At 43.8% G+C, this 72,089-nt stretch overlaps 1 long non-coding RNA gene, 1 pseudogene and 3 gene segments (V, D, J or C); 2 read left to right on the top strand and 3 right to left on the bottom strand.

The window, feature by feature from the left end:
• Positions 1 to 8,746: 8,746 nt before the first annotated feature.
• LOC123994400 lies at positions 8,747 to 9,517 on the bottom strand. The segment is given in 2 exon segments: positions 8,747 to 9,298; positions 9,412 to 9,517. Coding segments are annotated over 2 exon segments (408 nt in total).
• Positions 9,518 to 28,183: 18,666 nt separating this feature from the next.
• LOC123994401 lies at positions 28,184 to 30,043 on the top strand. Its single transcript, XR_006831652.1, has 2 exons — positions 28,184 to 28,585; positions 29,545 to 30,043. It is a non-coding gene; the product is annotated as an uncharacterized LOC123994401 (long non-coding RNA).
• A 1,699-nt stretch (positions 30,044 to 31,742) lies between these two features.
• LOC123994399 lies at positions 31,743 to 32,534 on the bottom strand (annotated as a pseudogene). The gene is made up of 2 exons (XR_006831651.1): positions 32,311 to 32,534; positions 31,743 to 32,190 (listed from the first exon to the last, which is right to left on the bottom strand). The product of XR_006831651.1 is annotated as an Ig kappa chain V region BS-5-like (transcript).
• A 12,952-nt stretch (positions 32,535 to 45,486) lies between these two features.
• LOC123995618 lies at positions 45,487 to 55,648 on the bottom strand. The segment is given in 2 exon segments: positions 45,487 to 45,937; positions 55,463 to 55,648. Coding segments are annotated over 2 exon segments (390 nt in total).
• A 6,224-nt stretch (positions 55,649 to 61,872) lies between these two features.
• On the top strand, positions 61,873 to 64,119 carry LOC123994398. The segment is given in 2 exon segments: positions 61,873 to 62,261; positions 63,541 to 64,119. Coding segments are annotated over 2 exon segments (387 nt in total).
• Positions 64,120 to 72,089: the final 7,970 nt, after the last annotated feature.

Here is a 72,089-nt window from a genome sequence, read left to right as displayed (position 1 = left end):
TGAGGAATTTGTTAACATAACTTACAACCATCAAATTAATACGGACCCCTGCAACTAGACAGCCATTTTATGAGACTCCTGTTTCCACGAATCCAGGACGAAGACCATATAGCCAAGCTAAGGTTGGTCAGAAATTCTCTGTGCTACCCCACAACAGTACCTATCCTGTAACTCCCAGTAATAGATATCAAAAATCTTTGGTTGAATTACATTATCTGGTTTAACAATCTGTAGCTAAGTTGAACTAAGCTCATGAGGCATGTATAAGTTATATTGTTCAAGAAGAAATGGGCATACAGACAATTAATTTAAAATGACTGAAAATGAAGGGTGATTCCGCAGTAACAGAATTACTGTACTACACAGAAATGTGTAATTATGGATATTAATGTCATTCTCCTTTTACAAGTTTAGACATCACAGCGCAGCACTGGAGAGCGCAGTACAATACAGCACACCATAGTAGAATAGAGTTCAATACAGTGCAGTATAGGAGAGTATATTTCAGTACAGTACAATATACTGTACTCGGTATTGTACTGTGCTCTACTCACAGTACTGTACTCAGTATTGTACTGTGCTCTACACACTACTGCTTTACTCACAGTACTGTACTGTACTGTACTCAGTATTGTACTGCTTTACTCACAGTACTGTACTCAGTATTGTATTGTGCTCTACTTACTATACTGCTTTACTCACAGTACTGTACTGTACTCAGTATTGTACTGCTTTACTCACAGTACTGTACTCAGTATTGTATTGTGCTATACTTACTATACTGCTTTACTCACAGTACTGTATTGTACTGTACTCAGTATTGTACTGCTTTACTCACAGTACTGTACTCAGTATTGTACTGTGCTCTACACACTGTACTACTTTACTCACAGTACTGTATTGTACTGTGCTCTACACACTGTACTGTGCTATCCATTTGTTTCAATCCAGTACATCTGTGGACGTTAACATCAAGGCCAGGGTGGACTGACCAAATATCAACTACTTTTCAATGTCCATGGACATCCAGTGTTTGTCGGTGCTCAGTGGTTGAGGATGCTTGTTACAGTAAATAGAAAAAGAGGGGGCTCATGGGTAGGTGTCAGTAAGAGCTGGGAGAGGTCACATTAACTGGAGTGAGAAAAGGAGAGGTGTTGTCCAGAGTCATGACTGTTCTAAGACAAAAAAAAATACATATCTGAACATAACTGTACGCCAGTGGGAGGTCAGTAGCAGGTGACCAACTGTGCTTTGTGACTATTATGATTTCCCATTGTAGCCAATTCAGTTGCAGTAATTCTGTTGCTGATTTTGGGGTAATTGCACTACTAATTTGGTGATAGAATTACAAGTTTTAATCACTTAATAATTAATTAAACATTTTTTATCAGTAAAATCACTATAACTTATTGGTAAGTCTACCATTACTTGTTACTTGGGGCGGCAGCGTAGCCTAGTGGTTAGAGCGTTGGACTAGCAACCAGAAGGTTGCTTAGAGCGTTGGACTAGCAACCAGAAGGTTGCTGACAAGGTACAAATCTGTCGTTCTGCCCCTGAACAGGCAGTTAACCCACTGTTCCCAGGCCGTCATTGAAAATAAGAATATGTTCTTAACTGACTTGCCTGGTAAGGTAAAAAGGTAAAATAAATAAATAAATAAAACTTCAGGGAACTTTCATTATTCTCCTCACGAGGGAGAGAAATGAGAAAATATGTGGGTTTTTGGTAACAGAATTACAAGGGAATATTTCTTAAACTTACAGAAGGTAAATAATTTATTCAAAACTAAATATAAAAGTGTTGATATTAGCTGACAGGGTTCTTTACGTCAACATTATTGTGTTTTGATGTATTTCTAATACTTTCCTGGTAGGCTAGATATTTACCAAGACACCTTTTCTAAGACCCCATCAGTTTATCCAGAAATCAAAGCCTTTACTTATGACTCATTTTGAAGATAGAAGATGGTTGAAAAATGTATCTATCATGACTTAATTACCTCAAAATATAGACTCTTAACTTTCATTTGACACTCAAATTGATATGTACCTTCATGTTGGTGCCCATGGGTCCATTTCGATGGAAATGCCCTGAAGGAATCGCAGACGTTTTATGTCGCAACACTTTCATACAGGTGTTGACTCCACTATGGGTTTTTACCCAGTTAGTGCACGCCTTGCTGCTAGTTACTAGCTATGTGAATTTAAGCAAATAATGTTTTACATACTGCCCACATTTTCCTCCTCTAATCTTGAACAGAAATACATTTTGGGTGAAGCATTTTTAGGAAAACGTTACTTATAAACGCCAGAGACAAACCTTTTGAATCCATATCGCAAGCAAAACAAGCTGCTAATGCTGCTACGACGGTATGTTAACGTTAGGTAGCTAGCTTGGAGGCTTGAAACGTTTTCAACGTCCATGGACATCCAGTGTTGGTCAGTGCTCAGTGGTTGAGGATGCTTCTTATAGTAAATGGAAAAAGAGTGGGTAGGTGTGAGTAATGTTTGTTGTGACCACAAATCATGAGTCTTCAAAAAATTTTATTTTATTTTATTTCACATTTATTTAACCAGGTAGGCAAGTTGAGAACAAGTTCTCATTTACAATTGCGACCTGGCCAAGATAAAGCAAAGCAGTTCGACAGATACAACGACACAGAGTTACACATGGAGTAAAACAAACATACAGTCAATAATACAGTATAAACAAGTCTATATACAATGTGAGCAAATGAGGTGAGAAGGGAGGTAAAGGCAAAAAAGGCCATGGTGGCAAAGTAAATACAATATAGCAAGTAAAACACTGGAATGGTAGTTTTGCAATGGAAGAATGTGCAAAGTAGACATAAAAATAATGGGGTGCAAAGGAGCAAAATAAATAAATAAATAAAATACAGTTGGGAAAGAGGTAGTTGTTTGGGCTAAATTATAGGTGGGCTATGTACAGGTGCAGTAATCTGTAAGATGCTCTGACAGTTGGTGCTTAAAGCTAGTGAGGGAGATAAGTGTTTCCAGTTTCAGAGATTTTTGCAGTTTGTTCCAGTCACTGGCAGCAGAGAACTGGAAGGAGAGGCGGCCAAAGAAAGAATTGGTTTTGGGGGTGACCAGAGAGATATACCTGCTGGAGCGAGTGCTACAGGTGGGAGATGCTATGGTGACCAGCGAGCTGAGATAAGGGGGGACTTTACCTAGCAGGGTCTTGTAGATGACATGGAGCCAGTGGGTTTGGCGACGAGTATGAAGCGAGGGCCAGCCAACGAGAGCGTACAGGTCGCAATGGTGGGTAGTATATGGGGCTTTGGTGACAAAACGGATTGCACTGTGATAGACTGCATCCAATTTGTTGAGTAGGGTATTGGAGGCTATTTTGTAAATGACATCGCCAAAGTCGAGGATTGGTAGGATGGTCAGTTTTACAAGGGTATGTTTGGCAGCATGAGTGAAGGATGCTTTGTTGCGAAATTGGAAGCCAATTCTAGATTTAACTTTGGATTGGAGATGTTTGATATGGGTCTGGGAGGAGAGTTTACAGTCTAACCAGACACCTAAGTATTTGTAGTTGTCCACGTATTCTAAGTCAGAGCCGTCCAGAGTAGTGATGTTGGACAAGCGGGTAGGTGCAGGTAGCGATCGGTTGAAGAGCATGGATTTAGTTTTACTTGTATTTAAGAGCAATTGGAGGCCACGGAAGGAGAGTTTTATGGCATTGAAGCTTGCCTGGAGGGTTGTTAACACAGTGTCCAAAGAAGGGCCGGAAGTATACAGAATGGTGTCGTCTGCGTAGAGGTGGATCAGGGACTCACCAGCAGCAAGAGCGACCTCATTGATGTATACAGAGAAGAGAGTCGGTCCAAGAATTGAACCCTGTGGCACCCCCATAGAGACTGCCAGAGGTCCGGACAGCAGACCCTCCGATTTGACACACTGAACTCTATCAGAGAAGTAGTTGGTGAACCAGGCGAGGCAATCATTTGAGAAACCAAAGCTGTCGAGTCTGCCGATGAGGATGTGGTGGTTGACAGAATCGAAAGCCTTGGCCAGATCAATGAATACGGCTGCACAGTAATGTTTCTTATCGATGGCGGTTAAGATATCGTTTAGGACCTTGAGCGTGGCTGAGGTGCACCCATGACCAGCTCTGAAACCAGATTGCATAGCAGAGAAGGTATGGTTAGATTCGAAATGGTCGGTAATCTGTTTGTTGACTTGGCTTTCGAAGACCTTAGAAAGGCATGGTAGGATAGATATAGGTCTGTAGCAGTTTGGGTCAAGAGTGTCCCCCCCTTTGAAGAGGGGGATGACCGCAGCTGCTTTCCAATCTTTGGGAATCTCAGACGACACGAAAGAGAGGTTGAACAGGCTAGTAATAGGGGTGGCAACAATTTCGGCAGATAATTTGAGAAAGAAAGGGTCCAGATTGTCTAGCCCGGCTGATTTGTAGGGGTCCAGATTTTTCAGCTCTTTCAGAACATCAGCAGAATGGATTTGGGAGAAGGAGAAATGGGGAAGGCTTGGGCGAGTTGCTGTTGGGTGTGCAGTGCTGTTGACTGGGGTAGGAGTAGCCAGGTGGAAAGCATGGCCAGCCGTAGAAAAATGCTTATTGAAATTCTCAATTATGGTGGATTTATCAGTGGTGACAGTGTTTCCTATCTTCAGTGCAGTGGGCAGCTGGGAGGAGGTGTTCTTATTCTCCATGGACTTTACAGTGTCCCAGAACTTTTTTGAGTTAGTGTTGCAGGAAGCAGATTTCTGCTTGAAAAAGCTAGCCTTGGCTTTTCTAACTGCCTGTGTATAACGGTTTCTAGCTTCCCTGAATAGCTGCATATCACGGGGGCTGTTCGATGCTAATGCAGAACGCCATAGGATGTTTTTGTGTTGGTTAAGGGCAGTCAGGTCTGGGGAGAAACAAGGGCTATATCTGTTCCTGGTTCTAAATTTCTTGAATGGGGCATGTTTATTTAAGATGGTTAGGAAGGCATTTAAAAAAAATATCCAGGCATCCTCTACTGACGGGATGAGATCAATATCCTTCCAGGATACCCCGGCCAGGTCGCTTAGAAAGGCCTGCTCGCTGAAGTGTTTCAGGGAGCGTTTTACAGTGATGAGTGGAGGTCGTTTGACCGCTGACCCATTACGGATGCAGGCAATGAGGCAGTGATCGCTGAGATCTTGGTTGAAGACAGCAGAGGTGTATTTAGAGGGGAAGTTGGTTAGGATGATATCTATGAGGGTGCCCGTGTTTAAGGCTTTGGGGGGGGTACCTGGTAGGTTCATTGATAATTTGAGTGAGATTGAGAATTGAAAATAAAGGTCTCCCGTGTTGAACCTAATTTCAAAGATTTTTTTTATAACTGAGACAGACCACACCCTGTCGTTTCCAATGGGAACAAATTAGTCATAGTGGGCAGAACAAGCAAGGAGATGAGGCAGAGCCAATCACGAACTAGCGAGATCCTATTGGCGCGTTCTAGCAAAGTTACATATTTCCGTTAGGGAACGCCTTCTCTGTGAAATGCGTATTTAATAACTAATTTCGGTATTGTCACTCCTAAACAACGCACGTTTTAGAAATGGAGTAAAGTCTACAAATCTTGGTCCACTCTGTTCGTAACATATTATAGTTTTTGAAACTGAAAGTTGTAAATGAGATCAAATGTTTTTGTCGATGAGAAAATGTGCAGAATTCGGGCCAAAATCCATCTCGTTCCATCTTCTCCCCCTTACGGTCACCGGGCTTCTTCTAACTCCCATATTTGGTAGTGGAAACGCCAAGCGGATGCTTCACATTTATACACCCGGTGAAATATCTGTCTCATTGTTCTAGCTGTGGCAAGAGCAAGACAGCTATAGACGGACGTTACGTAAATATCATCGTACCAAGAGCTCCAATCGCAGACATGACGACACAAGAATACCAAGGCCACTTGCACTTTCCCTTCAATTAAAGTGTTTGAGGTGAATGTGAAAAAAGCTCGATGTGGAGATGACCAAATTCATCGTTTCATCTAAAGATACAACTTTTGGTCAATAGGTAGCCGAATTCGCAATCGTTCATTTTCTGTTCTCTCCCCTGACAAAAACGGAACGTTAGCGCCCCCTGATGGAGAATGTTGTTAGATCTAAGTTTGGACAGAGACAGGTCTCAGTAATGTTTGCAACAGACTTCATGATCTACCATGGTTGATATGTGATTAAAACTAATCTATGCTCAGATTTAGCAAATACTATGAATATGAGTATGCTATTCTGATCAGATCCATTCATAAACAATATCTGTATGACATGTATAACTGCTACCGTATGACTAGTAGCTCTAGTTACTTAACTACTTTATACTTGTTTGGTTCATAAATCTGCATTGTATCATATTACTTCAGTGTTTTCTCCACATCTTTTAAACTATCTAACTTCTACATTCCTGTTTAGAGGGCATTTCCAGTTTACTTTATTTTGATGTGTACTTTGCTGAAGATAATCTCTTACTGTAGTTGTATTTGATGTAGTTACTTAGTTGATGATATGTTCTGTTTGTTCCAGGTAACAGTGCCCCCACCCTCACCGTCCTGCCCCCCTCTAGTGAGGAGCTGTCCAGTACAACAACAGCCACACTGACGTGTCTGGCCAACAAGGGCTTCCCCTTTTGCTGTGAAGCCCAGCAGAAATCCCAGACTCCAGTCACCAATACCCTGAGGAGGGCTGACTGTTCTGGGTAGGACCCCTCAGTCACACACCCCTGTGGAGAGTTCCTCTGCTTTGACACCCCTGCTGATTCCTCTGATTTTACTCTGTTCTGAGTTCAGATGTTCTCTGTCTTATTGATCACTGATATGTAGACTAAGTGGGCTTTTCTTGAGTTCATGTGTCATTCCTCTCTGTAGACTGAGGTTGTATCTATCAGGTATGAAGAGAAGACCCAGATGCAGACCACATTGAATAAACAATAGTTCAATGTTCCAACAGGGGCAGGCAGTAGACAGGTCAATGCAGGCAGGGGTCAGAAAACCAGAGGTCAGCAACGGTACCGGATATCAGGCAGACTCAGGGTCTGGGTAAGGCAGAGGCAGGCGGGCTCAGAGTCAGGACAGGCAAGAAAAGAGAGACTAGAAAAAGCATGAGCTGAGACACAAAACACTGGTTGACTCAAACAAACAAGATGAACTAGCAACAGACCAACAGACACAGGTATAAATACACAGGGGATAATGGGGAAGAAGGGCGACACCTGCAGGGGTGTGGAGACAATCACAAAGACAGGTGAAACAGATCAGGATGTGACAGTATCAGTGTGAGATGTGATGTGTTCTGTTTTATTACTATTAGATACTACAGGAATGTTTGCTTTGATGTTTTGATTAATCAATGAAAATAAAGGTTTCCCTTTGGAACAAATATTTTTCTTGTCTTTTTCAAAAATGAGACTTTTGATCAATATCTTGGACTCACCAATGTGACCACTCCTGTATTTATCTAAAAAGTTGTCAAAATAATATTACAAGTATCACATCTTCAAGATAGAGTCTTCTCTCACTCCAACCCCCTGGTGAGAGTGCTGCTCTATTCTGGGACAAGCAGAACCACCCAGCCCTGTCTATGTAAATCTCAGTTTCACTCCCACAGCTACCAGTCTAGCAGTTGACCACTATCTGAAATACCCTGGACTGGACCAGATGAGGTAGTGGACTGGTTGTAACCTTTATGGTGGACTCAGGGAGGAAGACATAAATGATATGCCACCATGCAATTAATGACAGATACAATTGTTATTATACTTTATGTAGATACTGTATATATGTAACAGTATCACTTTAGACCATTACCTTGCCCATACCCGGGTGCAAACAAGGGACCCTCTGCACACATCAACAACAGTCACCCACAAAGCATCGTTACCCATCGCTCCACAAAAGCCACAGCCCTTGCAGAGCAAGGGGAACCACTACTTCAAGGTCTCAGAGCAAGTGACGTCACCGATTGAAAAGCTATTTAGCGCGCACCACCGCTAACTAGCTAGCTATTTCACATCCGTTACATATAGCTCCTCCCACCAGTAGTGTAGTGATGGTTGAGCCCAGCATCATGTCTCATTCACAGATCTAACAGTCACTAACCCGCTCATTAAAATAGTTAATATAATGTTAGAAGATCCCATCCATTTAAATCAGACATTTGGTTGAGGTTCATATGAGGACTTGTTTTGGGGCCTGAAGTGAATGTAACTTTGAACTAATGTTGAGGTCATAACAACCTTTGTTTTACTTCTGGAGATCTTGATTTGCAAATGGACAGGTATTGTGTTTCAAAACATCAAATAACTTTTATAGGTCATGATAACAAATACTATAAGTCATAACCATGATGATGATGAGGGTCATGTGATCTGAATGTGTCATGCCCTGATCTGTTTCACCTGTCCCTGTGATTGTCTCCACCCCTCCAGGTGTTGCTTATTTCCCCCAGTGTATTTATCCCTGTGTTTCCTGTCTCTCTATGCCAGGTTGTCTTGTATGTTTAGTCAAGTCAACCAGCGTGTTTTTCTCTGTACTCCTTTTCTATTATCTTTTGCCAGTCTTCCTGGTTTTGACCACTGCCTGACTCTGGACTACTTTCCCGCCTGCCTGATCATCCTGCCTGCCCTGCCCTTGAATCTGCCTGCCCTTCAGTACCTATTGGACTCTGAACTGGTTTTGACCTTTTGCATGTACACAACCATTCTCTTGCCTACCCCTTTTTGGACTAATAAACATTGTAAGACTCCAACCATCTGCCTCTTGTGTCTACATCTGGGTCTCGCCTTGATAGAATGATTGCTATCTAACCATATTGTCATGCCACAGTTGACCGCATCTACTGATCAGTGTTCCATGTCACTGTTTCTTCCCCTCATCACCTGCAGTAGGTCCCAGCTGTATCAGTACAGTCACTGTGCAGTCTGACTGAGGGAGGTTTTAGTACGACTCTGTATCACTGTGTGAACACTGGACCACTGTGGAAACTCTGACAGTAGTAATCTCCTGCATCTTCAGCCTGGACTCCACTGATGGTCAGAGTGAAGTCACTCCCAGATCCACTGCCACTGAATCTAGATGGAGTCCCAGAGAAGAGGGTGCTTCCATAGTAGACCAGTAGTTTAGGAGTTTCTCCAGGTTTCTGTTGATACCAGGCTAAACATGGTTTACCTGAACTCCAACAATCAGGATACACATCACTGCTGGCTTTACAGTTCATAGAGACTGGCTGTCCGGCAAGAACAGTTTTCACTGTAGGTGTCTGAGTCACTGTGATTTGTCCTCTAGATTCTGCAACAGAGAACAAATATCACCAAGTATTAATAAAACATTCTTAAGTTAACAATCTTTAAGTTCACTCATTGACTTTTCATTATACAAACATGGAACTTCATTTTCTTTACCCTTGAAGCAGAAAGCAAGTGTCCAGATAAAAATGGTGATAAAAGTCATCGTTGTTGTGGGTTCTGTTGTCATGAAGGACAGCTCTCAGTCATGAAGTGTTCAACTCACAGGGATATAAACACTCCCAGACTACTGAAGCATGTGCTGTTGATGCAGAGCATCATCACTATGCAAATCATCTTCTGGTCTTCTCCACATCACCATTAGTCAGTAAATTTAGACTACTAAGGATGCATCAGATTAGAACTGAGATTCCATTACAATTTGATCTTGCGCCAACAATTGTCACCAAATAATCATAGAGGTCCATATTAATATGTAAATATGTTAAGTGAATAAAAGTGTATGAATAGAATGGATATTGTTGGTTTATGGGCTATCACATATGATCACTATTACTGTTTAGCAAGACAAAATCATAATGAATAATGGAGAGAATAAAACATACATTCCTAGAGTACATCATGTTATCATAACTTTGTCTGTTGATTCGTTTTATGGTCATATGGCATGGTAACATATCTATGGAAAAGAGGAATATCATTCATTTTCCACCTCCCAGTGATTATTGCTAATGTGTCACCCCCTGCAGGGAGAGTAGTGTTAGTGCAGTGAGCTGTGTGGATTGAATAATGTTTTTTTAATGTATTTGTTATTTTACCAGGTATGTTGACTGAGAACACATTTACAGCAACAACCTGGGGAAAAGGATGAATGAGCCAATTGTAAACTGGGTATTATTAGGTGACTGTTACAGTTTGAGTGCCAGATAGGGAATTTAGCCAGAACACCAGGGTTAACACCCCTACTCTTACAATAAGTCCCATGGGATCTTTAATGTCCTCAGAGAGTCAGGACACCCATTTAACATCCCATCTGAAAGACAGCACCCTACACAGGACAGTGTCCCCAATCACTGCCCTGGGGATTTGGGATATTTTTTTAGACCAGAGGAACAAGTGCCTGCTACTGGCCCTCCAACACCACTTCCAGCAGCATCTGGTCTCCCATCCAGGGACTGACCAGGACCAACCCTGCTTAGCTTCAGAAGCATGGCAGCAGTGGTATGCAGGGGGGTATGCTGCTGGTATGGCAGGGGGTACTACTGGACTATTGGACTGCCACTGAGAGAAGAGGGGCTCCACTGTGCAGGACTGCTACCCTGTTCCTGACTGAATCAGCTCCCTCCTTCCTCTCTGATCAGACACACTGGGGCTCTGCAGGCAATCATTACAATACATGAAACCCAGCATCTCCTCTGTCTCTGATCAGACACACTGGGGCTCTGCAGGCAATCATTACAATACATGAAACCCAGCATCTCCTCTGTCTCTGATCAGACACACTGGGGCTCTGCAGGCAATCATTACAATACATGAAACCCAGCATCTCCTCTGTCTCTGATCAGACACACTGGGGCTCTGCAGGCAATCATTACAATACATGAAACCCAGCATCTCCTCTGTCTCTGATCAGACACACTGGGGCTCTGCAGGCAATCATTACAATACATGAAACCCAGCATCTCCTCTGTCTCTGATCAGACACACTGGGGCTCTGCAGGCAATCATTACAATACATGAAACCCAGCATCTCCTCTGTCTCTGATCAGACACACTGGGGCTCTGCAGGCAATCATTACAATACATGAAACCCAGCATCTCCTCTGTCTCTGATCAGACACACTGGGGCTCTGCAGGCAATCATTACAATACATGAAACCCAGCATCTCCTCTGTCTCTGATCAGACACACTGGGGCTCTGCAGGCAATCATTACAATACATGAAACCCAGCATCTCCTCTGTCTCTGATCAGACACACTGGGGCTCTGCAGGCAATCATTACAATACATGAAACCCAGCATCTCCTCTGTCTCTGATCAGACACACTGGGGCTCTGCAGGCAATCATTACAATACATGAAACCCAGCATCTCCTCTGTCTCTGATCAGACACACTGGGGCTCTGCAGGCAATCATTACAATACATGAAACCCAGCATCTCCTCTACATCTTAAGATTTCATTGTATTTATTTGTCCTTTATCTAACCAGAGAAATCACATTGATATTTATATATTTTTCAAGTGAGCCCTGGTCAAGGCAGCAGGATCCAAACAGTATACACGTGAGACACAACACCACATAAAACATAACAAAGAATGGAAGTTAAAACAATGCAAAATGCATGAGAGTTTGAAAGAGAAAATGAAAAAACATATGCAGTCATTGGTCAGCAGTTCTCCAATCTAGGATTTAAAATGATGATGGGGCAGAAAATCTAAAAGCCCTCTTACCAAACTCAGTTCTTGTGTTGGAAACATTATATAAAATACAGTTCTGTGATCTCAGACAGTAATGTCCATGACTCTGTTGGGTGAGTAAAGTGCTTAAATATAATGGCAGTGGCCCTATTATGTCTTCATAGAAAAATGTACCAGTGAGTCTTTGACCTCACAGTTAAGGATGTGTCACGCCTGCGGCTGTCATGTTTTGTCTTAGATTGTCTTGTCATTTTGCTTTTCCCTCTGTTCATTTTCCCCCTGCTGGTCTTTTTAGGTTCGTTCCCCTTTTTCTCTCTCCCTTCCTCTCTCTCTTCTCTCTATCGTTCCGTTCCTGCTCCCAGCTGTTCCTATTCCCCTAATCAATCATTTAGTCTTCCCACACCTGTTCCCTATTCTTTTCCCTGATTAGAGTCCCTATTTCTCTCCTTGTTTTCCGTTCCTGCCCTGTCGGATCCTTGTCTATTGTTCACCGTGCTGTGTCTATGTATCGCCCTGTCGTGTCGTGTTTCCCTCAGATGCTGCGTGGTGAGCAGGTGTCTGAGTCTGCTACGTTCAAGTGCCTTCCCGAGGCAACCTGCAGTTCTTGATCAAGTCTCCAGTCTGTTCTCGTCATTACGAGTAGAATTATGCCTTTTGTTTGTAAAGTTACTTTACTGGATTAAAAACTCTGTTTTCGCCAAGTCGCTTTTGGGTCCTCATTCACCTGCATAACAGAAGGATCCGACCAAAGAATGGACCCAGCGACTACAGACGTTCGTAACACTGCCGTCGAGATCCAAGGAGCCATGCTCGGCAGACACGAGCAGGAATTGTCTGCTGCTCGCCATGCCGTGGAGAACCTGGCCGCTCAGGTTTCCGACCTCTCTGGACAGTTCCAGAGTCTTCGTCTCGTGCCACCTGTTACTTCCTGGCCTGCCGAGCCTCCGGAACCTAGGGTTAATAACCCACCTTGCTACTCCGGGCAGCCCACGGAGTGCCGCTCCTTTCTCACTCAGTGTGATATCGTGTTCTCTCTCCAACCCAACACATACTCTAGCGAGAGAGCTCGGGTTGCTTAGGTCATTTCACTCCTTACTGGCCGGGCTCGAGAGTGGGGCACAGCTATCTGGGAGGCAAGGGCTGATTGTTCAAACAATTACCAGAACTTTAAAGAGGAGATGATTCGGGTTTTTGACCGTTCAGTTTTTGGTAGGGAGGCTTCTAGGGCCCTGGCTTCCCTATGCCAAGGTGATCGATCCATAACGGATTATTCTATAGAGTTTCGCACTCTTGCTGCCTCTAGTGACTGGAACGAGCCGGCGCTGCTCGCTCGTTTTCTGGAGGGACTCCACGCAGTGGTCAAAGATGAGATTCTCTCTCGGGAGGTTCCTTCCAGTGTGGACTCTTTGATTGCTCTCGCCATCCGCATAGAACGACGGGTAGATCTTCGTCACCAAGCTCGTGGAAGAGAGCTCGCGTCAACGGTGTTTCCCTGCTCCGCATCGCAACCATCTCCCTCCTCTGGCTCAGAGACTGAGCCCATGCAGCTGGGAGGTATTCGCATCTCGACTAAGGAGAGGGAACGGAGGATCACCAACCGCCTGTGCCTCTATTGCGGATTTGATGGACATTTTGTCAATTCATGTCCAGTAAAGGGCCAGAGCTCATCAGTAAGCGGAGGGCTACTGGTGAGCGCTACTACTCAGGTCTCTTCATCTAGATCCTGTACTACTATGTCGGTCCATCTACGCTGGACCGGTTCGGGTGCTACATGCAGTGCCTTGATTGACTCTGGGGCTGAGGGTTGTTTCATGGACGAAGCATGGGCTCGGAAACATGACATTCCTTTCAGACAGTTAGACAAGCCTACGCCCATGTTTGCCTTAGATTTTAGTCATCTTCCCAGTATCAGATTTGAGACACTACCTTTAACTCTCACAGTATCTGGTAACCACAGTGAGACTATTTCTTTTTTGATTTTTCGTTCACCTTCTACACCTGTAGTTTTGGGTCATCCCTGGCTAGTATGTCATAATCCTTCTATTAATTGGTCTAGTAATTCTATCCTATCCTGGAACGTTTCTTGTCATGTGAAGTGTTTAATGTCTGCCATCCCTCCCATTTCTTCTGTCCCCACTTCTCAGGAGGAACCTGGCGATTTGACAGGAGTGCCGGAGGAATATCATGATCTGCGCACGGTCTTCAGTCGGTCCCGAGCCAACTCCCTTCCTCCTCACCGGTCGTATGATTGTAGTATTGATCTCCTTCTGGGGACCACTCCTCCTCGGGGTAGACTATACTCTCTGTCGGCTCCCGAACGTAAGGCTCTCGAGGATTATTTATCTGTGTCTCTTGGCGCCGGTACCATAGTGCCTTCTTCCTCTCCGGCCGGGGCGGGGTTCTTTTTGTTAAGAAAAAGGACGGTACTCTGCGCCCCTGCGTGGATATCGAGGGCTGAATGACATAACGGTTAAGAATCGTTATCCGCTTCCCCTTATGTCATCAGCCTTCGAGATTCTGCAGGGAGCCAGGTGCTTTACTAAGTTGGACCTTCGTAACGCTTACCATCTCGTGCGCATCAGAGAGGGGGGGACGAGTGGAAAACGGCGTTTAACACTCCGTTAGGGCATTTTGAGTACCGGGTTCTGCCGTTTGGTCTCGCCAATGCGCCAGCTGTTTTTCAGGCATTAGTTAATGATGTTCTGAGAGACATGCTGAACATCTTTGTTTTTGTCTATCTTGACGATATCCTGATTTTTTCACCGTCACTCGAGATTCATGTTCAGCACTTTCGACGTGTTCTACAGCGCCTTTTAGAGAATTGTCTCTACGTGAAGGCTGAGAAGTGCTCTTTTCATGTCTCCTCCGTTTCTTTTCTCGGTTCTGTTATTTCCGCTGAAGGCATTCAGATGGATTCCGCTAAGGTCCAAGCTGTCAGTGATTGGCCCGTTCCAAGGTCACGTGTCGAGTTGCAGCGCTTTTTAGGTTTCGCTAATTTCTATCGGCGTTTCATTCGTAATTTCGGTCAAGTTGCTGCCCCTCTCACAGCTCTTACTTCTGTCAAGACGTGTTTTAAGTGGTCCGGTTCCGCCCAGGGAGCTTTTGATCTTCTAAAAGAACGTTTTACGTCCGCTCCTATCCTCGTTACTCCTGACGTCACTAGACAATTCATTGTCGAGGTTGACGCTTCAGAGGTAGGCATGGGAGCCATTCTATCCCAGCGCTTCCAGTCTGACGATAAGGTTCATCCTTGCGCTTATTTTTCTCATCGCCTGTCGCCATCTGAACGCAACTATGATGTGGGTAACCGCGAACTGCTCGCCATCCGCTTAGCCCTAGGCGAATGGCGACAGTGGTTGGAGGGGGCGACCGTTCCTTTTGTCGTTTGGACAGACCATAAGAACCTTGAGTACATCCGTTCTGCCAAACGACTTAATGCCCGTCAAGCTCGTTGGGCGTTGTTTTTCGCTCGTTTCGAGTTTGTGATTTCTTACCGTCCGGGTAGCAAAAACACCAAGCCTGATGCCTTATCCCGTCTGTTTAGTTCTTCTGTGGCTTCTACTGATCCCGAGGGGATTCTTCCTTATGGGCGTGTTGTCGGGTTGACAGTCTGGGGAATTGAAAGACAGGTTAAGCAAGCACTCACGCACACTGCGTCGCCGCGCGCTGTCCTAGTAACCTCCTTTTCGTTCCTGTTTCCACTCGTCTGGCTGTTCTTCAGTGGGCTCACTCTGCCAAGTTAGCTGGTCATCCCGGTGTTCGAGGCACTCTTGCGTCTATTCGCCAGCGCTTTTGGTGGCCGACTCAGGAGCGTGACACGCGCCGTTTCGTGGCTGCTTGTTCGGACTGCGCGCAGACTAAGTCGGGTAACTCTCCTCCTGCCGGTCGTCTCAGACCGCTCCCCATTCCTTCTCGACCATGGTCTCACATCGCCCTAGACTTCATTACCGGTCTGCCTTTGTCTGCGGGGAAGACTGTGATTCTTACGGTTGTCGATAGGTTCTCTAAGGCGGCACATTTCATTCCCCTCGCTAAACTTCCTTCCGCTAAGGAGACGGCACAAATCATCATCGAGAATGTGTTCAGAATTCATGGCCTCCCGTTAGACGCCGTTTCAGACAGAGGCCCGCAATTCACGTCACAGTTTTGGAGGGAGTTCTGTCGTTTGATTGGTGCGTCCGTCAGTCTCTCTTCTCTCTACCTAGGACTCTTAATCCTGCGTTTATTGGCGGCTCTCACAGTCTGTGCCCTGTAGCGGCAAAGTGCAGACCTCACCCTCCTCCAGGTGCGCTCACAATGTTGGACAAACGCTTGAGCGGAGGGAACGCTGGACTCGGCAAGCTGGGAAGAGAATAGAGGAGGCTGGTAACCCAGACTACTCTGAAACGGAGATAACCCGGTAGCAGACGAAGGAAGCGAGTTGTGAGCGTATTCTGCCCAGGGGAGCTGTTCTGCCCAAGACGCAGGGTTTCTGAAAGAAAGGCTGCGTAGTATGCGACCAATCGTCTGATTGGCCCTCTCTGCTTGACCGTTAGACTGGGGATGAAACCCGGAAGAGAGACTGACGGACGCACCAATCAAACGACAGAACTCCCTCCAAAACTGTGACGTGAATTGCGGGCCTCTGTCTGAAACGGCGTCTAACGGGAGGCCATGAATTCTGAACACATTCTCGATAATGATTTGTGCCGTCTCTCCTTAGCGGAAGGAAGTTTAGCGAGGGGAATGAAATGTGCCGCCTTAGAGAACCTATCGACAACCGTAAGAATCACAGTCTTCCCCGCAGACAAAGGCAGACCGGTAATGAAGTCTAGGGCGATGTGAGACCATGGTCGAGAAGGAATGGGAGCGGTCTGAGACGACCGGCAGGAGGAGAGTTACCCGACTTAGTCTGCGCGCAGTCCGAACAAGCAGCCACGAAACGGCGCGTGTCACGCTCCTGAGTCGGCCACCAAAATCGCTGGCGAATAGACGCAAGAGTGCCTCGAACACCGGGATGACCAGCTAACTTGGCAGAGTGAGCCCACTGAAGAACAGCCAGACGAGTGGAAACAGGAACGAAAAGGAGGTTACTAGGACAAGCGCGCGGCGACGCAGTGTGCGTGAGTGCTTGCTTAACCTGTCTTTCAATTCCCCAGACTGTCAACCCGACAACACGCCCATAAGGAAGAATCCCTCGGGATCAGTAGAAGCCACAGAAGAACTAAACAGACGGGATAAGGCATCAGGCTTGGTGTTCTTGCTACCCGGACGGTAAGAAATCACAAACTCGAAACGAGCGAAAACAACGCCCAACGAGCTTGACGGGCATTAAGTCGTTTGGCAGAACGGATGTACTCAAGGTTCTTATGGTCTGTCCAAACGACAAAAGGAACGGTCGCCCTCCAACCACTGTCGCCATTCGCCTAGGGCTAAGCGGATGGCGAGCAGTTCACGGTTACCCACATCATAGTTGCGCTCAGATGGCGACAGGCGATGAGAAAAATAAGCGCAGGGATGAACCTTATCGTCAGACTGGAAGCGCTGGGATAGAATGGCTCCCACGCCTACCTCTGAAGCGTCAACCTCGACAATGAATTGTCTAGTGACGTCAGGAGTAACGAGGATAGGAGCGGACGTAAAACGTTCTTTTAGAAGATCAAAAGCTCCCTGGGCGGAACCGGACCACTTAAAACACGTCTTGACAGAAGTAAGAGCTGTGAGAGGGGCAGCAACTTGACCGAAATTACGAATGAAACGCCGATAGAAATTAGCGAAACCTAAAAAGCGCTGCAACTCGACACGTGACCTTGGAACGGGCCAATCACTGACAGCTTGGACCTTAGCGGAATCCATCTGAATGCCTTCAGCGGAAATAACGGAACCGAGAAAAGTAACGGAGGAGACATGAAAAGAACACTTCTCAGCCTTTACGTAGAGACAATTCTCTAAAAGGCGCTGTAGAACACGTCGAACGTGCTGAACATGAATCTCGAGTGACGGTGAAAAAATCAGGATATCGTCAAGATAGACAAAAACAAAGATGTTCAGCATGTCTCTCAGAACATCATTAACTAATGCCTGAAAAACAGCTGGCGCATTGGCGAGACCAAACGGCAGAACCCGGTACTCAAAATGCCCTAACGGAGTGTTAAACGCCGTTTTCCACTCGTCCCCCTCTCTGATGCGCACGAGATGGTAAGCGTTACGAAGGTCCAACTTAGTAAAGCACCTGGCTCCCTGCAGAATCTCGAAGGCTGATGACATAAGGGGAAGCGGATAACGATTCTTAACCGTTATGTCATTCAGCCCTCGATAATCCACGCAGGGGCGCAGAGTACCGTCCTTCTTCTTAACAAAAGAACCCCGCCCCGGCCGGAGAGGAAGAAGGCACTATGGTACCGGCGTCAAGAGACACAGATAAATAATCCTCGAGAGCCTTACGTTCGGGAGCCGACAGAGAGTATAGTCTACCCCGAGGAGGAGTGGTCCCCGGAAGGAGATCAATACTACAATCATACGACCGGTGAGGAGGAAGGGAGTTGGCTCGGGACCGACTGAAGACCGTGCGCAGATCATGATATTCCTCCGGCACTCCTGTCAAATCGCCAGGTTCCTCCTGAGAAGTGGGGACAGAAGAAATGGGAGGGATGGCAGACATTAAGCACTTCACATGACAAGATACGTTCCAGGATAGGATAGAATTACAAGACCAATTAATAGAAGGATTATGACATACTAGCCAGGGATGACCCAAAACAACAGGTGTGAAAGGTGAATGAAAAATCAAAAAAGAAATAGTCTCACTGTGGTTACCAGATACTGTGAGAGTTAAAGGTAGTGTCTCAAATTTGATACTGGGAAGATGACTACCATCTAAGGCAAACATGGGCGTAGGCTTGTCTAACTGTCTGAAAGGAATGTTATGTTTCCGAACCCATGCTTCGTCCATGAAACAACCCTCAGCCCCAGAGTCAATCAAGGCACTGCATGTAGCACCCGAACCGGTCCAGCGTAGATGGACCGACATAGTAGTACAAGATCTAGATGAAGAGGCCTGAGTAGTAGCGCTCACCAGTAGCCCTCCGCTTACTGATGGGCTCTGGCCTCTTACTGGACATGAATTAACAAAATGTCCATCAAATCCGCAATAGAGGCACAGGCGGTTGGTGATCCTCCGTTCCCTCTCCTTAGTCGAGATGCGAATCCCTCCCAGCTGCATGGGCTCAGTCTCAGAGCCAGAGGAGGGAGATGGTTGCGATGCGGAGCAGGGAAACACCGTTGATGCGAGCTCTCTTCCACGAGCCTGGTGACGAAGATCTACCCGTCGTTCTATGCGGATGGCGAGAGCAATCAAAGAGTCCACACAGGAAGGAACCTCCCGAGAGAGAATCTCATCTTTGACCACTGTGTGGAGTCCCTCCAGAAAACGAGCGAGCAGCGCCGGCTCGTTCCAGTCACTAGAGGCAGCAAGAGTACGAAACTCTATAGAGTAATCCGTTATGGATCGATCACCTTGGCATAGGGAAGCCAGGACCCTAGAAGCCTCCCCACCAAAAACTGAACGGTCAAAAACCCGAATCATCTCCTCTTTAAAGTTCTGGTAATTGTTAGAACAATCAGCCCTTGCCTCCCAGATAGCTGTGCCCCACTCTCGGGCCCGGCCAGTAAGGAGTGAAATGACGTAAGCAACCCGAGCTCTCTCTCTAGAGTATGTGTTGGGTTGGAGAGAGAACACAATCTCACACTGGGTGAGAAAGGAGCGGCACTCAGTGGGCTGCCCGGAGTAGCAAGGTGGGTTATTAACCCTAGGTTCTGGAGGCTCGGCAGGCCAGGAAGTAACAGGTGGCACGAGACGAAGACTCTGGAACTGTCCAGAGAGGTCGGAAACCTGAGCGGCCAGGTTCTCCACGGCATGGCGAGCAGCAGACAATTCCTGCTCGTGTCTGCCGAGCATGGCTCCTTGGATCTCGACGGCAGTGTTACGAGCGTCTGTAGTCGCTGGGTCCATTCCTCGGTCGGATCCTTCTGTCATGCAGGTGAATGAGGACCCAAAAGCGACTTGGCGAAAACAGAGTATTTAATCCAGAATAAACTTTACAAAACAAAAAGCATAATACTACACGTAAAGACAAGAACAGACTGGAGACTTGATCGAGAACTGCAGGTTGCCTCGGGAAGGCACTTGAACCTAGCAGACTCAGACACCTGCTCACCACGCAGCATCTGAGGGAAACACGACACGACAGGGCAAAACATTGACACAGCACGGTGAATTATAAATGAGGATCCGACAGGGCAGGTACGGGAAACAAGGAGTGAAATAGGGACTCTAATCAGGGAAAAGGATCGGGAACAGGTGTGGGAAGACTAAATGATGATTAGGGGAATAGGAACAGCTGGGAGCAGGAACGGAACGATAGAGAGAAGAGAGAGCGAGAGAGTGAGAGAGGGAGGGGGAGAGAGAGGGATAGAAAGAGGGAAAGAACCTAATAAGACCAGCAGAGGGAAACGAATAGAATGGGAAGCACAGGGACAAGACAAGATAATAAATGACAAAACATGACAGGAACACTCCAAAATATCACCATAGTCCAACAAAGGCTAGAAAGTGGCTGCAACAAGGACTTCTCTAGTTTTGAAATTAAAAACCAGACTTATTCCTTAATAAAATTCCCAGCTTAATTAAGTTTAAATATTTTAGTGAACTGTTGAATGTACCAAGTAATTTATGTTCGTAACCAACCTCATGATCGAACATGGTTGACGTGATTAAAAGCAATTTATGTTCATATTCTGCAAATACTATAAATATAAGTAGTGTCAGAGCTTCCAGCGACAGTCCACAGTCCAGAACCTCCATCCAGCGAGGGCTTCCAGGCACGGCGTTCAGTCCCGCTCCATGGCAGGAGCCTTCCTTTGCGCCGGTGCCCAGTCCAGGCACGGCGTCCAGTCCCGCTCCATGGCAGGAGCCTTCCTTTGCGCCGGTGCCCAGTCCAGGCACGGCGTCCAGTCCCGCTCCATGGCAGGAGCCTTCCTCTGCGCCGGTGCCCAGTCCGGGCACGGTGACCAGCCCGGGTCCATGGCTGGATCCGCGGGATGAGCGGGTTCTTCGTCCCGCACCAGAGCCGCCACCGATGCTGGCGGATCCGTGAACTGAGTGGGTTCTTCGCCCCAGCACCGGAGCCGCCATCGACGCTAGATGCCCACCCGGACCCTCCCCTATAGTGTCAGTTTTTGCGGCCGGAGTCCACACCTTTGAGGGGGGGTACTGTCACACCCTGACCATAGAGAGCCTTTTTATTCTCTATTTTGGTTAGGTCGGGGTGTGACTAGGGTGGGTAATCTATAGGTTGTTTATTTCTATGTTGGCCTGGTATGGTTCCCAATCAGAGGCAGCTGTTTTTCATTGTCTCTCATATTTAGGCAGCCATTTCCCCACTGTGTTTTGCGGGATCTTGTTTATGTGTAGTTGCCTGTGAGCACTTCATTTACTTCACGTTTCGTTCGTTCTTTATTGTTTTTGTGTTTCATTCAATAAACATCTGGAACCCATATCACGCTGCGCTTTGGTCCGAATGTTATTATGACGATCGTGACAAGTATGCTATTCTGATCAGATCCATTCCTAAACAATATCTGTATAACATGTATAACTGCCACCATATGATTAGTAACTCTTATTTTACCACTTTATACTTGTTTGGTTCATAAATCTGCTTTGTACTGTATCATATTACGTTTAGTGTTTTTTACTACTTTGACCAATGCAATTTTAACATTCACTGGAAGGCATTTCCACGTCACTTTATTTTTATGTGTACTTTACTGAAGATAAGCTCTTACTGTAACTTTACTTGTAGTTTCTTAGGTGAATGTATTTATGGATGCCAAAGGAAGCCAGGCTTCCCCAAAACATTGACCAGAAAATAGAATGGAGAAAGCAACCTCGTGAGAAACATCGCCCCTCTGTGAAGCACATCAATCTCAAGCTGTCTGAAGCCAGCAAGCATTTGATCTCACTTGATTAAAAAAATAGATTCAAATTGCCAATCAGCATTGAGCTAAACTGAGTGAGCTCAACAGTGAATGGTCCTGGTGCACCAAAATAAAGTGTAAAGAGAAACCAGTTTGGATTTGGCTTCAGACCAATCACATCACCCCAAAAGCCAAAAGTAATTTACAGAACTTGAATTGTTGCATCTCGTTGTGTTGTCTTCCGGTGGTTCGCTAGCTAGCTAAAGTAGTACATTTCCTAATTTAATAAGCCATAAATGGAATTAGGGATTTGGACTTGTAGTTTTACTTAATTCTCCGTACTGGCCAATGATAACGGCAATTATGATCCAACTATAAATTCATACATTGTGCCCCTGGACTGAAAGGATGGAAGATCCACATGTTGCTAGATTTAGTAGGATAATTTTAACTAGCTGGCCTAGCATTTTAGCCAGGTAGCCTAGAACAACAAACTAAAACTGTGTACTGTATGATGACAGAGTCATAGACCGTTTAGGCAACATGAAAGAGGATGGAGTCCCAGAGTAGGGTGAGTCAACATGTTTTTTCTACTTGTGCACAAACACACACTGTTGGATCCTGTATTTTACATTATAGCCATTAGATATGATTAAATATTATCTGATGTTGGTTGTGTGAGGTGTCTGCATTTGTGCACTGGAGCATCATTATGAGATGAAACAACTGCTTGCTACTTGCCTGTTTGTGTTACATGAACTGAGTAACATGGTGTGACCTGCATGTTGCAAAACGGTAGATAACAGCCCAGCAGATGCTTTGTCCTTGTGTTTGTATGTAACAATATTGAGCACATGGTGTGACTTGCTGTGTCTTACAAAGTTGTGATAGGGAGGGGTGGTCATCACGAGGTTTAACTGAGATGAAAAGCCATATGCTGCGAATGTGATGTACTAGGCAGGGCCAAGTGTGAATGACGGATAATTAAATGTACTAATTGGACTTGGACCAATCACTAATTGGACTGATTTAGCCCTATGGAGAGGGTCTCTCTAAGGTCCTAAGGGAACAGAGCTATCCTCAAAGCTTCAGACCAGGTTAACCTAAATATAGCCAAGGCAACGATGAGTATTTGATGAGGATATCCAGGAGGAATTTATTTTCTGTGACCATCTACAAACAACAACAACAAGGGGAGATTTTTAGGGTGGTAGACACTCATTTGAAAGACTTACAAATTGACTGGGCAAATTGTGTTGGGATTTGCACTGATGGTGCAAGATGCATGACTGGGTCCAACTCCGGATTCATAGCTCATGTCCTGCAGAGTGGTGTGAAACTGACACATTGTATTCTGCACAGGGAGTCTTTGGCCAGCAAAGCATTACAACGTAACCAAGGGGCTGTTTTTGACTCGGTCGTAAAGATGGTGAATCTGATCAAGAAGAGACCTCTTCAAACAAGGCTGTTCAGAGAGCTTTGCAAGGAGATGGGAACAGACCATGAGCACCTGCTCTTTCATTGTGTTCAGGGGGAGGGTCCTGGAGAGGCTGTGGGAACTGAGAGGCGGTTCTGACCTATCTAGAGAAAGAGGACAGCGACCTTGCAGACCTCTTCCGTGACAAACTGTGGTTGGCTAGGCTGGCTTACCTGGTTGACATTTTCAGATGGCTCAATGAGTAAAACTCAAGCCTCCAGGGCAAGGAATCAACCATTTTGGAGCCTGAAGATGGCATCAGAGGATTCACTGCACCCCTGGGATTGTGGCAGTCACAGCTGAAGGCTGGAGCATATGACATGTTCCCTGTGCTGTCAGCTCACATGCAGCAGATTCCCCCCTATGTGAAGCTGTGAAGAAGGACATGGCTGAGCACATGGCCAGCCTGCAGCAGAACTTTGACCCGTACTTTTCTAACCCACAGAGATCTCAAACTTCAATGGGTGAGGTATCCCTTTCAAGCAGTCTGCCAGAGATGGAGGCCTTAGTGACACTACAAGCAAGCAATGGCAGCAAGATGCTTTTTGATGCAAACACAGTCCTGGGTTGCTCATCTACAGCAGGAAGGGGTCTCCTGCCTGTCTGAGAAAGCAGTAGATGTTCTGGTCCAGTTTGGCACCTACCTATGCGAGTCAGGGTTCTCAACTCTGGCATGCTTAAAAAACAAGTACAGAAACAGACTCAATGCTGAACATGACCTCAGGGTTGCACTGTCAAACTGAGCCCAGAATAGACCTGCTTGTTAAACTTCAACCAGCCACACCTCTCATTAGGAGTATGTGTGTTTGCTGGTCTACATCTGTGTGCTACATCTGTGTGATGTGATCAATCAGTTTATTCCAGTTAAGAATATAAATTATTTATTGTATTTTAACAGCAACAGTTACAACCTATTATTTTTCGAAACAATAATTTCTACAATGAGATATACAGTATGCCTGATTTATTTATTTATTTTCTTTATTTTTGTTCACAGGAGGTTGGTGGCACCTTAACTGGGGAGGACAGGCTCATGGTAATGGCTGGAGTGGAATTGTATCAAATACATCAATCATATGGTTTCTTGGTGTTTGATGCCATTCCCATTTGCTCCTTTCCAGCCATTATTTTGAACCTTCCTCCTCTCAGCAGCCTCCTGTGGTTCTGTTATACATCTGTGTGATGTGACCAGTCAGTTTATTCCAGTTCAGAATGAATTAAATGATTGTATTTTAACAGCAACAGTTCCAACCTAGTCAGCTATGTTAGAGTGCTATTAATGGGGAAAAATAAACAGGAAAAGATATTTATTGGTATTTCATAGTTTTTTTGTTTTCTATATTGCATTTGTTTTAGGCATAAGGGAAATGAAATGTACCGATATTTACGTATAGTTGCATGTTTTCATAAGCTTGGGTCCCAGGAAAACAAATTTCTAATTTGAGTCCCAGGCAGATAAGTTGAAGAACCCCTGGAATAGGGGATTCTCTCAACCACATGTGAATGCTTCCATGGAGCTCAAAAGTGTAGCCACGCAGCATATGTTGGCGGTTCACAATATCGGCCGTACGGATGTGGAATGCGAGTGGAGGAAGCCAGTTATGCCCAACCAGGTGCTTTCAGTGGAGGACCTGTACCCGGCTGAAGACCTGTACCCGGCTGAAGAACTCTGTCCTAAGAGCCCACAGAGGAGGATCTTCAGTGGCTAGGGAACCTTCTCCAGGACAGGTTCAGTGGAATGGCATGTCTCCTTGAACCTGTCCCAGAACAACCACTACCCTCCCTGTTATCCTTGTCTGTACTAGACGTTGTTAAACCTGTCACCAGGAATTTTCAATCCCAATGATAATCAATAGCTTTTACCAATCCCCGAGGTTTGTAAGACCATGGGTTTAATAATAATTAGTCAAAGACTCAGCTTATGCAAAAGGCTAGTACAGTTTATTCAGAGAACGTTCTAAAGTCAAGAATACAAAAACATCAATTTTATAGCTGCGCACATATTTCCACACAAACAGTAGGTGAGATTTATCCTTCTCCACAGTTCTCACCACTAGTATCACTACCCAGCCGACAGTTCCATTCCCCCGAGATTAGGGAGACCTTGAGAAGTACTCCCTGTCCTCTCCCAAATCTCTGAGGCCTAGCCAAGTCAGCTCCGAAGCTACACCTTGCTCAGACAGTCTGTGTTTTTCCACTATACAGACACATTGTTTAACCTAATTCTGACTAAAACTACACACATCCTCAGATTTAAATTTGTATGATTCTAATCAATTTCATACAATAAGGTTTCAGAGTGGAATTATTTCATTTATCTTTCAACATTCAAATTATTTTATCAACTCAATATCAATATCTTGGACTCTCAACAATGTGATGATCACACCTTAAGCTACATTAAAAAAAAGTATCCACATATATTACAAGTATCAGAGAATCAATATTGTCATAGAGAAAACTATCTCTAACCTCCTGGGGACAAGCTGAACATCTGGTGACAGTACTGCTCTATTCTGGGACAAGCAGAACCACCCAGCCCTGTCTATGTAAATCTCAGTTTCACTCCCACAGCTACCAGTCTAGCAGTTGAACTGTTACTGTTACACTGCCTGAAATACCCTGGACTGGGACAGATGAGGGAGTGGACTGGTTTGAATCTTTATGGTGGATTCAGTGAGGAAGACATAACAGATATGCCACCATGCAAATAATGACAGATAAAATTGTTATTATACTTTATGTAGAGACTGTATATAGCTCCTCCCACCAGTAGTGTACATGTCTGAGTTCTGCATCATGTCTCATTCACAGATCTAACAGTCACTAACCTGCTCATTAAAAATAGTGTATATTCTGTTAGAAGGTCACACCAATATTTGGTTGTGAGGTGCATATGGGAACTTGTTATACATGGCTAAAATTAAGAAACGGTTATTTAATATCACCCTTTTTGTACTTCTTATGGACTGTACTTGTGGAGTTATGACTGGTATTGTTTTTAAATCTTCAAAAAATGTTATATGAACTTCCAGGTCATAACAAATATAACCAGTCACAACCACAGAGATCCTACTAAATTCCTATTATATGAAATAGTTATAATATGACATTCTATGATCACAACCATGATGATGAATGTCATGATCTAACTATATTATCACATGGCACAATTTACTTCATCTAGTGATCAGTGTTCCATGTCACGGTCTCTTCCCCCTCATCACCTGCAGTAGGTCCCAGCTGTATCAGTACAGTCACTGTACAGTCTGACAGAGGTTTTTGTATGACTCTGTATATCTGTGAACACATCTTTACTATTGATGTAGTGGTAACTCTGACAGTAGTAATCTCCTGCATCTACAGCCTGGACTCCACTGATGGTCAGAGTGAAGTCACTCCCAGACCCACTGCCATTGAATCTAGATGGAGTCCCAGACTGACGTTGATTTGAAGAGTGCATCAGGAGTTTAGGAGCTCTTCTAGGTTTCTGGTGATACCAGGCCATACAGGTATAATCCCCAGCACAAACATCTGCTACATTTGAACTGGTTTCACGGTTTATAATGTTGGATTTGACATTTTGAACATTGAGATATTAAAGACATGATAGATCAGAAGCATAGAGTAAAAGGGACTGGGTTTTATGTCAGAAGTTAAGGGGTCTCTGTAGAAAGCCAGAAGGCTTTGGAATGTGTTTGATGGACTAGAGGGGAGCAACGTGTTGATATAGGGAAGACCGATGGATATCTGTGGATTAGGTGAAGGAGGGGTTGAGGTGAGGACAGATTCCCTTAAGGGAGTACTAAGGGTTTGGTATCTTGTTACTCTTTCTGTCAAACCATAGGAAGTAAGGATTGGAGAGGAGTGTCTTAAGTGGATATATATATCTGGATGGGAGGAATGTTGGGTTGTCTGAATTACACCTGTACAGAACCTTTTGGAAGAATTAAACTTAGTTAAAGCTTCTCTAGTGTCCGTGTGTTATTTACTCTGAAAAATAGTAACCTAACAATAACAACAGGCTGTCCTGGGAGAACAGTTTCCACTGCAGGAGTCTAAGTCACAGTGACCTGTCCTCTGGATTCTGAAATGGACATTTAAATACATTTTTATTGAACTGTGTTTGATTTGTCTACATTTTCATGAATCTCAGTCTGAGGCAGAGGCAATTTAGATGTAATATTTCAATAAGAAATAAAATTTGAAGATCATGATATTCAATAGTCTTATCCTGAATTAAGAACATAAATATCAACAAGAAGCTCATGATCAAAGTCAAAGTGGAAGTTCTGTTGTCATGAAGGATAGCTCTCTGTCTTGAAGTGTTACCTCACAAGGCTATAAACACTCCCAGAGCACTGAAGCATGTGCTGCCGATGCAAAGTGTTCTATGTAAATAGTCTTCCTGGTAAGGATGATACTAATTATACAGATTGTGTTATGATATTTGCAATACCTAAATAATAATGATCGTAAATGTCTATAATGATCTATCAGTACATCATGTATTATACTTTACAATGAATTTACTCAATATCAATTGTATTATACTAGTGCTTCAGTACTAGGTCTATCAGTCCCTATTATATTATACTAGTACTTCAGAACTATCAGTACATCATGTATTATACTAGTTACTTCAGTACTATCAGTACATAATGTATTATACTAGTAATATCACTATTGTATTATACTAGTGCTTCAGTACTATCAGTCCTTACTGTATTATACTAGTGCTTCAGTACTATCAGTCCTTACTGTATTATACTAGTGGTTCAGTACTATCAGTCCCTATTGTATTATACTAGGACTTCAGTACTATCAGTCCTTACTGTATTATACTAGTGCTTCAGTACTATCAGTACATCTTGTATTATACTAGTGCTTCAGAACTATCAGTACATCATGTATTATACTAGTGCTTCAGAACTATCAGTACATCATGTATTATACTAGTGCTTCAGAACTATCAGTACATCATGTATTATACTAGTTATCACTATCATATATACTATCAGTATCAGTACATCATGTATTATACTAGTTATTCACTATCAGTAATGTATTATCACTATTGTATTATACTAGTACTTCAGTACTATCAGTCCTTACTGTATTATACTAGTGCTTCAGTACTATCAGTCTCTATTGTATTATACTAGGACTTCAGTACTATCAGTCTCTATTGTATTATACTAGTACTTCAGTACTACCAGTCTCTATTGTATTATACTAGTACTTCAGTACTATCAGTCTCTATTGTATTATACTAGGACTTTGGTACTATTTTATTATTCTAGTGCTTCAGTACCTATTGTATTATACTTGCACTTCAGCACTATCAGGGTGGTACTGAGAGTGCACTGTGTGTGAAGGTGCTTACTCTTGTGTGAAGGAGGTTTTTGTACGGCGGCTTCACCACAATGAATCACTGTGGTGGACATTTGGAAGCGGCACAAAACTGGTGGTGAAAAGTAAGTCCATTTTTGTCTTTCTCTCATAAAACTAAATGTAATCATGCTATTGAACAACGTTAAGAGATGTTATCATCTTCTCCAGAGGAAAGACCTCTAGGCTAAATATTTTTAGAGATTTCTGTGGACAGATTGGTAGATTTTTAGAGGGCAGAGTCACCGAAGTGAGAATTATTATTTGGTAATAAAACCATAAGTATTCTAACGTGTGATTTGATTTAAAAAGGGCACATTTTGATATACAGTATTGCATGTCAGCTCAATGTTCTGTCTAGATGTAGCAACTACTATTTCTATAATATAAGAAACACTTTGTATAGTATTCATAGTAGATGTTAACACTGCCATGGTTTCAAGGGGAACCTCATCTATAGTTTTGAATAGTATTTTGAGGTCATTTGGGGCATGTATCTCAGTAGATTTGACATTTATTGATATTTCATGTCTCATTTAAAATTGTGAATATTAAATGATACTGTATCCAGACAATATTAAAGTGATTTTTAGTCTAGGACTAGGCTTCATCTCTATCCAGGAAAACCCCTCCTAGTGTTCAGTTGCTCTTGGTGTGCTAAACTGTAGAGCATTTATCTGATGGATTGATAATCTAAAAATCCATCCAGAGTTCTTTTGCCATTATCTTCATAGATTCAGTGTTTCAGTGTTGTCAGCTGTTCTCTGTACTGTAGCTAGTTGTTCATCCTGTGTGTATTGTTGCTCTGAAATGGTTTTGTAAACTGATAACAGTTTCTCCTCTGATAATGTTATAGAGTAGTAGTAACTGACCCTCTCCTCTCTTAATGTTAGAGTAGTAGTAGTAACCGACCCTCTCCTAATGTTATAGAGTAGTAGTGGTAGCTGACCCTCTCCTCTCCTAATGTTATAGAGTAGTAGTAGTAACCGACCCTCTCCTAATGTTATAGAGTAGTAGTGGTAGCTGACCCTCTCCTCTTTTCCAGCTGGACCCTCTGTCAGGCCCAAAGTGTCTCTGTTCCCCCCGTCCTCTGAGCAGCTCTCCGAGGGCTCGGCCACACTGGCCTGCCTGCTGAGTGACTACTCCCCCCAGGGGGCGATGGTGAGCTGGGAGGTAGACGGGGCAGAGGTGAAGGAGGGGGTCCTGACCACCACAGAAGAAGAGAAGGGTGGCCGCTACAGTTGCAGCAGCACCCTGACCCTGAGCAAGGCACGCTGGGAAGAGGGAGAGGTCTACACCTGCAGGGTCGCCCACGACGACACCAGTGACTCAGCCGCCTTCCGGAAAAGTCACTGTAGTGTGTAGAAGCCATTGTAGGGGGCTAGAGATTCCCCACATGGTGCAAAACATTCGTGTTTTAGAGCTGAATGTTCCAGTATAATAGTGAAGAATATCAGTAGTGCAGTGTGCTAAACTATTTTGAGATTTAGTTGTACATGTCGTCTTGCCTTCAAGTTCAAATAAAGCTTGTTTTGATTAAAAAATAACCGCAAGCGTTTATTTAATCATGATTCAAATGATCTCTATCTCATGAATAGGCAGCACATTTCATACTCATTTATATCAATCAGCTTCATAATTTAGCATTGTTGCATATAACTCATGTTTTCAAACAGAATTAAAAGTGTATCTGATCCAAAAAATACTCTGCATTCATTTCTACAACTGAATGATCCAGTTATACTGTAGCATCAATACCAGTGAGGATAATGATTAGGGGATATTTGATAATAAACCTCTAAGATCTGCACTCAGAACTCTCACTTCTAAATAGTTATTTTTCATAACATATGTGTATTTGCAATGTTTATTAAATGAGGTGTTTTAGCAGTGGTTTTCAACAATATGTATTCTACACTTCATTATATTTCCACAGGTCTTCTCTACCTCCAACACTCTGGGGACAGGGTTGCTCTATTCTGGGACAACCAGACAGGGCTGGGTGGTTCTATGTCAATCTCAGTTTCACTTCCACGGCTACCACACAAGCAGTTGAACAGTATCACTGATTGAAATAGCTTGGACTGGGCCAGATTTGAGGGATTGGCTGGTTTTCATAACCTCTATGGTGGATGCAGGACGTGAAACATAACATATATGCCATAATGTAATTAATGACAGATAAAATGAGTATTATACTTCATGTAGATAGTGTGTGTAGTGTAGATATTGCAGATAGTGTAGTGTACATGTGTGTCATGGTTCAGTCCAGCATCAGGTCTCATTCACAGGTCCAGCAGTCAGTAACCTACTCAGGACAAAAAGTTCATACTTTGCTGGAGATGAATACTTCCATTTACATCCGACATTTGATATGGGAACTTGTTCTGGGGGGCCGAAGTGGTTATAACTTTGAATTCATGTTGAGGTCATAACACCTTTGGTTTGGCTTTTCATGTGGACTGGTAATGGCTCACATTTGACCGATGTACCTACATTGACCAGCAGACAAATGACAACTATTGTCTACACATGACTGTATCTTGTTGACTGTACCTAAGGCCTGTACAGAGCTGGGGGGGTGGGGAGTGTTCCAGTTCTCTGGCTCTTTCACTTGGAAGGAGCTTCAAAGGGCATGAAATTGCAGGAGCTTGTCTCTTTGACTGACTACTCTAGCTAGGGTATACAGTATACTGACTACTGTAGCTAGGGTAGACTGTAGACTGACTACTGACTACTACTGTAGACAGTAGTCAGTCTACTACTACAGTAGTCAGTCTACTGTAGACTACTACTGTAGACTGACTACTGTAGACTGACTACTGACTACTGCTAGGGTAAAAAATATGGTGGACAATGAAGTGGGGGGTTGTCAATGTTTTAACCCCTAAATGCACCACATCTCCCCAAATAATTATTGCCTTCTCAATGTGTACATGTATGGTTTTAATCTGTAGTACTTTGTGTTTTATGTTGTAATTGTGTGTTAACTTTGTGTGCTGCTATTTTGACCAGGTCTCTCGTAAAATAGATGTTTAATCTCAGAGACTAACCTGAATAAAGGTAGAATTAAAAAAAACATGGGTTTCAAAACATCTAACTTTTATATGTGGACTTTCACGTCATGACAAACATAACTAGTCACAACCTTGATAACGATGATGATGGGGAACATGTGATCTGAATGATGCTTTGTAAACATATTCAAAGTTGACCTCCTCTACTGATCAGTGTTCCATGTCACTGTCTCTTCCCCCTCAGCACCTGCAGTAGGTCCCAGCTGTATCAGTACAGTCACTGTGCAGTCTGACTGAGGGAGGTTTTTGTACGACTCTGTATCACTGTGTGAACCACCGAGTGCTACCAGGATAGTGTAAACTCTGACAGTAGTAATCTCCTGCATCTTCAGCCTGGACTCCACTGATGGTCAGAGTGAAGTCACTCCCTGATCCACTGCCACTGAATCTAGATGGAGTCCCAGAATGGAGTGTGTTCCCCGGGAGCATCATTAGTTTGGGTTTTTCTCCTGGTTTCTGTTGGTACCAGGATAGACACTGATGGTTCCATGACTGACCATTGTAACAATTACTATACACATTACTGCTGGCTTTACAGATCATAGAGACTTTCTGTCCTGAGAGAACAGTTTTCACTGTAGGAGTCTGGGTCACAGTGACCTGTCCTCTGGATTCTGAAACAGAGAAAACAAATAATTGTACATTACCTGGAATTAAAAACACAATCTCAGTCTTTCAGTTCACTCAAATAGTTTACTTTTCATTGTACAAACACAACTGTTATTGTTTTTTACCCTTGACGTAGAAAGCAAGTGTCCAGATTAAGACTGTGATAAAGTCATGGTTGTTGTGGGTTCTGTTGTCATGAAGGACGGCTCTCAGTCATGAAGTGTTCAACTCACAGGAATATAAATGCTCTTAGAGCAGCAGGGCAGATGCATTATGCAAATGAATGTTTCAAATCTATTTCAGTTTCCAAGTCGGCTCCCATCAGAATATATTTTGTCCTGCATGAGCTTTCTTTTATAATAACTAGGTGGTGCTTATATTTGTCCTATTTCACGCATGTGTGAATTAATAATGTTTATTTTTTTTACATCCTACCTCCCCCTGAGACAGCCTCAGAGAGTGGGGTCACGGCCAGGATCTGCCATTATCAACTGCGACCCTGGAGCAATTAGGGTTAAGTGCCTTGCTAAAGGAAACATCGACAGGTGTTTCACCTTGTCAGCCTGGGGATTTGAACAATCAACCTTTCAGTTACTGAAAGATTAACAGGAGAGGTCTAGATACTACAATGTTAACAGATTAACAGGAGAGGTCTAGATACTACAATGTTAACAGATTAACAGGAGAGGTCTAGAGACTACAATGTTAACAGGAGTGGTCTAGAAACTACAATGTTAACAGATTAACAGGAGAGGTCTAGAGACTACAATGTTAACAGGAGTGGTCTAGAAACTACAATGTTAACAGATTAACAGGAGAGGTCTAGATACTACAATGTTAACAGATCAACAGGAGAGGTCTAGATACTACAATGTTAACAGATTAACAGGAGAGGTCTAGATACTACAATGTTAACAGATTAACAGGAGAGGTCTAGATACTACAATGTTAACAGATTAACAGGAGAGGTCTAGATACTACAATGTTAACAGGAGAGGTCTAGATACTACAATGTTAACAGATTAACAGGAGAGGTCTAGATACTACAATGTTAACAGGAGAGGTCTAGATACTACAATGTTAACAGAATAACAGGAGAGGTCTAGATACTACAATGTTAACAGATTAACAGGAGAGGTCTAGATACTACAATGTTAACAGATTAACAGGAGAGGTCTAGATACTACAATGTTAACAGGAGAGGTCTAGATACTACAATGTTAACAGATTAACAGGAGAGGTCTAGATACTACAATGTTAACAGAATAACAGGAGAGGTCTAGATACTACAATGTTAACAGGTTAACAGGAGAGGTCTAGATACTACAATGTTAACAGATTAACAGGAGAGGTCTAGATACTACAATGTTAACAGATTAACAGGAGAGGTCTAGATACTACAATGTTAACAGATTAACAGGAGAGGTCTAGATACTACAATGTTAACAGATTAACAGGAGAGGTCTAGATACTACAATGTTAACAGATTAACAGGAGAGGTCTAGATACTACAATGTTAACAGATTAACAGGAGAGGTCTAGATACTACAATATTAACAGATTAACAGGAGAGGTCTAGATACTACAATGTTAACAGATTAACAGGAGAGGTCTAGATACTACAATGTTAACAGATTAACAGCAGAGGTCTAGATACTACAATGTTAACAGATTAACAGGAGAGGTCTAGATACTACAATGTTAACAGATTAACAGGAGAGGTCTAGATACTACAATGTTAACAGATTAACAGGAGAGGTCTAGATACTACAATGTTAACAGATTAACAGGAGAGGTCTAGATACTACAATGTTAACAGATTAACAGGAGAGGTCTAGATACTACAATGTTAACAGATTAACAGGAGAGGTCTAGCCACATGTAGTAGATGGTATTAATATTTATTGGACAGTTTTTTACCTGTTTGACTTATAGACTCATAAAGACAGTAAACCAATGTTATTGAACATTTGATCGATATCTTGGACTCTCACCAATGTGATCACACCTACATTAAGCTAAATATGTTTTACAAGATCCACATAATAAAAACCAGTATCACAGCTTCACGATAGTCATAGAGTCTTCTCTTCCTCCAACCTCCTGGGGACAGAGTGAACATCTGGTGACAGTACTGCTCTATTCTGGGACAAGCAGAACCACTCAGCCCTGTCTATGCAAATCTCAGTTTCATTCCCACAGCTACCAGTCTAGAAGGTGAACAGTTTCACTGCCTGAAATAACCTGGACTGGGACAGATATGAGGAATATGAGGTCCTAACCTCTTTGGTGGATTCAGGGCAGTTACAATAACAGATATTCCATCATATAATTAATGACAGATAAAACATATATTCTTCAAATATGTTTCATGTTTGAGCCCAGCATCATGTCTCATTCACAGATCCATTATCATGTCTCATTCACAGATGTTACAGTCAGTAACCTGCTTATCAGGATAGTTAATATAATGCTAGATGATCACATCAATACTTGTTTGTGAGGTTCATATTGGGATGCGATTTATGTGGCTGATGCTGATGTAACATCATTATTATTATTTTTTACATCTGCGGATTTGACTCTGATTATGAACATGTAATGTGTGTTATAAAACTTCATGTAACTTCTATAAGTGAACTTCACAACCATGACTATAATTATTCACAAGTATGATGATGGGGAACATGATGATCTGAATGATGCTTTGTAAACATATTCAAAGTTGACCTCCTCTACTGATCAGTGTTCCATGTCACTGTCTCTTCCCCCTCATCACATGCAGTAGGTCACATCTGTAGCAGTACAGTCGATAGACTGAAGTGTTGTAGCATGGTAAATAAGGAGTTTAGGAGCTCCTCCAGGTTTCTGTTGGTACCAGGCTAGGCGATTATTAAAATACACATTACTGCTGGTTTTACAGTTCAGAGAGACTGTCTGTCCTGGGACAACAGCTTTCACTGCAGGAGTCTGTGTCACAACGTACTGTCCTCTGGATTCTGAAAAATATAATACATTGTTTTATATGAATGAAATATTACATATAGTAATGAATAGTTCTGAATAGAAATAGTTACATTTCTATGGTACAGTGATAACCATTGCTATGAACGCTAAGACGACAACCTTACTGAAGCATAACTCACTCGCTGCCCTATCCCTCTGTGCTGGCACAAATCTACTACTCACTGGGATCCCTCACTCTTGACCCATCCTCTTCCACTTCATTGCCTCAGCATACGACACCCTCTGCACTACTCTGACTCTGGTCACGTCAACCTGCCTCTCTCGCACCTGACACGATCTCTAGCAACATCAGCACCCCTACAGTTGACACAACTTTATCCCCAAAACTGCACAATCCTCTATCCCATGCCCTCATGCACACTTCCCACATCTTGGAATCTCCCTCCCACACACTGCTGCAACATGTACAGTGGATTCTGCACAAAAGGATAACTAATATAGACTCAAAACTCAAAAGGACTGACAATGACTTCTGTTTCACTCTCTGTCACTGTCTCTTCCCCCTCAGCACCTGCAGTAGTACAGCTGTTTCAGTACAGTCACTGTGCAGTCTGACTGAGGGAGGTTTTTGTATGGCTCTGTACCACTGTGTGAACACATCACCACTGTGGAAACTCTGACAGTAGTAATCTCCTGCATCTTCAGCCTGGACTCCATTGATGGTCAGAGTGAAGTCCCTCCCTGATCCACTACCCCAGACTGAAGTGTTGTAGCATAGTAAATAAGGAGTTTAGGAGCTCCTCCAGGTTTCTGTTGGTTCCAGGCTATGTTGTTATTACCATGCACATTACTGCTAATTTTACAGTTCAGAGAGACTGTCTGTCCTGGGAGAACAGCTTTCACTGTAGGAGTCTGTGTCACAGTGTACAGTCCTCTGAATTCTGAAACAGAGACATTTAAGAACTCATCATTATTTATGTGATAACTGTCACGCCTTGGTCATTGTATTTTGTGTTTTGTTATATGTTTGGGTAGGCCAGGGTGTGACATGGGTTTATATTTGTTGTATTCGTATTGGGGTTTGTATTATTTGGGATTGCGGCTGATTAGGGGTGTGTCTAGTTAGGCTTGGTTGCCTGGGGCGATTCTCAATCAGAGTCAGGTGCTTGTCGTTGTCTCTGATTGAGAACCGTATTTAGACAGCCTGTCTTTCGCGTTGTAATTTGTGGGTGTTTGTCCCTGTCTCTGTGTTGTAGTCACCAGATAGGCTGTAATTAGTTTAACGTTTCGTTTGTTGTTTTCTTATTTCAGTTATTTCATGTACGGCGATTTATTTCATTAAAGTCATGAGTAACCTACACGCTGCATTTCGGTCTGACTCTCTTCTTACAACAGACGAACGATGTTACAATAACATTTAGTCATGTTGTCTAAATCTCCGAAGTCTCATTTTCTATATTGGAGACAAAAGTAAGATGAAACATTTCTATAATAAACTGATTTTAGACTAACAGATTGTAAGTCGTAACTTGAACTATAGACATCAATATCCACACAAAGCTCATGATGAAAGTCATCATTGAAGTTGATCCAGTTATACTGTAGCATCAATACCAGTGATAATAATTAGTGATATTTGATAATAAACCTCTAAGATCTGCTCTCAGAACTCTCACTTCTAAATAGTTACTTTTCATAACATATGTATATTTACTATGTTAAATTCTTAATATGATGTTATTAAATTAGATGTTTTAGTAATGGTTTTCAACTATGTGTAGTCTACACTTCTTCATTACATTTACCCTGGTCTTCTCATCCTCCAACCCCCTGTGAACAGAGTGAACATATGGTGATGGTACTGCTCTATTCTGGGACAAGCAGAACCACCCAGCCCTGTCTATGGAAATCTCAGTTTCACTCCCACAGCTACCAGTCTAGCAGTTGACCACTATCTGAAATACCCTGGACTGGGACAGAAGAGGGAGTGGACAGGTTTGAACCTTTATGGTGGACTCAGGGAGGAAGACATAACAGATATGCCACCATGCAAATAATGACAGATAACATGGGTATTATACATTATGTAATAACACATTTTTAACAACCTTTCAGTTCACTCAAATTGATTACGATTCATTAGCCCACCCAATTCATTAGCCCACCCAATTCATTAGCCCACCCAATTCATTAGCCCACCCAATTCATTAGCCCACCCAATTCATTAGCCCACCCAATTCATTAGCCCACCCAATAGCTCACCCAATTTTACCTACCTCTTCCCCATACTGTTTATATTTATTTACTTTTCTGCTCTTTTGCACACCAATATCTTTACCTGTACATGACCATCTGATCATTTATCACTCCAGTGTTAATCTTCAAAATTGTAATTATTCGCCTACCTCCTCATGCCTTTTGCACACAATGTATATAGACTTGTTTTTTTTTCTTTGTTTTTTTTCTACTGTGTTATTGACTTGTTAATTAATTGTTTACTCCATGTGTAACTCTGTGTTGTCTGTTCACACTGCTATGCTTTATCTTGGCCAGGTCGCAGTTGCAAATGAGAACTTGTTCTCAACTAGCCTACCTGGTTAAATATAGGTCAAATGAAAAAAAATATATATAATTAAACAAACATGTAATTTTCTTTACCCTTGAAGCAGAGAGCAAGTGTCCAGATGAAGATGGTGATAAAAGTCATGTTTGTTGTGGGTTCTGTTGTCATGAAGGACAGCTCTCAGTCATGAAGTGTTCAACTCACAGGGATATAAACACTCCCAGACTACTGAAGCATGTGCTGTCGATGCAGAGCATCATCACTATGCAAATCATCTTCTGGTCTTCTCCACATTACCATTAGTCAGTAAATTTAGACCACTAAGGATGCATCAGATTACAACTGAGATTCCATTACAATCTGATTATCTTGCTCCTACAGTCGTCACCAAATAGTCATAGAAGTCCGATTAATATGTAAAGAAATGAAGCGAATACAAATGTATTAAATACAATACTATTATTGGTTTAAGTACCATAACATATGATCACTATCAATGTTGTTTAGCAAGACAAAACCATAATTAATAGTGAAGAAAATATGAAGAAAAAACTCATATGAATGTATCTAAAAACATATACGACTTTGTCTGTTGATTAGTGTTATAGTGTTATGGTAATATGGTATGGTAACATATTGATATTTATGGAAAAGAGGAATACTAATTTGTCCTGTTTTGTCCCCTGCAGGCAAAGTAGTGTTAGTGCAGTGAACTGTGTGGACTGAATGCGGACTACTGGACTATTGGACTGCCATTGAGAGAAGAGGGGCTCCACTGTGCAGGACTGCTACCCTGTTCCTGACTGAATCAGCTCCCTGCCTCCTCTCCTCTGTCTCTGACCAGACACATTGAGGCTCTGTACACCATCATTACAATACATGAAACCCAGTATGTTCTCTTTATATTAAGATTTCATTGTATTTATCTATCCTTTATTTAACATGAAAACTCCCATTGAGATTGACATATTGTTCAAGTGAGCCCTGGTCAAGGCAGCAGGATCCAAACAGTATACACATGAAACACAACACAACACCACATAAAACATAACAATGAATGGAAGTTAAAACACTAAAAGAGCAGGTTTAAAAACCTGCTGTCTGTGGTCAGCAGTCCTACAATCTGGGATTTTAAATCATCAATCAGAATAAGATGATGTAATTTCAAGTCCTTCTGCAAGGTGTTCCAATATAATGGGGCAGCGAGGCTAAAAGCCCACTTTCCAAACTCGGTTTTTGTGTTGAGAACATGTTGGGGATTAATCAGAATTAGTTGGGTAACATAGATAAGATGTTTTATTTTCATGATAAATGAGTTACTTCTCATAAGAATGTATTTTGTTGTACTATAGTGGTGGCCATTTGCAATTATCTGTTCTCTGTCAGGACTAAGTTGCTTGGGCCGCAGAGAGGGGAGAGGTCAAGGTGTCATCATGTGTAAACATATCTTTTAAACTATGTGAAGGGGAACCAATTATTATTATTAATGGGTAACCAATTATTATTATTAATGGGTAGGAGGATGGCAGTGTCCCATTCTATGTTCCCTCTCTCATTGCCCCTATATTGACCTAAAGGCTCAACTCCGTGAGCTTGTCCAGAATTATCTAAAATGACAATTTTGTTATGCTCCACTGTTTTTAATCCAGTAAAGTTACTTTACAAACAAAAGGCATAATACTACTCGTGCCAGACTGGAGTCAAGAACTGCAGGTCCCTACTTTTCCCATCTGGGGGGCAATACATAGACACAGCACGGTGAGGATGGGACAGTGTCTGGAAAAGATAAGGAACCATTCTATGTTCCCTCTCTCATTGCCCCTATATTGACCTAAAGGCTCACTTTCGTCTCCGTGAGCTTGTCCAGAATTGGTTGTATTTAGGATGAGGTATCTAAAATGACAATTTTGTTATGCAGGTGAATGGCCGCAACAATACCTTGAGGTTGGCGAAAACAGAGTTTTAATCCAGTAAAGTTACTTTACAAACAAAAGGCATAATACTACTCGTAATGACGAGAACAGACTGGAGACTTGATCAAACTGCAGGTTGCCTCGGGAAGGCACTTGAACGTAGCAGACTCAGACACCTGCTCACCACGCAGCATCTGAAAACACGACACGACAGGGCAATACATAGACACAGCACGGTGAACAATAGACAAGGATCCGACAGGACAGGAACGGAAAACAAGGAAGAAATAGGGACTCTAATCAGGGGAAAAGATAAGGAACAGGTGTGGGAAGACTAAATGATGATTAGGGGAATAGGAACAAGGAACGGAACGATAGAGAGAGGAGAGAGAGGGAGGGGGAGAGAGAGGGATAGAAAAAGGAACGAACCTAATAAGACCAGCAGGGGAAACGAACAGAAGGGAAAGCATAATGACAAGACAATCTAAGACAAAACATGACAGTACCCCCCACTCACCGAGCGCCTCCTGGCGCACTCGAGAGGAATCCTGGCGGCAACGGAGGAAATCATCAATAAGTGAACGGTCCAGCACGTCCCGAGACGGAACCCAACTCCTCTCCTCAGGACCGTAACCCTCCCAATCCACTAAGTATTGGTGACCCCGTCCCCGAGAACGCATGTCCATGATCTTACGTACCTTGTAAATAGGTGCGCTCTCGACAAGGACGGGAGGGGGGAGGGAAGACGAACGGGGTGCGAAGAAAGGGCTTGACACAGGAGACATGGAAGACAGGATGGACGCGACGAAGATGTCGCGGAAGAAGCAGTCGCACAGCGACAGGATTGACGACCTGGGAGACACGGAACGGACCAATGAACCGCGGAGTCAACTTACGAGAAGCTGTCGTAAGAGGAAGGTTGCGAGTGGAAAGCCACACTCTCTGGCCGCAACAATACCTTGGACTCTTAATCCTGCGTTTATTGGCGGCTCTCACAGTCTGTGCCCTGTAACGGCAAAGTGCAGACCTCACCCTCCTCCAGGTGCGCTCACAACGTTGGACAAACGCTTGAGCGGAGGGAACGCTGGACTCGGCAAGCTGGGATGAGAACAGAGGAGGCTGGTAACCCAGACTACTCTGAAACGGAGATAACCCGGTAGCAGACGAAGGAAGCGAGTTGTGAGCGTATTCTGCCCAGGGGAGCTGTTCTGCCCAAGACGCAGGGTTTCTGAAAGAAAGGCTGCGTAGTATGCGACCAATCGTCTGATTGGCCCTCTCTGCTTGACCGTTAGACTGGGGATGAAACCCGGAAGAGAGACTGACGGACGCACCAATCAAACGACAGAACTCCCTCCAAAACTGTGACGTGAATTGCGGGCCTCTGTCTGAAACGGCGTCTAACGGGAGGCCATGAATTCTGAACACATTCTCGATAATGATTTGTGCCGTCTCCTTAGCGGAAGGAAGTTTAGCGAGGGAATGAAATGTGCCGCCTTAGAGAACCTATCGACAACCGTAAGAATCACAGTCTTCCCCGCAGACAAAGGCAGACCGGTAATGAAGTCTAGGGCGATGTGAGACCATGGTCGAGAAGGAATGGGGAGCGGTCTGAGACGACCGGCAGGAGGAGAGTTACCCGACTTAGTCTGCGCGCCGTCCGAACAAGCAGCCACGAAACGGCGCGTGTCACGCTCCTGAGTCGGCCACCAAAAGCGCTGGCGAATAGACGCAAGAGTGCCTCGAACACCGGGATGACCAGCTAACTTGGCAGAGTGAGCCCACTGAAGAACAGCCAGACGAGTGGAAACAGGAACGAAAAAAGGAGGTTACTAGGACAAGCGCGCGGCGACGCAGTGTGCGTGAGTGCTTGCTTAACCTGTCTTTCAATTCCCCAGACTGTCAACCCGACAACACGCCCATAAGGAAGAATCCCCTCGGGATCAGTAGAAGCCACAGAAGAACTAAACAGACGGGATAAGGCATCAGGCTTGGTGTTTCTGCTACCCGGACGGTAAGAAATCACAAACTCGAAACGAGCGAAAAACGGAAACAAACGACAGAACTCCCTCCAAAACTGAACGCCCAACGAGCTTGACGGGCATTAAGTCGTTTGGCAGAACGGATGTACTCAAGGTTCTTATGGTCTGTCCAAACGACAAAAGGAACGGGATCGCCCCTCCAACCACTGTCGCCATTCGCCTAGGGCTAAGCGGATGGCGAGCAGTTCACCACTGTCGGTTACCCACATCATAGTTGCGCTCAGATGGCGACAGGCGATGAGAAAAATAAGCGCAGGGATGAACCTTATCGTCAGACTGGAAGCGCTGGGATAGAATGGCTCCCACGCCTACCTCTGAAGCGTCAACCTCGACAATGAATTGTCTAGTGACGTCAGGAGTAACGAGGATAGGAGCGGACGTAAAACGTTCTTTTAGAAGATCAAAAGCTCCCTGGGCGGAACCGGACCACTTAAAACACGTCTTGACAGAAGTAAGAGCTGTGAGAGGGGCAGCAACTTGACCGAAATTACGAATGAAACGCCGATAGAAATTAGCGAAACCTAAAAAGCGCTGCAACTCGACACGTGACCTTGGAACGGGCCAATCACTGACAGCTTGGACCTTAGCGGAATCCATCTGAATGCCTTCAGCGGAAATAACGGAACCGAGAAAAGTAACGGAGGAGACATGAAAAGAGCACTTCTCAGTCTTTACGTAGAGACAATTCTCTAAAAGGCGCTGTAGAACACGTCGAACGTGCTGAACATGAATCTCGAGTGACGGTGAAAAAATCAGGATATCGTCAAGATAGACAAAAACAAAGATGTTCAGCATGTCTCTCAGAACATCATTAACTAATGCCTGAAAAACAGCTGGCGCATTGGCGAGACCAAACGGCAGAACCCGGTACTCAAAATGCCCTAACGGAGTGTTAAACGCCGTTTTCCACTCGTCCCCCTCTCTGATGCGCACGAGATGGTAAGCGTTACGAAGGTCCAACTTAGTAAAGCACCTGGCTCCCTGCAGAATCTCGAAGGCTGATGACATAAGGGGAAGCGGATAACGATTCTTAACCGTTATGTCATTCAGCCCTCGATAATCCACGCAGGGGCGCAGAGTACCGTCCTTCTTCTTAACAAAAAGAACCCCGCCCCGGCCGGAGAGGAAGAAGGCACTATGGTACCGGCGTCAAGAGACACAGATAAATAATCCTCGAGAGCCTTACGTTCGGGAGCCGACAGAGAGTATAGTCTACCCCGAGGAGGAGTGGTCCCCGGAAGGAGATCAATACTACAATCATACGACCGGTGAGGAGGAAGGGAGTTGGCTCGGGACCGACTGAAGACCGTGCGCAGATCATGATATTCCTCCGGCACTCCTGTCAAATCGCCAGGTTCCTCCTGAGAAGTGGGGACAGAAGAAATGGGAGGGATGGCAGACATTAAACACTTCACATGACAAGAAACGTTCCAGGATAGGATAGAATTACTAGACCAATTAATAGAAGGATTATGACATACTAGCCAGGGATGACCCAAAACAACAGGTGTAAAAGGTGAACGAAAAATCAAAAAAGAAATAGTCTCACTGTGGTTACCAGATACTGTGAGAGTTAAAGGTAGTGTCTCAAATCTGATACTGGGAAGATGACTACCATCTAAGGCAAACATGGGCGTAGGCTTGTCTAACTGTCTGAAAGGAATGTCATGTTTCCGAGCCCATGCTTCGTCCATGAAACAACCCTCAGCCCCAGAGTCAATCAAGGCACTGCATGTAGCACCCGAACCGGTCCAGCGTAGATGGACCGACATAGTAGTACAGGATCTAGATGAAGAGACCTGAGTAGTAGCGCTCACCAGTAGCCCTCCGCTTACTGATGAGCTCTGGCCTTTACTGGACATGAATTGACAAAATGTCCATCAAATCCGCAATAGAGGCACAGGCGGTTGGTGATCCTCCGTTCCCTCTCCTTGGTCGAGATGCGAATACCTCCCAGCTGCATGGGCTCAGTCTCTGAGCCAGAGTAGGGAGATGGTTGCGATGCGGAGCAGGGAAACACCGTTGACGCGAGCTCTCTTCCACGAGCTTGGTGACGAAGATCTACCCGTCGTTCTATGCGGATGGCGAGAGCAATCAAAGAGTCCACACTGGAAGGAACCTCCCGAGAGAGAATCTCATCTTTGACCACTGCGTGGAGTCCCTCCAGAAAACGAGCGAGCAGCGCTGGCTCGTTCCAGTCACTAGAGGCAGCAAGAGTGCGAAACTCTATAGAGTAATCCGTTATGGATCGATCACCTTGGCATAGGGAAGCCAGGGCCCTAGAAGCCTCCCTACCAAAAACTGAACGGTCAAAAACCCGAATCATCTCCTCTTTAAAGTTCTGGTAATTGTTAGAACAATCAGCCCTTGCCTCCCAGATAGCTGTGCCCCACTCTCGAGCCCGGCCAGTAAGGAGTGAAATGACGTAAGCAACCCGAGCTCTCTCGCTAGAGTATGTGTTGGGTTGGAGAGAGAACACAATATCACACTGGGTGAGAAAGGAGCGGCACTCCGTGGGCTGCCCGGAGTAGCAAGGTGGGTTATTAACCCTAGGTTCCGGAGGCTCGGCAGGCCAGGAAGTAACAGGTGGCACGAGACGAAGACTCTGGAACTGTCCAGAGAGGTCGGAAACCTGAGCGGCCAGGTTCTCCACGGCATGGCGAGCAGCAGACAATTCCTGCTCGTGTCTGCCGAGCATGGCTCCTTGGATCTCGACGGCAGTGTTACGAGCATCTGTAGTCGCTGGGTCCATTCCTTGGTCGGATCCTTCTGTTATGCAGGTGAATGAGGACCCAAAAGCGACTTGGCGAAAACAGAGTTTTTAATCCAGTAAAGTTACTTTACAAACAAAAGGCATAATACTACTCGTAATGACGAGAACAGACTGGAGACTTGATCAAGAACTGCAGGTTGCCTCGGGAAGGCACTTGAACGTAGCAGACTCAGACACCTGCTCACCACGCAGCATCTGAGGGAAACACGACACGACAGGGCAATACATAGACACAGCACGGTGAACAATAGACAAGGATCCGACAGGACAGGAACGGAAAACAAGGGAAGAAATAGGGACTCTAATCAGGGGAAAAGATAAGGAACAGGTGTGGGAAGACTAAATGATGATTAGGGGAATAGGAACAGCTGGGAGCAGGAACGGAACGATAGAGAGAGGAGAGAGAGGGAGGGGGAGAGAGAGGGATAGAAAAAGGGAACGAACCTAATAAGACCAGCAGGGAGAAACGAACAGAAGGGAAAGCATAATGACAAGACAATCTAAGACAAAACATGACAAATTTGATATATATCATTGGGTGGGGGTAATGTCTTGGTACCATTTTGTACCAAGGACGAGATAAGAGCTTTGTTTAGGAGACCAAACTGAACGATAAGTTATAGCCAATTCTGTCTGGCTGAGACAAGATACAGTGATGTGTTAGAGGTATTGTGTTGGTTACTAATCTAACAGCATCATGGTAGAGTGTCTAGTGTGTGCAGGTAAGATGTGTGTGCAGGTAAGATGTGTGTGCAGGTAAGATGTGTGTGCAGGTAAGATGTGTGTGCAGGTAAGATGTGCGTGCAGGTAAGATGTGTGTGCAGGTAAGATGTGTGTGCAGGTAAGCTTTTTAGTGAGCTGTTAAATGTACAAAGTCATTGCTGCTATCCTCTGTTTAAGAAGATACCAGATTTGAACCTTTTTGTAGATAGATGGTTTCATGGTTCTCCATGAGATACTCAATAATAATGAGTTAAAATGTGGAAAGGAACACATGGGATAATGACTGAATATGATCTAACAGCTTAGAGTTATCAGACAGATATTGTTGTTCAGCTCTACTACACACTGTGTCATTATACTGGATCATCTCCTCCCCTCAGCACCTGCAGTAGGTCCCAGCTGTAGCAGTACAGTCACTGTGCAGTCTGACTGAGGGAGGTTTTAGTACGACTCTGTATCACTGTGTGAACACTGGACCACTGTGGAAACTCTGACAGTAGTAATCTCCTGCATCTTCAGCCTGGACTCCACTGATGGTCAGAGTGAAGTCACTCCCAGATCCACTGCCACTGAATCTAGATGGAGTCCCAGACTGAAGTGTTGTAGTATAGTAAATAAGGAGTTTAGGAGCTCCTCCAGGTTTCTGTTGGTACCAGGCTAGGTAGTTATTGTCATACACATTACTGCTGGTTTTACAGTTCAGAGAGACTGTCTGTCCTGGGAGAACAACTTTCACTGCAGGAGTCTGTGTCACAGTGTACTGTCCTCTGGCTTCTGAAAAATAAAAAATAAACATTTATATGAATGAAATATTACATGTTTAATTAATCGTTCTGAATAGAAATAGTTACATTGATATACTCTACATGTATATACTGTAGATTAAAATAATCTTCAACAATGGATTCTGGAAATTGTAACCTTGAAACCAGAAGACAAGTGTCCAGATGAAGATGGTAATAAAAGTCATGGTTGTTGTGTGTTCTGTTGTCATGAAGGACAGCTCTCAGTCATGAAGTGTTCAACTCACAGGGATATAAACACTCCCAGACCACTGAAGCATGTGCTGCCAATGCAAAGTGTCCAAGCTATGCAAACAGGGGTGTACTCATTTCCTCAACTCTGTTGCAAAACGTTTCTTAAATGAAGACAAACAAAACGAAACAGGGATGGACCTATCTGAATTTTTCCAATTGAAACTCTCATTTTGCTCTGTTTACTTCCGTTTGTTACTTTTGACGAACAAAAATACAGGACGTGACCACTACATTACCAATGTCCAAGCCAGGCACAAATTGGGATATCAAGAATAGTTAAATGGTCAATAATAAAACAACATAAAATAATAACAACAACAGACAACAACTTAAAGAAAAAGTAGAATTAAGAATTATTATATTATTCACAGTTACACCACATTAGAAATTGACTTGAGTTACATCCATTATGACCTCTAAAGTCCATTAAGCCGAGCAATAAAGTATCCGTTTGGTTCTTAAATGGTAAAGGGTTTCTGTAATGAAAACACTTCCCCAGAGGTGTATTTACTAGGAACCTAATGGAACCTAACACAAGCAAACAGTAGCAAACAGAACAAAATGGGGAGGGACCTAGCTGAATTTGTCCAATAGAAACTCTTGTATTAGTTTCAAATCTTTTTCCAATGCAAAAGTTTTGCTACAGTGTACAACTAATAAATACGCCCGACTTTCTTAGTCCCACAGAAACAGTGTAATTGAAGAGATCTGTGTGAGCAGGAGCATTTTTAAGCGGTGGGGCTGATTGCTCAGCCAATCATGGCCTTGATTGGTAAACAAGCCTCAAATAAAGGCTGGGAAGGTGCTGGAATGTTCTAGCAGTGCGTGGTATTAGAGAGGTTTTGTGTTGACTGCACCACAGGTCATTTGAGGGCAGTGTTTCCCAAACCTCTCTTGAAGTCCCCCCAGATAGTCCACTTACAGTATTTGATGTGTTCTTGAACTGACACAGCGGATTCAAATGGTCCACTAATCAGCAAGCCCCTCACTAGGAAAAGCAGTTGTAGTATTTCTGGAATAAAATCAAATATGTGGACTTCCTCAAATACTTAAGCAGAGGTTTGGGAAACACTGTGTTCGGGATTAGGGGTTATAATAATGTTATAACATCTCCAAAAATTAAGTAGATTTTCAGCTTGAAATGAAAACCTGACAGAAGAATCTCACAGAGGTTTTATTCTGAAATAATATGAGACATTATTAGTGTACATAGATGGATTCCTTTCAACATATTGTGTAACATGTTTCAGGTTGGCCGTAACAAAATGAGAGGACTATTTATGTCATCTGGACATATGGGTGTTATCACTTAAGGAATGATTTAACATGAGAGGGGTTAAGTTGGCATTATTGGCAGCATCACCTGTGTATTTATCTCAGCGTATTTTAGTTCACTCAGTGTTCCATGTCACTGTATCTTCCCCCTCATCACCTGCAGTAGGTCCCAGCTGTATCAGTAGAGTCACTGTGCAGTCTGACTGAGGGAGGTTTTAGTACGACTCTTTATCACTGTGTGAACACTGGACCACTGTGTGTACACTCTGACAGTAGTAATCTCCTGCATCTTCAGCCTGGACTCCATTGATGGTCAGAGTGAAGTCTGTAATTGTAATTATCTGCATATAATCCACTGTAGAATGTAATTATCTGCATTCTACAGTGGATTATACTCATAACCCAGTACTATCAGTCCATATTGTATTATACTAGTACTTCAGTACTATCAGTCTCTATTGTATTATACTAGTACTTCAGTACTATCAGTCCCTATTGTATTATACTAGTACTTCAGTAATATTAGTCCATATTGTATTATACTAGTACCTCAGTACTATCAGTCCCTCTTGTATTATACCAGTACTTCAGTGCTATCAGTCTCTATTGTATTATACTAGTACTTCAGTACTATCAGTCCCTATTGTATAATACTTCAGTACTCTCACTCCCTATTGTATTATACCAGTACTTCAGTGCTATCAGTCTCCATTGTTGTAACGACATCCGTCTGTTGTATGAAGAGAGTCAGACCGAAATGCAGCGTGTAGGTTACTGATGACTTTAATGAAAATAATCGCGGTACATGAAATAACTGTATATGAAAACAACAAACGAAACGTGAAACCTATTACAGTCTATCTGGTGACAACAACACTAAGACAGGAACAAACACCCACAAAATACAACGCGAACTCAGGCTACCTAAATACGGTTCCCAATCAGAGACAACGATAAGCAGCTGACTCCAATTGAGAATCGCCTCAGGCAGCCAAGCCTAACTAGACACACCCCTAATCATACACAATCCCAATTACTACAAACCCCAATATGAAACACAACATATAAACCCATGTCACACCCTGGCTTACCCAAACATATACCAAAAACACAAAATATAATGACCAAGGCGTGACAGAACCCCCCCCCCCCCCTAAGGTGCGGACTCCGGGACACACCTCAAGAGCATAGGGAGGGTCCGGGTGGGCGTCTGTCCATGGTGGCGGTTCTGGCTCGGGACGTGGACCCCACTCCATAAATGTCCTAGTTCCTCCCCTTCGCGTCCTGGGATAATCCACCTTCTCCGCCGACCATGGCCTAATAGTCCTCACCCTGATCCCCACATAACTGAGGGGCAGATCGGGACAGAGGGGCAGCTCGGGACCGAGGGGCAGCTCGGGACTGAGGGGCAGCTCGGGACAGAGGGGCAGCTCAGGACAGAGGGTCAGCTCGGGACAGAAGGGCATCTCAGGACAGAGGGGCAGCCCGGGACTGAGGGGCAGCTCGGGACTGAAGGGCAGCTCGGGACAGAGGGGTGTCTCAGGACATAGGGGCAGCTCGGGACAGAGGGGCAGCTCAGGACAGAGGGGCAGCTCGGGACAGAAGGGCAGCTCGGGACAGAAGGGCATCTCAGGACAGAGAGGAAGCTCGGGACAGAGGGGCAGCCCGGGACAGAGGGGCAGCCCGGGACCGAAACAGCCCGGTACTGAGGGGAAGCCCGGTACTGAGAGGCAGCCCAGTACTGAGAGGAAGCTCAGTACTGAGAGGAAGCTCAGGCAGGTAGTAGGCTCCGGTAAATCCTGGCTGGCTGGTGGAACTGGATGATTCAGGTTGTCTGGCCGATCTAGAAGATCTTGGCAGACTGGCACTTCTGGCGGATCTTGGCAGACTGGCACTTCTGGCGGATCCTGGCAGACTGGCGACGCTGGGCCGACTGGCGGCGCTGGGCAGACTGGGAGCACTGGGCAGACTGGGAGCACTGGCGGCGCTGGGCAGACTGGGAGCACTGGGCAGACTGGGAGCACTGGCGGCGCTGGGCAGACTGGGAGCACTAGCGGAGCTGGGCAGACTGGGAACACTGGCGGCGCTGGGCAGACAGGAGACTCCGGCAGCGCAGGAGAGGAGAAAGGCTCTGGCTGCGCTAAACAGGCGGGAGACTCCAGCAGCGTAGGAGAGGAGAAAAGTTCTGGCTGCGCTAAACAGGCGAGGCGCACTGGAGGCCTGGTGCGTGGTGCTGGAACTGGTGGTACTGGCGCTAGGACACGCATAGGAAGCCTTGGTGCGGGGAGCTGCTACCGGAGGACTGGTGTGTAGAAGTGGCTCTGGATAGACCGGACCGTGCAGGCGCACTGGAGCTCTTGAGCACTGAGCCTGCCCAAGCTTACCTGGCTCGATGCCCACTCTAGCCCGGCCAATAGGAAGGGCTGGTATGTGCCGCAGCTGGCTCTGCACCCGCACATGAAACACCGTGCGCTCCATAGCATAACACGGTGCCTGCCCGGTCTCTCTAGCCCAATGGTGAGCACAGGGAGTATGCGCAGGTCTCCTACCTGGCATAACGATTCTCCCTTCTAGCAACCCCCCAATACATTTTTTGGGGTGACTTTCCGGTTTCCAACCGCGTTGCCGTGCTGCCTCCTCATACCTGCGCCTCTCCGCTTTAGCTGCTTCTATTTCCTCCTTGGGACGGCGATATTCTCCCGGCTGCGCCCAGGGTCCTTTTCCATCTAATTCCTCCTCCCATGTCCAAATCTCCAAATGGTGCAGCCTTTCCCACTGCAACTGCTCTTCACGATTAACAGGGAGAGTAGGCTCGGGTCTGACTCCTGACTCAGCCACTCTCTCTCTGCGCTTTTCCCCCGTTACCTTTGGTTTTCGCTCTGTATAGCCGTGCTTTCCTTTTCGATTCCATACGTCTATAGCCCTCTTCGCATTGCTATAGGGAATCCCAGGCGGGCTCCTGCACTCGCTCTGGGTCGGCCGCCCACCTGTCGATTTCTTCCCACGTAGTATACTCCATGCTTCTGCTGTCCATAACGTCCTCCTTCAGATCCTGCCAGTTCACACGCTGCTCGGTCTGTGAGTGGTGGGTGTTTCTGTAACGACTTTCGTCTGTTGTATGAAGAGAGTCAGACCGAAATGCAGCGTGTAGGTTACTCATGACTTTAATGAAAATAATCGCGGTACATGAAATAACTGTATATAAAAACAACAAACGAAACGTGAAACCTATTACAGCCTATCTGGTGACTACAACACTAAGACAGGAGCAAACACCCACAAAATACAACGCGAACTCAGGCTACCTAAATACGGTTCCCAATCAGAGACAACGATAAGCAGCTGACTCCAATTGAGAATCGCCTCAGGCAGCCAAGCCTAACTAGACACACCCCTAATCATACACAATCCCAATTACTACAAACCCCAATACGAAACACAACATATAAACCCATGTCACACCCTGGCTTACCCAAACATATACCAAAAACACAAAATATAATGACCAAGGCGTGACAATTGTATTATACTAGTACTTCAGTACTATCAGTCCCTATTGTATTATACTTCAGTACTATCAGTCCCTATTGTATTATACTTCAGTACTATCAGATCCTATTGTATTATACTTCAGTACTATCAGTCCATACTGTATTATACTTCAGTACTATCAGATCCTATTGTATTACACTTCAGTACTATCAGTCCATACTGTATTATACTTCAGTACTATCAGTCCCTATTGTATTACACTTCAGTACTATCAGTCCATACTGTATTATACTTCAGTACTATCAGTCCCTATTGTATTACACTTCAGTACTATCAGTCCATACTGTATTATACTTCAGTACTATCAGATCCTATTGTATTACACTTCAGTACTATCAGTCCATACTGTATTATACTTCAGTACTATCAGTCCCTATTGTATTACACTTCAGTACTATCAGTCCATACTGTATTATACTTCAGTACTATCAGTCCCTATTGTATTACACTTCAGTACTATCAGTCCATACTGTATTATACTTCAGTACTATCAGATCCTATTGTATTACACTTCAGTACTATCAGTCCATACTGTATTATACTTCAGTACTATCAGATCCTATTGTATTACACTTCAGTACTATCAGTCCATACTGTATTATACTTCAGTACTATCAGTCCCTATTGTATTACACTTCAGTACTATCAGTCCATACTGTATTATACTTCAGTACTATCAGATCCTATTGTATTACACTTCAGTACTATCAGTCCATACTGTATTATACTTCAGTACTATCAGTCCCTATTGTATTACACTTCAGTACTATCAGTCCATACTGTATTATACTTCAGTACTATCAGTCCCTATTGTATTACACTTCAGTACTATCAGTCCATACTGTATTATACTTCAGTACTATCAGATCCTATTGTATTACACTTCAGTACTATCAGTCCATACTGTATTATACTTCAGTACTATCAGTCCCTATTGTATTACACTTCAGTACTATCAGATCCTATTGTATTACACTTCAGTACTATCAGTCCATACTGTATTATACTTCAGTACTATCAGTCCCTATTGTATTACACTTCAGTACTATCAGATCCTATTGTATTACACTTCAGTACTATCAGTCCATACTGTATTATACTTCAGTACTATCAGATCCTATTGTATTACACTTCAGTACTATCAGTCCATACTGTATTATACTTCAGTACTATCAGTCCCTATTGTATTACACTTCAGTACTATCAGTCCATACTGTATTACACTTCAGTACTATCAGATCCTATTGTATTACACTTCAGTACTATCAGTCCATACTGTATTATACTTCAGTACTATCAGTCCCTATTGTATTACACTTCAGTACTATCAGTCCATACTGTATTATACTTCAGTACTATCAGATCCTATTGTATTACACTTCAGTACTATCAGTCCATACTGTATTATACTTCAGTACTATCAGTCCCTATTGTATTATACTTCAGTACTATCAGTCCCTATTGTATTATACTTCAGTACTATCAGTCCATACTGTATTATACTTCAGTACTATCAGTCCCTATTGTATTATACTTCAGTACTATCAGTCCCTATTGTATTATACTTCAGTACTATCAGTCCCTATTGTATTATACTTCAGTACTATCAGTCCCTATTGTATTATACTTCAGTACTATCAGTCCCTATTGTATTATACTTAAGTACTATCAGTCCCTATTGTATTATACTTCAGTACTATCAGTCCCTATTGTATTACACTTCAGTACTATCAGTCCATACTGTATTATACTTCAGTACTATCAGTCCCTATTGTATTATACTTCAGTACTATCAGTCCCTATTGTATTATACTTCAGTACTATCAGTCCCTATTGTATTATACTTCAGTACTATCAGTCCCTATTGTATTATACTTCAGTACTATCAGTCCCTATTGTATTATACTTCAGTACTATCAGTCCATACTGTATTATACTTCAGTACTATCAGTCCCTATTGTATTATACTTCAGTACTATCAGTCCCTATTGTATTATACTTCAGTACTATCAGTCCCTATTGTATTATACTTCAGTACTATCAGTCCCTATTGTATTATACTTCAGTACTATCAGTCCCTATTGTATTACACTTCAGTACTATCAGTCCATACTGTATTATACTTCAGTACTATCAGTCCCTATTGTATTACACTTCAGTACTATCAGTCCCTATTGTATTACACTTCAGTACTATCAGTCCCTATTGTATTATACTTCAGTACTATCAGTCCCTATTGTATTATACTTCAGTACTATCAGTCCCTATTGTATTATTCTAGTACTTCAGTACTATCAGTCCCTATTGTATTATACTTCAGTACTATCAGTCCCTATTGTATTATACTTCAGTACTATCAGTCCCTATTGTATTATACTTCAGTACCATCAGTCCCTATTGTATTATACTTCAGTACTATCAGTCCCTATTGTATTATACTTCAGTACTATCAGTCCCTATTGTATTATACTTCAGTACTATCAGTCCATACTGTATTATACTTCAGTACTATCAGTCCCTATTGTATTATACTTCAGTACTATCAGTCCCTATTGTATTATACTTCAGTACTATCAGTCCCTATTGTATTATACTTCAGTACTATCAGTCCCTATTGTATTATACTTCAGTACTATCAGTCCCTATTGTATTACACTTCAGTACTATCAGTCCATACTGTATTATACTTCAGTACTATCAGTCCCTATTGTATTACACTTCAGTACTATCAGTCCCTATTGTATTACACTTCAGTACTATCAGTCCCTATTGTATTATACTTCAGTACTATCAGTCCCTATTGTATTATACTTCAGTACTATCAGTCCCTATTGTATTATACTTCAGTACTATCAGTCCCTATTGTATTATACTTCAGTACTATCAGTCCCTATTGTATTATACTTCAGTACTATCAGTCCCTATTGTATTATACTTCAGTACTATCAGTCCCTATTGTATTATACTTAAGTACTATCAGTCCCTATTGTATTATACTTCAGTACTATCAGTCCCTATTGTATTACACTTCAGTACTATCAGTCCATACTGTATTATACTTCAGTACTATCAGTCCCTATTGTATTATACTTCAGTACTATCAGTCCCTATTGTATTATACTTCAGTACTATCAGTCCCTATTGTATTATACTTCAGTACTATCAGTCCCTATTGTATTATACTTCAGTACTATCAGTCCCTATTGTATTATACTTCAGTACTATCAGTCCATACTGTATTATACTTCAGTACTATCAGTCCCTATTGTATTATACTTCAGTACTATCAGTCCCTATTGTATTATACTTCAGTACTATCAGTCCCTATTGTATTATTCTAGTACTTCAGTACTATCAGTCCCTATTGTATTATTCTAGTACTTCAGTACTATCAGGCTGGTAACAGATATGCCACCATGCAATTAATGACAGATAAAATGGGCATACTACTTTGTAGACACTGTATGTAGTGTACATTTGTCTTATGTTTGAGTCCAGCATCATGTCTCATTAACAGATCTAACAGTCAGTAACCTGCTCAATAAATAGTTAATATAATGTTAGAAGATCACATCCATTTAAATCAGACATTTGGTTGAGATCCATATGAGGACTTGTTTTGGGGGGCTGACGTGATTGTAACTTTGAAGTAATGTTGAGGTCATAACACCTTTAGTTCAACTTCTGTAGATCTTGATTTGCATATGGACAGATATTGTGTTGCAAAACATCAAATAACTTTTATATACACTTAAAGGCCATGACAAAACTGACAAAAGTCATGACAAAAGTCATAACTATGATGATGATGATATGGATGGTCATGTGATCTGAATGATTACTTTCTAACCATATTGTCACAAGTCACCTCCTCTGCTGATCAGTGTTCCATGTCACTGTCTCTTCCCCCTCAGCACCTGCAGTAGGTCCCAGCTGTATCAGTACAGTCACTGTACAGTCTGACTGAGGGAGGTTTTTGTACGACTCTGTATCACTGTGGACCAAAAGGTGCTACCAAGCCAGTCTGTGTGTACACTCTGACAGTAGTAATCTCCTGCATCTTCAGCCTGGACTCCACTGATGGTCAGAGTGAAGTCACTCCCAGACCCACTGCCAACGAATCTAGATGGAGTCCCAGACTGAAGTGTTGTAGCATAGTAAATAAGGAGTTTAGGAGCTCCTCCAGGTTTCTGTTGGTACCAGGCTAGGTAGTTATTACCATGCACATTACTGCTGGTTTTACAGTTCAGAGAGACTGTCTTTCCTGGGAGAACAGCTTTCACTGCAGGAGTCTGTGTCACAACGTACTGTCCTCTGGCTTCTGAAAAATACACGAAATATTACATGTTGTAATGAATAGTTCTGAATACAAATATTAGCGTTGATACACCGTAGATTAAGTTTATCTTCAACAATATATTATGAATATTGTAACCTTGAAAGCAGAAAACAAGTGTCCAGATGAAGATGTTAATAAAAGTCATGGTTGTTGGGGGTTCTGTTGTCATGAAGGACGGCTCTCAGTCATGAAGTGTTCAACTCACAGGGATATAAATGCTCTTAGAGCAGCAGGGAGATGCATTATGCAAATTAATGTTTCAAATCTATTTCAGTTTCCAAGTAGGCTTCAATGAATAAAGTATCGTATCCTTCATAACATCAAACAGCAACTGTTTACTCAGATCACTAATGTATGGTAACTTTTATGTCACACCACCAATATATTTTCATTCTGATGATGATCAAATCAAATTTTATTCATCACGGACACATGGTTAGCAGGTGTTAATGCGAGTGTAGCGAAATGCTTGTGCTTCTAGTTCCGACAGTGCAGAAATATCTAACAAGTAATCTAACAAAATCACAACGACTACCTTATACATACAAATATAAAGTAATGACTAAGAATATGTATGTATAAATATATGGATGAGCGATGGTTGTGCGGCGTAGGCAAGATGCAGTAGATGGTATAAAATACAGTATTAAACATATGAGATGAGTAATGTAGGACATGTAAACATTATTAAAGTGGCGTTATTTAAAGTGACTAGTGATCCATTTATTATAGTGGCCAGAGATTGAGTCTGTATGTTGGCAGCAGCCTCTCTATGTTAGTGATGGCTGTTTAACAGAATGATGGCCTTGAGATAGAAGCTGTTTTTCAGTCTCGGTCTCAGCTTTGATGCAACTGTACTGACCTCGCCTTCTGGATGATAGCAGGGTGAACAGGCAGTGGCTCGGGTGGTTGTTGTCCTTGATGATCTTTTTGGCCTTCCTGTGACATCAGGTGGTGTAGGTGTCCTGGAGGGCAGGTAGGTTGCCCCCGGTGATGCATTGTGCAGACCGTACTACCCTCCATAGTTGCTGTACCAGGCGGTGATACAGCTCGACAGGATGCTCTTGATTGTGAATCTGTAAAAGTTTGTGAGTGTTTTTGGTGACAAGCCATATTTCTTCAGCCTCTTGAGGTTGAAGAGGCGCTGTTGCGCCTTCTTCACCACGCTGTCTGTGTGGGTGGACCATTTTAGTTTGTCTGTGATGTGTACACCGAGGAACTTAAAACTTTCCACCTTCTCCACTACTGTCCTGTCGATGTGGATGGGGGGAGGTGCTCACTCTGCTGTTTCCTGAAGTCCACGATCATCTCCTTTGTTTTGTTGATGTAGAGTGAGAGGTTATTTTGCTGACACCACACTCCGAGGCCCCTCACCTCCTCACTGTAGGCTGTCTCGTCGTTGTTGGTAACCAAGCCTATCACTCTAGTGTCGTCTGCAAACTTGATGATTGAGTTGGAGGCATGCATGGATAAGCAGTCATAGGTGAACAGGGAGTACAGGAGAGGGCTCAGAACGCACCCTTGTGGGGTCCCAGTGTTGAGGATCAGCGGAGTGGATATGTTGTTTCCTACCTTCACCACCTGGGGGGCGGCCCGTCAGAAATTCCAGGACCCAGTTGCACAGGGCGGGGTCGAGACCCGGAGTCTCAAGCTTAATGATGAGTTTGGAGTGTACTATAGAGTTGAATGCTGAGGTGTAGTCAATGAACAGCATTCTTGCATAGGTATTCCTCTTGTCCAAATGGGATAGGGCAGTATGCAGTGTGATGGCATCGTCTGTGGACCTATTGGGGCGGTAAGCAAATTGGAGAGGGTCTAGGGTGTCAGGTAGGGTGGAGGTGATATGATCCTTGACTAGTCTCTCAAAGCACTTCATGACGACGGGGCGATAGTCATTTAGTTCAGTTACCTTATCTTTCTTGGGAAAAGGAAAAATGGTGGCCATCAACAGACTGGGATAGGGATTGATTGAATATGTCTGTAAACACACAAGCCAGTTGGTCTGCGCATGCTCTGAGGAGACGGCTAGGGATGGGCCGGCAGCCTTGCGAGGGTTAACACGTGTAAATGTTTTACTCACATTGGCCACGGAGAAGGAGAGCCCACAGGCTTTGGTAGCGGGCCGTGTCAGTTGCACTGTATTGTCCTCAAAGTGAGGAAAGAGATTGTTTAATTTGTCTGGGAGCAAGGCGTCGATTACATTTACATTTACATTTAAGTCATTTAGCAGACGCTCTTATCCAGAGCGACTCACAAATTGGTGCATTCACCTTATGACATCCAGTGGAACAGCCACTTTACAATAGTGCATCTACATATTTTAAGGGGGGGGGTGAGAAGGATTACTTTATCCTATCCTAGGTATTCCTTAAAGAGGTGGGGTTTCAGGTGTCTCCGGAAGGTGGTGATTGACTCCGCTGTCCTGGCGTCGTGAGGGAGTTTGTTCCACCATTGGGGGCCAGAGCAGCGAACAGTTTTGACTGGGCTGAGCGGGAACTGTACTTCCTCAGTGGTAGGGAGGCGAGCAGGCCAGAGGTGGATGAACGCAGTGCCCTTATTTGGGTGTAGGGCCTGATCAGAGCCTGGAGGTACTGAGGTGCCGTTCCCCTCACAGCTCCGTAGGCAAGCACCATGGTCTTGTAGCGGATGCGAGCTTCAACTGGAAGCCAGTGGAGAGAGCGGAGGAGCGGGGTGACGTGAGAGAACTTGGGAAGGTTGAACACCAGACGGGCTGCGGCGTTCTGGATGAGTTGTAGGGGTTTAATGGCACAGGCAGGGAGCCCAGCCAACAGCGAGTTGCAGTAATCCAGACGGGAGATGACAAGTGCCTGGATTAGGACCTGTGCCGCTTCCTGTGTGAGGCAGGGTCGTACTCTGCGGATGTTGTAGAGCATGAACCTACAGGAACGGGCCACCGCCTTGATGTTAGTTGAGAACGACAGGGTGTTGTCCAGGATCACGCCAAGGTTCTTAGCGCTCTGGGAGGAGGACACAATGGAGTTGTCAACCGTGATGGCGAGATCATGGAACGGGCAGTCCTTCCCCGGGAGGAAGAGCAGCTCCGTCTTGCCGAAGTTCAGCTTGAGGTGGTGATCCGTCATCCACACTGATATGTCTGCCAGACATGCAGAGATGCGATTCGCCACCTGGTCATCAGAAGGGGGAAAGGAGAAGATTAATTGTGTGTCGTCTGCATAGCAATGATAGGAGAGACCATGTGAGGTTATGACAGAGCCAAGTGACTTGGTGTATAGCGAGAATAGGAGAGGGCCTAGAACAGAGCCCTGGGGGACACCAGTGGTGAGAGCGCATGGTGAGGAGACAGATTCTCGCCACGCCACCTGGTAGGAGCGACCTGTCAGGTAGGACGCAATCCAAGCGTGGGCCACGCCGGAGATGCCCAACTCGGAGAGGGTGGAGAGGAGGATCTGATGGTTCACAGTATCGAAGGCAGCCGATAGGTCTAGAAGGATGAGAGCAGAGGAGAGAGAGTTAGCTTTAGCGGTGCGAAGCGCCTCCGTGATACAGAGAAGAGCAGTCTCAGTTGAATGACTAGTCTTGAAACCTGACTGATTTGGATCGAGAAGGTCATTCTGAGAGAGATAGCGGGAGAGCTGACCAAGGACGGCACGTTCAAGAGTTTTGGAGAGAAAAGAAAGAAGGGATACTGGTCTGTAGTTGTTGACATCGGAGGGATCGAGTGTAGGTTTTTTCAGAAGGGGTGCAACTCTCGCTCTCTTGAAGACGGAAGGGACGTAGCCAGCGGTCAGGGATAAGTTGATGAGCGAGGTGAGGTAAGGGAGAAGGTCTCCGGAAATGGTCTGGAGAAGAGAGGAGGGGATAGGGTCAAGCGGGCAGGTTGTTGGGCGGCCGGCCGTCACAAGACGCGAGATTTCATCTGGAGAGAGAGGGAGAAAGAGGTCAGAGCACAGGGTAGGGCACTGTGAGCAGAACCAGCGGTGTCGTTTGACTTAGCAAACGAGGATCGGATGTCGTCGACCTTCTTTTCAAAATGGTTGACGAAGTCATCTGCAGAGAGGGAGGAGGGGGAGGGGGAGGAGGATTCAGGAGGGAGGAGAAGGTGGCAAAGAGCTTCCTAGGGTTAGAGGCAGATGCTTGGAATTTAGAGTGGTAGAAAGTGGCTTTAGCAGCAGAGACAGAGGAGGAAAATGTAGAGAGGAGGGAGTGAAAGGATGCCAGGTCCGCAGGGAGGCGAGTTTTCCTCCATTTCCGCTCGGCTGCCCGGAGCCCTGTTCTGTGAGCTCGCAATGAGTCGTCAAGCCACGGAGCGGGAGGGGAGGACCGAGCCGGCCTGGAAGATAGGGGACATAGAGAGTCAAAGGATGCAGAAAGGGAGGAGAGGAGGGTTGAGGAGGCAGAATCAGGAGATAGGTTGGAGAAGGTTTTAGCAGAGGGAAGAGATGATAGGATGGAAGAGGAGAGAGTAGCGGGGGAGAGAGAGCGAAGGTTGGGACGGCGCGATACCATCCGAGTAGGGGCAGTGTGGGAAGTGTTGGATGAGAGCGAGAGGGAAAAGGATACAAGGTAGTGGTCGGAGACTTGGAGGGGAGTTGCAATGAGGTTAGTGGAAGAACAGCATCTAGTAAAGATGAGGTCGAGCGTATTGCCTGCCTTGTGAGTAGGGGGGAAGGTGAGAGGGTGAGGTCAAAAGAGGAGAGGAGTGGAAAGAAGGAGGCAGAGAGGAATGAGTCAAAGGTAGACGTGGGGAGGTTAAAGTCGCCCAGAACTGTGAGAGGTGAGCCGTCCTCATGAAAGGAGCTTATCAAGGCATCAAGCTCATTGATGAACTCTCCGAGGGGACCTGGAGGGCGATAAATGATAAGGATGTTAAGCTTGAAAGGGCTGGTAACTGTGACAGCATGAAATTCAAAGGAGGCGATAGACAGATGGGTAAGGGGAGAAAGAGAGAATGACCACTTGGGAGAGATAAGGATCCCGATGCCACCACCCCGCTGACCAGAAGCTCTCGGGGTGTGCGAGAACACGTGGGCGGACGAAGAGAGAGCAGTAGGAGTAGCAGTGTTATCTGTGGTGATCCATGTTTCTGTCAGTGCCAAGAAGTCGAGGGACTGGAGGGAGGCATAGGCTGAGATGAACTCTGCCTTGTTGGCTGCAGATCGGCAGTTCCAGAGGCTACCGGAGACCTGGAACTCCACGTGGGTCGTGCGCGCTGGGATCACCAGATTAGGGTGGCAGCGGCCACGCGGTGTGGAGCGTTTGTATGGTCTGTGCAGAGAGGAGAGAACAGGGATAGACAGACACATAGTTGACAGGCTACAGAAGAGGCTACGCTAATGCAAGGAGATTGGAATGACAAGTGGACTACACGTCTCAAATGTTCAGAAAGTTAAGCTTACGTAGCAAGAATCTTATTGACTAAAATGATTAAAATGATACAGTACTGCTGAAGTAGGCTAGCTGGCAGTGGCTGCGTTGTTGACTTTGTAGGCTAGCCGGCAGTGGCTGCGTTGTTGACACTACACTAATCAAGTTGTTCCGTTGAGTGTAATAGTTTCTACAGTGCTGCTATTCGGGGGCTAGCTGGCTAGCTAGCAGTGTTGATTACGTTACGTTGCGTTAAAAGAACGACAACAATTATCTTTGATACACAGACGGCTATGTAGCTAGCTATGTAGCTAGCTACGATCAAACAAATCAAACCGTTGTGCTGTAATGAAATGAAATGAAAAATGTGATACTACCTGTGGAGCGAAGCGGAATGCGACCGGGTTGTTGAGTGCGGAAGTTCTATTCAGTAGACGTTGGCTAGCTGTTGGCTAGCTAGCAGTGTCTCCTACGTTAAGGACGACAAATAGCTGGCTAGCTAACCTCAGTAAATTAAGATAATCACTCTAAGACTACACGCTCTAAACTACACAATTATCTTGGATACGAAGACAGCAAAGACAACTATGTAGCTAGCTAACACTACACTAATCAAGTCGTTCAGTTGAGTGTAATAGTTTCTACAGTGCTGCTATTCGGTAGACGGTGGACGTATGCTAGCTGGCTAGCTGCTGGGCAGATAGCAGTGTAGACTACGTTAGGACGACGAAATACAAGTTGCAATAGAAGTGCTGACTGTTTCACTATGTTGTCCTCTTTCTTTTCCTTTTTCTTCTGTCCTTCTTTTGTCCTTATTTTGTCTTCCTTTCTTCTGTTAACTAGATATTTTTTGTTGTTATTCTTTGTAAGCTAGCTAGCTTCTTCCAGGAGAGTCCCTAGCAACTGCTTAGCAACAAGTAAACAATTCTGCTAGCAATTCAGCTAGCTAAGATAACTGTACAATTTTATGAAAAATAGTTAATTTTTCAAAAGCCTGTCTTTTTGGTTTGTTCCTTGTTTTGTCTTCTATTGAGTCTTGCAGTTTTCTCTTGATTTTTTTGATGTACTTCACTCTAAAAAAACATTTAAATCTCAATATATACAGGAGCTCATTTTTCAGCAGCTGCTCAAACAGGTTAAATCATTACGTCGATATTCGCAACACGGCTGGTTATCTTTTTGTAATCCGTGATTGTGATTGTCTGTAGACCCTGCCACATCAGATATAATGAACGGTCTGTTCACTCATGCTCGGTCTCTCATATAAGTTCCTCTAATCAGTTAGTGAACACTTCTCTAAACTAAAGCTGGTAGGATTCCTCTGGTAGTGTTGTCTGTCCTCTGTGACTTTACCTCCACTGTTAAATCTGAGATCAACATGTTTAATAAAGGAATATACAGCATGGATCACTATCACTACTGCTGCTGCTGTTGTCTTTCATATGGACAATATGGAGGAATACTAGCAACACTGATCTAATGCTGGACTGCATCTACAGACTAGGAGAACCTGATACACAGAGGAAGGAAAAAATACTAATATCTGGATGTAAGATACAATTCATATTTCTACCCCCTAGAAATGTAATTATGAAGTGTTTGTTCTACCTGGAAGATGTTAAAGTGTATTTGTGTTGATTATGATTATGTATGAGTGATCTTCACTGTAACAGCTGCAGCATCACAACACAGAGAGGTTTTTGTACCAGCAGTAATAGTGATTGTATCACTGTGGTGGACTTTTGGTAGTGGCACCAGACTTGATGTTGGAAGTAAGTAAACACCAAATTAACTGTTTTATTCACATTTTTATGTCATGTTTCAATTTCTCTAAACATTTAACCTCAATATTGAGGATTTAAATACAAAAAATACACAAGGCCAGCAGTACAAGGCCTTCACAGACTATGGTCAAATAGAATATAAATGTTATTACATCTAATCAAATTTGACTTGCATTTTTGAAAGATGTTAGAGATTAGCCTACATCTTAGACTAGTTGTATGAATAAACACACGGCACCGAGTCGAAACTATAAAATAAACAGTAGGTTGAAAAAAAATAAACAATAAACACTTCCTTTCAAATGTAGAAGATAAAACAATATTTGGCAATTATTCATACCATATTAGAGTTAGATATTTGAACCACAGTAAAGAAATTCAGCTTCCCCAATAGTCAGAAGGTTTTTGTACCAGCAGTAATAGAGATTGTATCACTGTGGTACACTTTTGGTAGCGGAACCAGACTTGATGTTGGAAGTAAGTAACAAGCTCTCTTCATATTTCTTTCTGATTAATTTTTTTTTTACTTGCTTAAACATATTACGATTTTATAAATCTTTATTGTAAATACATTGCATTTTTCTATTGCTTTACACTGAGCCTTCTTTCAAATAATATTTTATTCAATCAAAATGTTAAATAGTAGGTTTTTTTGTATGTCTGATTTGTTTGAGAGCAGACTTTATAACTCGTAAAGTGTTGGATATTGCGGTTATTGTTGCATTGTAAAAGAGTCTTATGTTTGTATACAACCTCTGGATTATCTTAATATACTGTAGATGTTCTGAGTATTCTGATCAGAAACAATCCTAAAATATCTGACATAATAGTAACGCTAAAGTTAACCACTTACACTTGACTTATATTGTTCATAAATCTGCATTGTATATCTATCATATTATGTTTAGTGTTTTCTTCAAACCTTTACCAATCTAACTACATTATATTTAAAAGGCATTTCCAAATCAATGTATTTGTATGTCTATTGCTTTTATAAATCTTTTAGACATAGTAGTTGCAGTTGATGTGTTCTGTTTGTTCCAGGTAACAGTGCCCCCACCCTCACCGTCCTGCCCCCCTCTAGTGAGGAGCTGTCCAGTACAACAACAGCCACCCTGACATGTCTGGCCAACAAGGGCTTCCCCTCAGACTGGACCATGAGCTGGAAAGTGGACGGGACCAACAAGAACCAGGAGATCAGTCCCGGGGTCCTGGAGAAGGATGGTCTGTACAGCTGGAGCAGCACCCTGACTCTCACTGCCCAGGAGTGGACCAAGGCAGGAGAGGTGACTTGTGAAGCCCAGCAGAAATCCCAGACTCCAGTCACCAAGACCCTGAGGAAGGCTGACTGTTCGGGGTAGGACCCCTCAGTCACACCCCTGTGGAGAGAGGCTGCTGGTTCCTCTGCTTTGACTCTGTTCTGAGATCAGATGTTCTCTGTCTTATTGATCACTGACATGTAGACTAACAGGGGGCTTTGCTTGAGTTCATGTGTCAGTCCTCTCTGTAGACTGAGGTTGTATCATTGTTAGATTTGATGTGTTCTGTTTTATTACAATTAGATGCTATAGGAATGTTTGCTTTGATGAATACATGAAAATAAAGATTTCCCTTTGGAACAAATATTTTCATTGTCTCTTTAAATTAACCCAAATAGACTTTAATCTTAAATGTTGTTGAATGATACAGCAACATATTAATCAAGCCGGATTCACAGTTTCTTTGAAACTATCAGATCTAAACCTCATTGTTTAGTTATTTATGTTCTAAGCAAATTGTCATCAACCAGTTGTTCATACTAACACAATATACTACTATTCTCACAGGAGAGGTCTAGATACGACAATGTTAACAGATTAACAGGAGAGGTCTAGTTACTACAATGTTAACAGATTAACAGGAGAGGTCTAGAGACTACAATGTTAACAGGAGAGGTCTAGATACTACAATGTTAACAGATTAACAGGAAAGGTCTGGATACTACAATGTTAACAGATTAACAGCAGAGGTCTAGATACTACAATGTTAACAGGAGAGGTCTAGATACTACAATGTTAACAGATTAACAGGAGAGGTCTGGATACTACAATGTTAACAGATTAACAGCTGAGGTTTAGATACTACAATGTTAACCGATTAACTGGAGAGTTCTAGTTACTACAATGTTAACAGATTAACAGGAGAGGTCTAGAGACTACAATGTTAACAGGAGAGGTCTAGATACTACAATGTTAACAGATTAACAGGAGAGGTCTGGATACTACAATGTTAACAGATTAACAGCAGAGGTCTAGATACTACAATGTTAACAGATTAACAGGAGAGGTCTAGATACTACAATGTTAACAGATTAACAGGAGAGGTCTAGAGACTACAATGTTAACAGGAGAGGTCTAGATACTACAATGTTAACAGATTAACAGGAAAGGTCTAGATACTACAATGTTAACAGATTAACAGCAGAGGTCTAGATACTACAATGTTAACAGATTAACAGGAGAGGTCTAGATACTACAATGTTAACAGATTAACAGGAGAGGTCTAGAGATTACAATGTTAACAGGAGAGGTCTAGATACTACAATGTTAACAGATTAACAGGAAAGGTCTAGATACTACAATGTTAACAGATTAACAGGAGAGGTCTGGATACTACAATGTTAACAGATTAACAGGAGAGGTCTGGATACTACAATGTTAACAGATTAATAGCAGAGGTCTAGATACTACAATGTTAACAGATTAACAGGAGAGGTCTAGATACTACAATGTTAACAGATTAACATTGTAGTAGGATCGATATGTCTGGCTCTCACCAATATGATCATTCATGTATTTTGCTTAAATGCAATATATTTGTCCACTTAATATTATAGTCTTCTCCACCTCCAACCCCCTGGGAACAGAGTGAACATCTGGTGACAGTACTGCTCTATTCTGGGACAAGCAGAACCACTCAGCCTTGTCTATGTAAATCTCAGTTTCACTCCCACAGCTACCAGTCTAGAAGTTTCACCACCTGAAATACCCTGTACTAGGTCAGATGTGAGGGAGTGGATTGGTTTTAACCTCTATGGTGAAATCAGGGAGAGGGACATAAATGATATGGCACCATGGAATTAATTACAGATAAAATGGGTATTATACTTCATGTAGATAGTGTATGTAGTGCAGAGGAGGCTGGTGGGAGGAGCAATAGGAACATGGCATAATTGTAATGGCTGGAATGGAATCAAATCAACACAACATATATTCCATTTCAGCCATTATGATGAGCCTGTCCGTCCCATAGCTCCTCCCATCTGTAGAGTACATGTGTCTGATGTTTGAGCCAAGCATGATTTCTCATTAACAGATGTAATAGTCAGTAACCTGCTCATTAAAATAGTTAATATAATGTTAGAAGATCTCATCCATTTAAATCAGACATTTGGTTGAGGTCCATATGAGGACTTGTTTTGGGGGGCTGAAGTGATTGTAACTATGAAGTAATGTTGAGGTCATAACACCTTTTGTTTAACTTCTGTAGATATTGCTTTGCATATGGACAGGAATTGTGTTTAAAAACATACAATAATTTACTTTTTTCCAAGATGGCGTAGCAGTAACTCGTCCTGTCGTATCGTCTCTCTGTAAATATCGTCTCTTTTTCGTTTTAGATATTTTAGATATTTTTTTCTTCGCATATCTTTAAAAACATTTTGCTAAACCTAAGCTTCCAAATACTCTTCTGCAACCCGCCAATGTAACTACTTTTCCTAAAGTAGTTATATTTACTTCGAAACCGAAACCGGAACCCTTCAACTGAAGCTAGCCAGCTATGCTAGCGGTCTTCAGCTAACCTTTAGCTCGGAAAGCTCTCGCCAGTTCGAACAACGCGACGCTAACCAGAGTATAACGGACCTATTTATTTTTTATTTTTTACCCCCAGATTCCCACCACAAACGGAACATTCTTCAGCTGGATCTTCACAACTAGCTATCGAGCTAAACAGCAACCCTGGTTGATTACTCCTGGCTAGCGTTTCCACCCATGTACCTTGAAGCTAGCCCGGCCAGAGCTCCTAGCATACTCCTGAGCTACAATACCTTGACTACGACCGGTCTATCGATGTCACCGCATGAAGAGGAATAAACAGACTCACCCCATCGCAACGTCCTCCAAAGGCTAACTCTCTAGCCCTCGCTATCTCCTTGCTTGCTAACTCGGCATGCTAACTGCTAGCTTGTTTAGCTTGTTTAGCCCAGAACACACCCAAGAACCTCCAGAAGCTAACCAGCTAGCTACAAGCTATTTAGCTACCAGCTAGCTAGCTACAAGCTATTTAGCTACCAGCTAGCTAGCTACAAGCTACTTAGTCATTGTTAGTTTTCTTAACCTGGATAACACTCGCCAGCCCCCCTGCCCCTGGACTCTGATCACTTGGCTACATAGCTGATGCACGCTGGACTGTCCATTAATCACGGTACTCGATTCTGCTTGTTTGTTTTATCTGTCGGCCCCGTTGCCTAGTCAATGCCATTTTACCTGCAGTTGTTATGCTAGCCGATTAGCTGTTGTCTCACCCACTGTTTTAGCTAGCTTTCCCAATTCAACACCTGTGATTACTGTATGCCTCGCTGTATGTCTCTCCCAAATATCAATATGCCTTGTATACTGTTGCTCAGGTTAGTTATTATTGTTTTAGTTCACTATGGAGCCCCTAGCCCCACTCCTCATACCCCTGATACCTCCTTTGTCCCTCCTCCAACATATGCGGTGACCTCACCCATTACCACCAGCATGTCCAGAGATAAAACCTCTCTCATCATCACCCAGTGCCTGGGCTTACCTCCGCCATACCCGCACCCCACCATACCCCTGTCTGCGCATTATGCCCTGAATATATTCTACCATGCCCAGAAACCTGCTCCTCTAATTTTCTGTCCCCAACGCTCTAGGCGACCAGTTTTGATAGCCCTTAGCCGCACCCTCATACTACTCCTTCTCTGTTCCGCGGGTGATGTGGAGGTAAACCCTGGCCCTGCATGTCCCCAGGCACCCTCATTTGTCGACTTCTGTGATCGAAAAAGCCTTGGTTTCATGCATGTCAACATCAGAAGCCTCCACCCTAAGTTTGTTTTACTCACTGCTTTAGCACACTCTGCTAACCCTGATGTCCTTGCCGTGTCTGAATCCTGGCTCAGGAAGGCCACCAAAAATTCAGAGATTTCCATACCCAACTATAACATCTTCCGTCAAGATAGAACTGCTAAAGGGGGAGGAGTCACAGTCTACTGCAGAGATAGCCTGCAAAGTAATGTCATACTTTCCAGGTCCATACCCAAACAGTTCGAACTACTAATTCTGAAAATCACTCTCTCCAGAAATAAGTCTCTCACTGTTGCCGCCTGCTACCGACCCCCCTCAGCTCCCAGCTGTGCCCTGGACACCATTTGTGAATTGATTGCCCCCCATCTAGCTTCAGAGTTTGTTCTGCTAGGTGACCTAAACTGGGATATGCTTAACACCCCGGCAGTCCTACAATCTAAGCTAGATGCCCTCAATCTCACACAAATCATCAAAGAACCCACCAGGTACAACCCTAACTCTGTAAGCAAGGGCACCCTCATAGACGTCATCCTGACCAACTGGCCCTCCAAATACACCTCCGCTGTCTTCAACCAGGATCTCAGCGACCACTGCCTCATTGCCTGTATCCGCTACGGTGCCACAGTCAAACGACCACCCCTCATCACTGTCAAACGCTCCCTAAAACACTTCTGTGAGCAGGCCTTTCTAATCGACCTGGCCCGGGTATCCTGGAAGGACATTGACCTCATCCCGTCAGTTGAGGATGCCTGGTCATTCTTTAAGAGTAACTTCCTCACCATTTTAGATAAGCATGCTCCGTTCAAAAAATGCAGATCTAAGAACAGATACAGCCCTTGGTTCACTCCAGACCTGACTGCCCTCGACCAGCACAAAAACATCCTGTGGCGGACTGCAATAGCATCGAACAGTCCCCGCGATATGCAACTGTTCAGGGAAGTCAGGAACCAATACACGCAGTCAGTCAGGAAAGCTAAGGCCAGCTTCTTCAGGCAGAAGTTTGCATCCTGTAGCTCCAACTCCAAAAAGTTCTGGGACACTGTAAAGTCCATGGAGAACAAGAGCACCTCCTCCCAGCTGCCCACTGCACTGAGTCTAGGGAACACGGTCACCACCGACAAATCCATGATTATCGAAAACTTCAACAAGCATTTCTCAACGGCTGGCCATGCCTTCTGCCTGGCTACTCCTACCTCGGCCAACAGCTCCAGGCCCCCCGCAGCTCCTCGCCCAAGCCTCTCCAGGTTCTCTTTTACCCAAATCCAGATAGCAGATGTTCTGAAAGAGCTGCAAAACCTGGACCCGTATAAATCAGCTGGGCTTGACAATCTGGACCCTCTATTTCTGAAACTATCCGCCGCCATTGTCGCAACCCCTATTACCAGCCTGTTCAACCTCTCTTTCATATCATCTGAGATCCCCAAGGATTGGAAAGCTGCCGCAGTCATCCCCCTCTTCAAAGGGGGAGACAACCTGGACCCAAACTGTTACAGACCTATATCCATTCTGCCCTGCCTATCTAAGGTATTCGAAAGCCAAGTCAACAAACAGGTCACTGACCATCTCGAATCCCACCGTACCTTCTCCGCTATGCCATCTGGTTTCCGAGCCGGTCACGGGTGCACCTCAGCCACACTCAAGGTACTAAACGACATCATAACCGCCATCGATAAAAGACAGTACTGTGCAGCCGTCTTCATCGACCTTGCCAAGGCTTTCGACTCTGTCAATCACCATATTCTTATCGGCAGACTCAGTAGCCTCAGTTTTTCGGATGACTGCCTTGCCTGGTTCACCAATTACTTTGCAGACAGAGTTCAGTGTGTCAAATCGGAGGGCATGTTGTCCGGTCCTCTGGCAGTCTCTATGGGGGTGCCACAGGGTTCAATTCTCGGGCCGACTCTTTTCTCTGTGTATATCAATGATGTTGCTCTTGCTGCGGGCGATTCCCTGATCCACCTCTACGCAGACGACACCATTCTATACACTTTCGGCCCGTCATTGGACACTGTGCTATCTAACCTCCAATCGAGCTTCAATGCCATACAACACTCCTTCCGTGGCCTCCAACTGCTCTTAAACACTAGTAAAACCAAATGCATGCTTTTCAACCGATCGCTGCCTGCACCCGCAGGCTTGACTAGCATCACCACACTGGATGGTTCCGACCTCGAATATGTGGACACCTATAAGTACCTAGGTGTCTGGCTAGACTGCAAACTCTCCTTCCAGACCCATATCAAACATCTCCAATCGAAAATCAAATCAAGAGTCGGCTTTCTATTCCGCAACAAAGCCTCCTTCACTCACGCTGCCAAGCTTACCCTAGTAAAACTGACTATTCTACCAATCCTCGACTTCGGCGATGTCATCTACAAAACTGCTTCCAACACTCTTCTCAGCAAACTGGATGCAGTTTATCACAGTGCCATCCATTTTGTCACTAAAGCACCTTATACTACCCACCACTGCGACTTGTATGCTCTAGTCGGCTGGCCCTCGCTACATATTCGTCGCCAGACCCACTGGCTCCAGGTCATCTACAAGGCCATGCTAGGCAAAGCTCCGCCTTATCTCAGCTCACTGGTCACGATGGCAACACCCATCCGTAGCACGCGCTCCAACAGGTGTATCTCATTGATCATCCCTAAAGCCAACACCTCATTCGGCCGCCTTTCGTTCCAGTACTCTGCTGCCTGTGACTGCAACGAATTGCAAAAATCACTGAAGTTGGAGACTTTTATCTCCCTCACCAACTTCAAACATCAGCTATCTGAGCAGCTAACCGATCGCTGCAGCTGTACATAATCTATTGGTAAATAGCCCACCCATTTTCACCTACCTCATCCCCACAGTTTTTATTTATTTACTTTTCTGCTCTTTTGCACACCAATATCTCTACCTGTACATGATCATCTGATCATTTATTACTCCAGTGTTAATCTGCAATATTGTAATTATTCGCCTACCTCCTCATGCCTTTTGCACACATTGTATATAGACTCCCCTTTTTTTCTCTACTGTGTTATTGACTTGTTAATTGTTTACTCCATGTGTAACTCTGTGTTGTCTGTTCACACTGCTATGCTTTATCTTGGCCAGGTCGCAGTTGCAAATGAGAACCTGTTCTCAACTAGCCTACCTGGTTAAATAAAGGTGAAATAAAAATAAAAATAATAAATAAAAATAAACGTCTGAGTGTTTTCTATCCACACATACTAATCATATGCATATACTATATTCCTGGCATGAGTAGCAGGGTGCTGAAATGTTGCGTGATTTTTAACAGAATGTTCGAAAAAGTAGGGGGTAGGAGTAACAGGTTAACAGAAAACCTAAGAATGCACTCACTGTCTTATCTAAAACCCCCAAAGGCCCGTTCTGTAGGTTAACGACCTTATGTGTTTACACAGTCCATAACCCATTTGTTTCTTCCTAGTTGGAATGGTGTTCATTAACTTTAATTACTCCTTGTCCATGTCTCACAATCCCTTCTCATGAACTCATATTGTTAATCAGATATAATAAAACAGAGTATAAGTTTTACTTCGTTACAGTTCCACTTAAAATGATTTGTTCAGTCATTTAATCATAATTTTCCTAACATCTACGCATAACGAGCAGCTCATTTTATAGACACAAGATGCTACACCCCAGATCAATCTGAAACTCATCTCTCGGCATGTCCAGCCAACTCATTATTCTTCAAAGGGAATCTTTCTGGATCCACAGGCTCAACACACTGCGTCATCTTGGCCTTAACGAGGAGTTTGACTTGAAACTGTTTTTATAAATTCTAATATTCTAATTGAATATTTTATGTGTATTACTGTAAATATTGAACACATTCTCTGTGTATGATCATATATTTTGATACATTGAATGATAATATTGTGAAACTATGTTATACATTTTTACCTTTTTCAGGAAGTGATGTCACTGAGTACTGCCCCTATATAGTACCTTCCACCTCCACCTGTGATATGGATACCTAAGGATCGAAACTTTGTTGTAAATAAATATCAGCTGGGAGCATGAGCAGCAGTGTGCAGCGTTTTCTTTTCTGTTTTCATGAGTTTGCCACCAATCCAGCACCTGCGGAAAGTAGCTGGATGTGTCATGTATTGTCATATTATGTCTTGTTCCTGTTCTTTCTCTTCACTCTGTCTCCCTCTGCTGGTCGTATTAGGTCATCTTCTCTTCCTCTCCTTCCCCCAGCTGTTCCTCATTATCTCTAACTACCTCGTTCACCCTTTTCCCACCTGTTCCCTTTTTCCCTCTGATTAGGTCTCTATTTCTCTCTCTGTTCCTGCTTCTGTCTTTGTCAGATTCTCGTTTGAGTTTCTCATGCCAGAACCAAACTATCGTCTCGTTTGCTTCACCCTTGTCCCGTCCTGTCGGAATCTACCTGTTCATCTGATGCTACGTGTGATCAGGTACCTCTGTCCTCTACGACCCGCGCCTACCCAGAGAAACCAGCAGTCTGTCGCCGCTAACCCAGCT

Source organism: Oncorhynchus gorbuscha, linkage group LG14, assembly GCF_021184085.1.
Source record: "Oncorhynchus gorbuscha isolate QuinsamMale2020 ecotype Even-year linkage group LG14, OgorEven_v1.0, whole genome shotgun sequence".
Lineage (NCBI taxonomy): Eukaryota > Metazoa > Chordata > Actinopteri > Salmoniformes > Salmonidae > Oncorhynchus > Oncorhynchus gorbuscha.
The sequence above is the reverse complement of the archived record's forward strand: the minus strand, read 5'-3'. Positions and strand labels throughout refer to the sequence as shown.